Source organism: Vanellus vanellus, assembly GCF_965231255.1.
Source record: "Vanellus vanellus genome assembly, chromosome: 3".
In the NCBI taxonomy this organism is placed as follows: domain Eukaryota; kingdom Metazoa; phylum Chordata; class Aves; order Charadriiformes; family Charadriidae; genus Vanellus; species Vanellus vanellus.
In genome coordinates this window covers 5,862,038-5,934,126 of record NC_138907.1, presented here as the reverse complement: position 1 = coordinate 5,934,126, position 72,089 = coordinate 5,862,038, and the positions used below count along the sequence as shown (strand labels likewise).

The 72,089-nt window shown below is 44.9% G+C and overlaps 1 protein-coding gene across 1 annotated transcript; it reads right to left on the bottom strand.

The window, feature by feature from the left end:
• Window positions 1-30,926: 30,926 nt before the first annotated feature.
• BMP2 (bone morphogenetic protein 2) lies at window positions 30,927-34,888 on the bottom strand (the record flags this gene model as incomplete). The annotated part of the gene is made up of 2 exons (XM_082480654.1): window positions 30,927-32,056; window positions 34,537-34,888. 2 exons carry the CDS (start codon window positions 34,886-34,888, stop codon window positions 31,212-31,214), a joined length of 1,197 nt encoding a protein of 398 aa, XP_082336780.1. The 3' UTR covers window positions 30,927-31,211.
• Window positions 34,889-72,089: the final 37,201 nt, after the last annotated feature.

Genomic DNA, 72,089 nt, shown 5'->3' with positions numbered 1-72,089 from the left:
CCCTGCAGCTCCTTAAGCAGTTCAGACCCAAACTCATGTGGAAATGCCTGAGTAAATGACTTCCCAACCCCGTGGTCATCTTGGTCACTTAATCATTAATTATTAAATTAATCCACTCACTAAAGCCAGTTAACGCCAATGCAACGAGCTGGTCCACTCTGACTGAGTTTGGACTCAGAAGCCTGGCGGTAAATACGTAAAGTTAGGACAATGATCTCATTTCCATCTATACGAAGTTTAATAAAATTATCTATTTTCAGCTGGTTTGGTTTCTTTCTTCGGAAATCCGAAGTACTACGAGTGGCAGCTCCTTATCTCCAAGCAGACTGGGACAGGACCCAGCCTCTGCTCAGGATCTGACAGTCCAGCAGCTGCAATGCATGGGGAGGGCAGATGGGAAATGACGGAGCTGATGAGCAACAAGAGAAATGCAAGACCACAGCAGTCACCCAACACCACCAGCCACTTTAAGGTGGCCTTTTCCAGCCATCCCTGGAGACCCTTTGCTATCGAGTCAGCCACTGATGTCCCCTCCAGTACTTGCAGGAAGGTAGCTGTACCCGCAGCTCTCTTCCCCTGCATCACACAGGGATATGTCCCTGCGCCCGCCTTCACCCATGGAACAGCTCAGTCCTGGAGACAACACTAATCACCAATTAGCCTCTGAAGTGCGGGTGCAGCCCCTGGAGAAAGGCAGATAGGAGGGAAAGACACAAGAGGGATGGGAGGAAACGCTTGGGGTTCACACAGGAATGAAAAATCTCTGCTTCTGCCTTCTCCCACGAAAAGCTTCCACCACCTAGGACCTTATTAGTTCTTAGGAAAATACAGGAGAATCCTTGGTCTGGGCAACAATAACAAAAATCTTTAAAATTAACTGTGAAAAATACAGCTTGACCAAAACTATTTGAATTTGTGCCATATTCTGTGATGAGGTTCTTTTTTTGATTGCCTGTTCAGTGGAGGAGGGAAGAGGAAGAACGGCGAAAACATTTCAAATCAACCTGAAAGGAATTTTTTTTTTCCCCCTCTCCTGAGACTTTTCCACTTCGGTCAGCGCGCCGGAGAAATCGCTCACACTCCCACAGCCCTGCCGCTTTCAGCCCCCTGGCAGCACAGAGGTTTTTCTAATGCCAAACAGCTGGAGCAGATACCAGCCCTGGGGCAGCAGAGCCAGAGTGGCCTTCCACGGGCCACCTGGATGCCGTGTTTGACCCCCAAATTTCTCTGCCAGAGGCCCAGGCTGCTTGGGCAGCGAGCTACGGCCGATGGCTGCTCCGGCGAGGAGACAAGCCTCTGCTGCTAGATGCATAATCTCCAATTTATACAAAGCTTTGAAAGGCATCCAACGGTCTAATTGGGAGGCCCTTAAATTAAAGTGGGGATGGGATTTGGAATCCACTTTAGAGCCTGCGGTTTGGAGGGAAGCATGGGGATCCATTTCATCTCTGTTGATATCAGGGGAGCCCAATATAAATGTTTTCTGGCGCTTTTATTCCTTCAGCCCTGGGGTTTACATGAGGGTTGGCTTTTTTTTTCAGTTTTTTTTTTTCTTTCTCTGTTGTTGTTTTTTTTTCACTCTGAAGCCTCTTCCAAGTGTAATTTTAGAAGCAGCGCGTTATCGCAGTGTCTGGGGCAGCGCTGTTTTGCTCTCAGGTCTGGCTGCTGGACCACGGCGCTGCCCCACGCTTGTCACCTTGCTGGTGACAGCTGCCCTGCCTGAATTCAGATGCTGAGGTGGGACATTGGTGGTACGTATAAGAAGCAAAGTTGTGCTTCTGGCCAGAGCCCGGCCACCAGACTGATGCCACCTGGGGAAGGGGATGTGGTGGCAGGAAGCGGAGGGAGAGGGGAGATGTGCCCATCGCAGCAGCCTTGGGGCTGCTCTCAGTTAAAGCTCTCTCTCCTCAAGCCTCAACACTGCATTTTCACAGCTCTGGTGTTAAAAGCACGCCATGCCCTCTGGCCTCCGGCTTGGGAGACGTAGCTCCGGGATGGCTTTATTGGCCTGCCCGTAGCAGGAAAGCTCTGCTGCCCTTAAGCAACAACTTCACAGCTGAGGCAATTGCTGGGAGCAGGGCAGAGGGGGGGCAATTCTCCTTTGGCCCTGCTTTTAATTAGACCCTGCTGGAATATTGCAGCCATTTTGCATCACTCCTAATTTGTCCCACTGATAAGGAACCCGTGGCTGAGGGCACCTGAATGCTGGTAGCAGACCTTGTGTCCCACACCTTTCACTTCCAGAGCCAACCACGATTCTATAGCCAAAGAAATATATATATATTTCTATGGGAAATATAGAAATGGGAACCAGAAGCCAAAGGGGACACATATTTTCAACTTGTCCCACTATCATGACTGCCATACACCTAAAGGTGAGAGTCTGTGAGAAAAAAACTCACCACTCCAGTATGCTTTTCGCTTGTAGATCTGATAGACGATCTACAATATACCAGGGCAGGAGGGCTCCAAATGGTCTTCTCCACAAGTCGCCTCCTCCGCTGCCATAGCACAGCCAGGCTGCAGCGAAGCCAGGCTGATTTACAGCGCTTAAGAGCTGACCTCTGCATATGGAGAGTGCTGAAACGTGTCAGCAGCTGCTAAATGCGGCCACTTCTCCTTCCAATCTTCTACTAAAATATTCAACAAGCAACCAGAAGTTAAACGATTTGAGGGAGTGGGAGTTTTCCTAACTTTGTATTTTTACTGCCAGAACAGAGTATTATTTCTCATTGCCACTTGAAGTGGCTTATGTTCACAAAAGCCCTGCAACAACAATACCATGCGTGCGCAGGAAATTCCCTTCACATCACTGTGACACAAGGAGGAGGAACGGGGACCATACAATGCACGTAAAAATATAAACACAAGAAATGACCTCATTTGTGCCAACGCTCAGACTGATTATATAGGTTCATGGCCAGAATTTCTCCTGTGGCCTTATTTTTGCTCTCCTCTCCACTCTGCTGTATGCTCTGATCAAAAACAGGATAGCATCATTAAATAAGACTTGGCCTCATGTCATGTGCTTTCCCTCCAACTCCTAAACCTCCTCCCAGGCCAGGCACCACAGTCGCTCCCGTTCCTGGAGCCGGGAGGGCAGGTTAGCTTCGGTCCTGTCCCCACAGGGAGCAACCGTGCAGGTTGAATGCTCTGGCAGAAATTCCCCGGTGGGAAACACACACATATGAAAATGAGGGATAGGCTTGAGGCTAACGTCCTGGCAGAAGATGCAGAAAAACTCGCCCTCACCTCCCAACTCTCCTTCAGTGACATCTGGCTAATCCTAGGAGCACACAGATTACCTTCATCCCCCAGCAGTGCCAGAGCAAAATGTTCCTGCTGGTTCTCACCTCTCCAGAAAAGCAGGCTGGAAGTCTCCATCCCTCTTTCCCATGAGTGACCCCAGGGCGGTGCATCATTTGGGATGACCCACTGGTGAACACAGCTTAGCCCTAGACCAGCTCTTACTAGACAAAGTCAAAAATCCATTGACACGCTAACCAGAGCGGAGGCGGTTGAACTGCCACACTTCTATTTTGCAAGAAGCTGTGACATTTTGAGTGTGTGTGTACGTGGGATCAGCTTCAGAAAGATAAAGAAAATTTTCCACAGGAAGGAAATTACTTAGGAGGGGTTTTTTTCATTTTAAGGGGAAAAAATGTGAAGGATTTGTTTCCTTGTGAAACAAATAAATAGCTGGCTCTGTCGGCACTTGAGTACCTGCTACTTTACCCTGCCCTGGGGCCACCATAAGCATCAGAGACCCTGACAGCAGACTCAGGAAGGCCCAGGACTTCAGGCCCCGGAGCAGGGCGCAGAGCAGGAACGCACAGGGTGCCAACTTGCATGGGTTTTCAGGTTCCTGCCCAGGGGCAGCAAAGGTGGAAGCTGTAAGATCCCCAACTCCCAAAGCTGTACAGATGAGCTGTGTTGAAGCTACACATCCCAGCAATCTTTGTGCCTCAGTACCTGAAAAAAAAATGCCCAAAAGCTTACCCTGAAACCATAGCCTTGAGGGGACCTGGTTCTTCAGCTGAGACACTTGGCTCTGGAGAGCCTCAATTCAATTATTGCATGGTTGGCAGGTCGGCAAACTAACTCCACATTCCCCCAGCTCCTCAGCCCAGGACTGTCCCTGCCTGCTGTGTAGCGCACGGTGCCCGTCTTCCTCCACCATCCAGCAAAGCAGGATGGCACAGCTGCTCTGTCTGCCCAGGAAAAGGTGTCCGTCGTTTGGTTAGTTGCCTCCTGCTCCTCTGCCAGTCCCCTCCTTCATTAAATTAACACCTCCTTATAAAATGCAAGCTGCTTTGTTCCTACAAATGGTGCTGGAGGCTGTTTACTTTTCTAATGAATATCCTGTGTAGAATGGAAATGTGTCCCTGGCAGTCCTTAACAAGTGGTTCATTAAGCTGTTTGAAAAATGTTCCTTTCTGCTCTCCTTTGAACAGGCTACGCTTTGCTCTTTTAAGCTAGTTTTTGGCTGCCTCCCCATACCTGAGAGGATGGGTGGAGAGGTGGCCATCTGCTCCCAAAGCAAGAAGATTTTTTAATCCTCAGCAACAGGAAACATGCAGATAGACAGTGCAGTCTTTCTACCAGGTAAACCAGCATCCCTCTGCTGACAGGGATGGTCTGGCACGGCAGTGCCCAGCACAGTGCAACGGAGAGAGCAGCATTCACCTGCAAGCGGAGCTACGAGGTTCACAATCTTACAGTACCATTAGGAAACTAAGGAGTTCAACAGCAAACCAGAAACATGAAGAGGGGTGTGGTGGATGTAGGGGGCAGATGATCGACGTGATGTAAATTCTACTGAGAATTAGGCATAGACTTCAAAAAAAAGTCTGTCTGTGCCAGCAGGGTAAAACTCTCGACAGCTGACCCTTGGGTTTAAATGTTACTGTGTCTGTATTGGAACGACAACTAAAATTGCTTCTAACTCTGTTGAATAGCTCAGTTCGAAAACTGTTTATTAAAACCTTTGGGATTAAGAGTGTTTGGTGAAGCTTCTTCCCCAATCAGTAAATGGAAGTAGGTACCACACATGTTGCCTTTCACCCAAAACCCAAGGAAAGCTCACAGAAGGACAGAAAACACACAGAGCATCCTTACAGGAGACTCACTCCCGTGCCAATGAAACAGGATTCCACAGCCTCCCTGCAGATAATGGCATGTTCTGAGCTGATATATTGCTGCCTTCTGTCTCCAGTCAGTCCCGCATACAAACCAGGAGCCTTTAAAATCCCCCCAGCCTCAAATGGTATTTTCATGGGCTCCTCCTTCACCAGGCAGGCTGAATGTCGGCTATTGTGGCTGTTTAGATGAACTACCAAAGCGCTGGGTTTGGGATTTCCTTCTGGATTTCTGCTAGTATTAAAACCCTCTGCTAAGTTCAAAAGAGATGAACTATATCACTTTGAGGGTGAGAAAACTGCACTAGTTCAAAGCTAACACAACCTCCATTGCCCTAGAGCTACTTCAGAAGTTTAGTTCATCTGGATAAACAGGTAACATGCTAGAAAAGTGTACGCAGCCATGAAGAAGACAGCTCATCCACCAGCAACCCTCCAACCCCAGGAGTTCTCATTTTGCCCCACTAATCTAACATGTTTCCCCTCAAGGCAAGAAAGTCTGGGGAGGGCAACTGTGTTGGAAAAATAGTCTCACTTCCCTCAGAGTAAATGCAGGTCCCTCTTTTAAGAGGCCTAATCATCTTTCAGTACAAAGTGATGCCAAGACAATGCAGGTATGACAAAAGCAGAGAAAAACCAAGTTTCAGAAAAAGCGTGTGTTGTTGAAGTCACCGGCGCTGCGGCTATTTGTGTATCTTCATCATACAGCTTGGCACCAGCGCACAGCCTGGATCCTGGATGGCAGGGCCCAAACTCTCTGCCCTTCAGATGTTTGCTTTTCCCAGCACGCAGCTTACAGACTTGAAAGGAAGTGTTGGCTCTGTATTGGACCCTCCAATGGCATATAAATCCAATGTTTTAATGGAAGAGCTTTTTTTTTTTTTTTTTTTTTTTTTTTTTGAGAGAGAGGTTTTTTGTGTTTGGGGGGTGTTTTGGTGGGTTATTGTGTTTTTTTACTCCTTTCTTTTCTCAGGCAATACCTATGAGCACATGAGAACTGCAGTAAAGTCAGTGTGGATATACATTAAGCTCGAAATCTGGACCAAAACATGCAATCATCAGCATAAAACCAGCAATAGCATTTGCAGAATGAGGAAACAAGCTAACTTCCTAGCCAGTCATCCCATTAAGACAATTTCCCTTGTTAAAACTACATTGATAGAGGAGTTGATAATTAACCAACCAATGTCTATACTGTACTAGCGCATTGTCCAGTGTTATCTGACAGTGGTTTCAGAGATAACACTGGACAATAGCTTGTTTGGAACAGTGGGTAAACTGGAAAGGAGTACTGGAATGTTTGCGTGAAAAAAAAATAAAAATAATGCCACTATTCAGACGCTGAGCTACTAAATTCAACCACTCCACATAAATACTCATTTGACTTGGATAGCTTTCCTAACAGATGATACATAACTTTGACTGGAAGACTCATAGTCCAGCAGTGGCTTCACTTTCCCTTTGCTCAGTCTATTAGTTAGACAGTTCAAAAGAGAGAAAAAGAAAATCATCTCCCACTGGCCATTGAAAGGAGGAGACATGTAGAAACCACAATGTTGAAAGCAGAAGAAAAATAGCCGAAATACCCCAAAAGACTAGGGACAAAGCAAGCCAGATATTGTCAAGCATTTCACTTAGCAAACGCTGAATCCAAATTCTGGCCACTGATCTGCAAGAGGAATTGCTCCAAACTGAGCAAAAGAGTTCTCACAAACTAGAGAAAATAATTCCTAGAATAAATGCATGAGTCCAGTCTAATAGTCTGCAGGCCTGTCTTAAAACTGAGAATTTCTGCTTTTCTTGTAGCCAGACAATTCCAGCTTGCATGTCAACAGACCACCTCAAGTACTCGGACCAAATTAGCATTGCCATCATCTATTAATACATCTGACCCGGGATTAAATACTTGTAAAACAAGACGGGCTTCATTCCGCCCTAAGCAACCAGTATCCATTAGGAACAGACTTACCAGAACCACTGGAGCCGCATCTTTTGTAACTGAGATTAGAATCTAACTCAGTACCTCTGAATATTTTTTGTTGCTTTCCACTCTATACGAGCTAATGAGCAGCTTTGCCTTTATGATAAATTTAGACAAATGTGTAATCTAAGGAATTATGTTTCCATTTCTACCTATTCTACAACTATTGAGTCAAAACTAGTGAGGAGTTTGACTTTACATCTATACGCAGTTCAGTTTCCTAAAAGAGGCTGGAAGAATTACACCGAGACAGGCTTAAAAGTGCTGTTTCTAGGATTTTTTGCAGTGGCTGTTCATCATACATGCAGTGGGAAAAAGGTAAAAAAATGCCATCTGAATGCAAAAAATTGTATTTTACGTGCACTTTGCTCTTACTCTGTAGCGTAAGGCTACACAGGGAGGAGGACAGGACAGAGGCAGGTCTGTCTTCTTTACCACCAGTCCTGCAAACCCATCCACATCAGAATACGTGGCTGAGCACTATTTAATACACATTAAAAAACTAGCTTCAAAGGCAGGCAGGAAACAGAACTTATCAACCTTGTTCCTAAAGAGAAAGGGAAGGCGTTACATTGTAAAGAACCTTTCGCTCCCTATTCCTGCACGCCTTTCAAAACAAGATCTTGAATAGGTTTTATTGGACCTCTGAACATCTCTTCAAGGCTGGGCTAATGAATCATTGCTAATGCCGGAGGCATTGGCAGAAAACTTGTCGACCTGCTTCACATTTTGTTCTCTTGCCATAAATCTGTATAAAAAAAAAAAAAAAAAAAAATAGCGCATGCAAAGTTCTCTCCAAGGTTTTGGAAATTCATATACACTCCTCACCCAGTCAGGCCTGCAGGAGCTTTGTGAAAATTACATTAAATAAATCCCAAGTGACCCCACCAGCAGTGAAGTTTGCTTAGTCAACTTCACCCTTGGGACCATGATTGAGAGCTGCCCTGGCATCACCGAGAGTGCGCAGAAACCTTCAAGTACAGTGGGATCAGCACTCCCTCAGCCAATGCTGCTCCTCTGGGCAGTGACAAAGGCCATGATCTCTAAGATGTAGGAGTCTGACATCCTTCCGTTTACTCTAGCTGGGCAAATCAAACCACACAGAGAAATCAGAAGAAGGAATGGAGTAGGTCAGGAGAAACATCATCCAGCCTAGGACCGAGGGCAAGAGCTAGGCAAAGCCTCACCTCTTACCTCAGTCCTCACGATAGCTTTTTGTCCCCCGACATCTCCCTAGTTTGCCATCCACATGCTTTTCACTGCAGGTGCTCCCACTGGTCCAGAGCTCTCCGTAGCTCAGCTTGGCCACCCTCCTCATCCAAAAGTGGCATTTGCTTAAACTATGTTTCTCCCTGACTGGAGCAAAGTGATTAAGTCTGGGGACACCAGCTGAATGGAGCTCCTTGGCATGCCTGGGCATGACTTGCCATTCACTCACAGTTTCTATAGCCAAATGTGCCAGTGAGAAAATCCAGTACAAAAATCCAATCAGAACAGTAGTGTTTTACGTCCAACTTGCACTGTTGATGACAAGATGCAGTGCAGGAGCATCAAAAGCTAAGTTGTCCAAATTTTGGAATTCAGCAGAGAAGAAGGTTTAAACACTGCACATTTCAAGAGCACTCACAAGCCAATGCAGCAGTAGAAACGCCCCTGTGTTCGTTTCATTACTTGCAGTCCTGTCCTGACCCACCAAATGCTAGACATTGGCACGGGCAAGCTGGGCAGGAAGAGCACAGGTATATTTGACCCCAGAGCCAAGTTATACCTGATGTTCTCAGAGAAAACCAGGGAGTGCCCTTTACTTCAAGGGAAAATAGCCACCTCTTGTAAATATAATCCTCTTCCTCTCCACAGCAAGCTAATCAGAGAACAGTTAATTAAGATCACGGAGTTTACACCTGGAGCAAAACTAATGTTAAAAGACATGCAAGACCTGATGTACGCAGCTGAGAAAAAAAAAACAAAAACAACCCCCAAGCCAAACAACCCCACCAAGCCAGCCACCCCAAGATCCATAATGGTTTCAAGAGCATTTCAAAAGCCCACGCAGTTACAGAGGACATGAAAATCTGAGGTCAAGACAGCAGAAACCAGAACTGGCTGCCTCTGCATTGACTTTAGGCCTTCCCCTCTATATGACGGCACTGTTGCATGCTAATAGTGCGTTAGGGCCATAAAAAATGTTGCAGCAGCAATAAAGCCTGTTCCTATAAACTTCTGTTTCATCACAGCAATATGCCAGATCATGGGTGTGGTTTGAAATAAGCCCACATTCACGAGGCTATGGATAGAGTCAACGACTACGTTGAGTTTTGTAGCTATATCATATTTGGAAATACTTGGGTGCCACTCTTGGCGGGGGAGAGCGAAGAGGAGTTTGTTTTTAAGCTGAGTGAAAAAACGATAGGAGAAAGGAAAGCAATCAATCAAACAGGCAGGCAAGCAATAAGCTCATCGATAAACAGAATCAATAAAACAAACCCACTAAAGACTGACTGAGAGTTGTCGTCACCAACAGCAGGGGAATCCAAACATCATCTCAGCATGTTTACATCAGCAGAGAAGAAAGACACAGTACTGACACTTTGAGCCACCCAAAGACTGAATTCCTACTGACTTTCTGCACCTGTGTGGAAAAGGCATGTTGAAGAGCACCAGTTTTTCAGACAAGGGAAGTCTCCTACATCTCCTACAAAGAATGATAGCAACTTGAGGTGCTCGGGGAAATGGGAAAAGCAGGATACTGGATGGTGACAGAGTGTAAGCTTAGAGCTATATTATAGCTTTTTGGCCCTTCCTACTCCATCATATCTGGCCAATTCCCCCATTCCCCCAACATATTGTCATCTCACTGTCCCTCTTTCAGCTTCTCAAAAAACATTGATCAGAAATTCCACCTGTTTCAGTCTTCTACATAGTTTTGTACAAAAACAGAAGAACAAAAAATAGCAGGTTTTCCTACACCACTGCAGGACAGCCCCGCTAATGGAAGTCAGCTTTCAAAAGGCTGGTAACAGGAGACGAACTTGCACCTTCATTCACATGACTTCTGAGGCTCATGTCTTGCACCCATCTCCTGCGCAGATCCCCACACCATGACCACCGCACCTTCAAGGCCGTAGCTGCTTCCACCTTTGCCACTCCTCAACTAAACTTCACATCTTGCCCCATACCCTCCCCAGTTGGGACACTGCTACCAGCTTTGAGGGCTGGCCTTCAGGGCCTCCCAGAGGGCCCTGGGTTTCAACTGGGGACAGAAGCAGCCCGGGGACAGGCTGTGTTGCCATCCCCAGAGGGAGAGGGCTGCTGGCACAGCAGGCACACCTGCCCTGGGGGGCAATCAGAACTGCAGTGATCCCAGAAAGTCCCAATCCCTTCTTTCAGCCTCCTCCCCCCATCCCCCCCTTCCCCTCACTGTGGTTCTTTTTTTGGTCAAATTATTCCAGGGAACTCTTATTTTTGTAAGAGCTCTGATATCATTCCTATTAGATGATAAACATTTATACGCCAAAGCATAATTCCAAATACTTAGCCCTTAGGTAAACACTAGAAAGTAAAGGTCAAACTGTAAACATCAGTATTTTTGTAAAGATTGTGCACATTCATGTTTTGAATTCTTGTTTTCCTTAAGTAAACCCCAGGCAAGAGATAGCAGATGCCTAATTTCAAAGATCCTGAAACTTATAATTTGGCACGCAATGGCATGCGTTGTAATGAAGTTTACAGAAGCGCTCTCTGAAGCGTTCACACATGAAAAATTAATGTGGAGATAGTTGTTTTATTTAAATCAAACCTATTTTCAGAAACCTTTTATCCAGCCATAAACTGCTGTGCAGTAAAAGATCAACATTTGTGCCTCCAAGTTTTCTTCCTAATAACAAGCCACTAACACAGCCTGTTCTGCCTTAAAGGGCCATTAGGAAAGCATTTCTTTGCTGGGGGGTGTACAGGGATGTTTGTTACTCACAAAACAGATAAAGACGACTTAATGTTCTTGCAAAGCCAAGCACTCAAAAGTGAGAAAAATCCAGAATTACGGTAAATGGAGCAATTTTACTTCCCCTTATGTCACATCCATGCGCGTAATGACATAGCCTGTCGTGATATGACCACGCTCCTATTTTCACCGCAGGGTGCCTGCCCCGGCCAGGGTGAGGAAGGGGCTGGTCTGACCCTGCAAAGCAGTTCAATAATCGATGTGAGCCTCGGCGCGTTCTGCATGCTCCCAGGCCCGCTGTGCTGCACGTGACTCAAACCCAGCTGCAGCAGCAGAAGTAGCAATGTCCTCAGCTGTTTTGCTATGGCACTCCTGACATTATTACTTAGGCACGTCACAAACTTGACTTTTATCTTCGCAGTTTCCCAACAAAGCGAAGGGATGACCTTTCCTCCATTTCGCGGGCCGGGAAGCAAGGAAGGAAAAGGGGAGCTGAAGGATCCACAGCTACAGGGACAGTGCAACTGGGCATGCCAAAGGTGTTTCATTTTGCAGAGCGCTACGATGATGTTTTCTGTACTGCAGCTCTCCCAAGTTTCTGTTGCAACTGTGACTGCTCAGGATTTCAGGTCAGACCTCCGGGTCTCAAGTCAGACACCCAGAATATGAGGAACACTTAATTAGTGACCACCCATGAAGAGTTTGGTTTAAGTAACTTGCCTGCAATCACTCTGGCAGAAGCACCGAAAGTGCTAATTCTCCAGTGTACATCTGAACAGCCTTTAATATTTTTCCCTCTTTCCACAAACCCCCGCCTCATTCACCATGTGGGTAGAGATCCTTGGACAATGGTGTCTTTTACCACACAACCCTGATTCATTCCCTAAGCAGGTCTGTAATTGTAGTGGTCTAATTAAAGACTGTATCATAACACTGAAGATGGGAGCAGGGCTGGGAAGAGAATTAAAGTTGCAAGATAGTTTTGGTATATCCTAAGCATTTTTAAATACAGTTTGTGCACACACACATACATATGTGATCGCCTTGACTTCAAAAAAAAAAAAAAAAAAAAGCGAGAAAATTCCACTGCATAGCTGGAAGCAAATTCCAGCAGGGCTGGGAGCCTTGGAGTTACTAAGGAGACCCCCAGTAGTTAAAGCTAACAAGGTACCTGTGTGAAGGAGAGCCTTCTGCTGTGCAGACAGAGGGAGCTGAGCACACACTTTGTCCGGTAACTTGGCAGACACTTGCTGAGAAGGGCAAAATGCAGGAATCTCCAGCTCCATTTCAGGTTTCTGGAAGGAAACACGCTGAACCCAAACTTTTCTACTGCCTCCCCAAAATACAGAAGTCTCCTGCTGTCTTTTCTACTCTGTTCTTTATGTATCTATGCATCGAGGGGACTGAGACGCTCTTTGCAAACATCTATGCCCCCCCTGTGAATACAGAGGGAAATACTCAACTAGACATGCCGGCTTTCCTGAGATTACTCCCATCCTGAAAATACAGCTGCAATTACAGAGCAATTCCTCTCTCGCCTGTGCCCCCCTCCATCTCCCTGAGGGACAGACCCGTCACGGGTGGGGGCTGTGGGAGAGCAGCCCCCACGCAGCAGGGAGAAGCCCAAGTCGGCTTTGGAAGGACGGGATTTTTCCCTCAAACATCAGCCGAGCACGTGCAAGCTGAGAGGTTTGAAATGTTCATTAAGTGGCCGAGTTTGGCAGGAAAACGAAGTGAAAGTCACTCTCCTGCCAAATCTCAACAGCACGGTGGTGCTAGAGCTGCTCAAATTGGCAGATATCTTACTGTTTTGAGGCAAGCAAAACTTTTTTCCTTTTTCTAAAAAAACTGGTGGTGCCAGTCCCACACCAACCACATGCCATACGCGCATACGTGCATAAACACACACAAACAGAGCAGCGCTGCCACTGAAATTTCTACACTGTTATGCGAAGAGATGGGTTTGTCCTGATTTACAGCAAACGTCTGGGAAGTTTTATGTTTCAGATCCACCCATCATAATAACAGAAAACCCCACAATGGCTGAAACTCCTTCCTGTAATACTTTAAAAAGTATTTCCACTATATTTGCCCACGTGCCACCAATAAAGACGACTTCAGTACCAGTCTGGCCATGGGTGTCTGTTTGTTTTGGTTTTTTAATATTATTATTACTTTTGATCAGCTGTCAGGCAAGACGTTTTTTCCCCTCACTTGGCTATGGTTGAACAGCTCATCACCTGTCTACCTCAAGCTGAGAACTTTCATTTTAGACTCACAAAGTTGCATACATTTTCTTTGCAGACCTACTATACATAATAGGCAAATAACAAATGTGTTAAAACTGCAGGTGGATTAATTGGGAATAGACACAGTAGACAGGAGTACACACCTTTGCATTTAAAGCTGTTAGGAACAAATATCCATATCGTTACATACGATACACATCCAAAAGCAAATTAACTGCCCATATTTGGTCCTACAAAAGGAAGCCATCTTGGAGACTGGGCCTACCAGCAAAATCTGGTTTTACTGGTCTCATGTTGGACAGTAAAGGTGGCAGCAGCTGCCAAAGCTGGGACTTCAAAGAACAGAGAATTTGCTGGAAAATATTAAATCGAGTCCATCCCAGAAGCTCTTCTCTGACCCAACACAGCACCAGATATGCAAGAGGGGAGGAGGAAAAAAAAAAATTAATCTTCGTGTCTATTATATAGACTTTGGGGGCTTAAGAGACCCACAAAAGTGTAATTGTTTTCCTGAATAATTATAAGAATTATGACTAATATACACACTTCTGTTAATTCAGACTAATCGCTCTTCATAGTTTTGTTTAAACTCAGAGAACACTGTCCACAGGTGTCTATTTTCTCTTTGGGATAGAACTAAAGATCAAAGAAATTGAACAAAATATAACAAAAAAATGGCTAAGGAGTATATTGTTTCACCAGATATAAACATTAATAAGTAATGGTATTTATGTCTCTCTTTTCTACCAAAGGAATTTTTTAGGACTAGACAGAAACCAGCTACTTTTCCCAAAGCTTTAAAAAAAACCTCAGGTCGTTTGCACCTCAATTGCCATTAAGATATTACACACATACTCTAAAAATCATAAAACTCTTAACTTTGGTGACTGGTTAAACAATTCACTACAGAAGCAGAAAAGGGAAATGCTTTCAGCAAACAGACAAGAAACTGACAAACAAAAAAAAAAGGGGGGGGGGGGGTCGTTCTACATAAAATACAGTATCAGTTGAAAAAAAAAAAAAAAAAAAATGCCGGGGGAAGTTTTCATTTAGTTCTGCATTCAGTTCTCCTAGCACCTTCCTCCTTTCTCAAAACAAGTATTTCAACTTTAAGCAAAGATAAAACGGAAAACAAGAGACAACATAAGAGCCAGATTTTCCAGAGGATCCAAATCATGGCAATCCAAAGAAATTACACTTTGAGCCACGTCCATCTAGACGCCCAAACACTGAGACACTCGGTATTGCTATTCACATCTGAAGTGTTGGCGAAGGTTTTCGTTTCACAGGACAACTATTATTCTGAAGCAGCAAAATATGCTTGTACAACCATCTGGAATCCGTGGATCCCTGCTGGCTTGAGAGTCCGGTAGGGAGATAGAAGCAACCAAGCTTTGCGGTAACACATTTTCAAGTTTATGAATCTTCCATCAAAACTCTGAGGGGAAATATTCAGCTGTTTGCTTAAGCATACACTACTTCAAGATGGTTTTGCAATAAAAGTCATCAATGTTGCGCATCTGAGAAGTCTTGCGGGCTGCCATTGAAACCTTCCAAAACTGCCATTGAAACCTTCCAAAACTCTGCCCAGTTACACGTTAACTACATGAACAATGCTGAGTTGGTTTGGATTTCACCATACTTGGTTAGAATGAACCAAAGCAAATAAAAAACTGCCTGGTGTGAGCCAGTACCAGCTAGTTTCTCAGTGCTTCGGCAACTAACGTTTCCCTTCATCGCCACTGAAGTTTTGGGAGGTTCGCTTTGGTGACCTGTGGCCTTTCTTTCTTCCCACCCGCCTCATTCTTTCTTTCTTTGCTATGTATGTTAATTTGGGGAAAATCATAGCCTAGGGCAACACACCTGACTGCTTCCCACCCCAAAATCATTTACCATTTAATGCACGGTTACATTCATTCTTCTGCCTTTATAGTTCCCTAATGAGCTTGAACTGCAATTAACAAAATGATTGTGTTCATTTTAGTACAATGCACCTGCAAATACCAGGATGGGAAGTCGTATTTAAAACACAAAAATACATTCAGTACATATTTCAGCAGAAGCTTGATATTCTAGCATGGGCTCGAATTTTAACAGGTGTCAGTGGCTGCTAACACTTTGCTGCCTTTCTTTAATTTTTATTCTGATTGGTCAAAGATGTCCTTATATTGTCTTCTCATTCACGTTGCAATGATTTTGTGAGTAAACATACAAACCACTTGATTTTTATACTGAAATAATTTACTATCCTGTACTGGATAATCTGGGTTGTAAAAGTTCATATTGAAGCTAGCATTATAGTCTCTCTTGTGTACATGAAAATCTTTTTAAACTCATTGTTAGGATTCATTCAAAACTGATATTGATGAGAAAAAAAATGCCTGCCAGAAAGAAATGATCGGTTGTTCACCTTATTTCATTGATATTGGACACAGTGTTTTCCACAAACGTTACATCCTAATCTGCATACTTCAGCAGACCTCCTGCCTACAAAGTTTTGATAATTTTAGGGAGGGGCAAAAAAAAAAAAAAAAAAGCAGCATGTTTTCTCTTTTTCTCTGTGTGTTAAATGGAGCACAAACTAGAACTAACACGGTATACACAGAAACAAGAACTCGCTACATTCATGTTGCTTCATCGACTGCTCTTGCTCAATGGTTTTTCTCTATGTTACAAAATCAGAAATATTGAGGTTGGAAAGGACTTCTGGAGGTCATCTCATCCAACCTCCTGCTCACATAGAGCAGATCCAGCTTCAGGTTAGATCAGGTTCCTCAGGGCCTTGACTAGTCAAGTTCAGAAAGTTCAGAAAATCTCCAAAAGTGGAAATTTTACAACTTCTCGGGGCTCAAGTGCTAAACCACTGTCGCTGTGAAGAATTTTTTTCTTCATATTCAACCAGATTTCTCCTTGATATAATCTGCGGCAGCTGCTTCCTGTCCTTCCATTGTGCACCTCTGAGAAGAGTCTGGCTTCATCTTCTCTATAACCTCCATTTGGGTCATGAAAGAGTGCAATTATATTCCTCCTAGCTAAATAAGTTAAGGTTCCCCCACCTCTCCTCATGTGTCACGCAGTCCAGCTGCCTAACCACCATGGCTGCTCTCAGCTCTCTCCAGTTTGACAGTATTTCTACCAAAAAATCCCAAACTGGACACAGTACCCCAGTGGCATCCTAACAGGAACAAGCAGAGCAGAATAGTCAGTCCCCTCCAAGCAAGTCAGCATGCAGTTGGCTTTCACTCCTGCAGGAGCCATACGACTGACATGTTGGATGTGGTGTCCATCAGAACCCCCAGCTCTCCAGGTGCCAAAACACTACCCCCATACCTGGTGTTTCTGTCCCAGGCGCAGGACCTTGCATTCACCTCTGTTGAACTTCAGGAGATTCTTGTCAGCTCACTCTTCCAGCTCACTTCTCAGATGGTTCCTCTGGCCAGCAGACTTGCTCTCCAGCATATCAGCCACTTCTCTTGGGTCAGTGTCATCTGTAAACTTGCTAAGGATGCACTCTCTTTGATCAGGTCGCTGATGAAGATGTTAAACATTATCAGCCCCCTCAGCACCCTCTGATGCATCCTGTCCAGCCCTATGGACTTGTATATGCCCCATTTACCTATGAGATCTTTCTTTCATGCGGGTACCACCTTTTCCCTCAAGTTCTGCCACTATGCATAGAGGCCTGAAAGCAGACCTTGCTAATAAAGACCAAGACAAGACATTGAAAACTTCAGCCTCTTCCCACGCCTTTCATCACCTGCCACATTCAGCAGAAGGCCCACATCTTCCTTGGTCTCCCTTGTGTTGCATGTAGAAATGATCTGCTTACACTCAAAATCCTCATCAGTTCCACCTCCAGCTGAGCTTTGAGTTTCCTAACTGTGTTCCTACATGCCCAGGCAACATTTCTGTATTCCTCTTTGGTTGCTTGTCCCCGCTTCCACCTCCATACTCTTCCTTTTTGCATTTGAAATCAGTCAGGAGTTCCCTGTTCAACCAAGCTGGCCTCCTGCTATACCTGCTCAGCATCCTGAACATCAGGATGGACTGTTCTTGTGCTTTGAGGAGGCTGTCCTTGAAGATCAAGCAACTTTCATGGGTCTCTCTGCCCTCCAGGGCAGACTCCCAGGAGATTCTGCCTACCAGTTCCTTGAACAAGCCAAAGTCCACACGCTTGGAAGTTTTGAGTGATTATTATATTACTCGCCTTTCCCACTTCCCTCAGGTTCTTAAACAGCCATCCCGTGATACTGCAGCCAAGTCACCCCAAAACAGTTCTTCCCATTTTGTGAGCAGCAGGTCCAGCACAGTGCTTCCATCAGTCAGCTCATCCAGCATCAGCATCAAAAAGTTGTCCCTCATGCACTCCGTAAGTCTCCTGAACTGCTTATGCCCATCACACTGCCCTTCCAGCAGATGTGGGGAGTGTTACGGTTCTCCTAAAAGGGTTTAGCCTAGCGTCAGAAAAGTCAACCCACTTGATAACCAGACTTTTGCATGTGTTCACAGCAGAATATTCCTATTGTGACTTTGTAAGCCGAGGTACTACCGTCATCAAGGCACTGTAGGATCACTGTTGGAATCCATACCATGTAAATGCAACAATTACAAGCAACTTTAAAAGAGGTCCATTTTGACAAATCCACCCATGGCCTCACTTGTGGAAGATCCCTGGAGTACTTTATACAGTGTAGAAGCAGAGGCAACGCAACACAGAATTAACGCCCAGAGTGTTCACTTACAGCAAATTTGGGCCTGCAGGTGAGCAACGCTGGCTTGTTTCAGGACCTGGTAAGAGGAGGCATAATATGACCTACCTGAATGACGGAAGTTCCAGAGCCAGACAGTCTACCCACTGTCTAGAGGGCAAGGCCAGGAAACGAGTAAAGGAAGAAATATTTCTGTATCTTGTGGGCCCAATCCTCAACATCAATCAATTTCAATGACTACCAGGGACTTCAATTCTTACCAAAAAAGAGAGGATCTGCAGAACTGCAACTGAATAACAGTAGGAACCTGATGTGCTCTTTCTAACGGACTTGGATACCGGCTGCAGGTAGCACCTTTGCCGGTACATAAATCAGGATGCAAGTAGGTTTTTTTTCAGACCTTCGGCCAAATTCTCACTCGTAATCCTTCAACCTCACTGAAAGCAGACTAAGGGAAAGGCAAACCTCTCCTGCAGTATCAACTGGCGCTTGCAGTTTGCACAGGCTCTGAAAAAGCCTAATGATGTAAATAAGTGCCTGATTTGACTGTGACTCATTTACCTTGTCAGACAGCCCTAATGACCGGCCTGCCCTGGCTCTTCAGCAAGTAGGAACTCAGAGGAACTTCCCCTATCCCTAAACACTGACTATTAAGACATTCATATGTCCTGGTCACCAACCTCCTTCCTACATATCAGAAGTCCTTAACTCCCCCTCCCACCCCCCTGCCAACACCACCACTGCCATCATCCTCATTTGAACACCCCATAAAATTTACTGAATTTATCTTCACAACAGCCATACGAGACAGATTTCCCCCCCAAGTTAATGATTAGGCAATGATGGGGCCAGATTTTTTAAAATGGGATTTAGTTCAAGTTCATGCGAGTTTCAATAAACCTTTACTTCGCCTCTGAGCTGGTTAAGTTCATAGGCCCTGATTTTGCTTAGTGCTCCTGGAGTTGTCAGGGTTCAGGCCATGCAAAAGTGCCAAGTTTCACACTGTTTTGCACATGAAACCATAAATCCCTCTCCAGCATCCCAGGGGTACGAGGGGGGCCGCTGTTCAAAAGGTTCATGAACTTGGATAAAGTTGGGCAGATATCAGAGTTTGTAACAATGTACTAAATTAAGTTCTGTCCAAAAGTTTTCCATGGGCCTTGAATACAAATAGCTAATAATAACATTAAGTTTTTGCAGAATCGGGCCATTGGTTAAAAAAAAAAAAAAAAAAAAAAAAAAAATCACAACAAACAAACCAACCAACCCACCCATTACCATATTTTGGTATTTTGTGCTTAGCTTTATCTTTTTCAGTTAATTCAGTGCATTATTTTCTCCTCCTGAAGTCAGTTTTCTTCATCTAAGGTAATTTTAACTTTTGGTAGGTATTTAGATATGATTTTTTCCTGTTTTGTTTGCTTTTATTTTTAAACTATGCATCTACCAAACAGAGACAAATGACCACATTCTACAAGGTGAGACTACCTGAAACCATTTACTTAGCCTAATCATAAAATAGTATATTTGCTTGTACACAATATGAAGTAATAATTTGTCACTATTTCTTACCTGCTCACTTCAGTAAAAAACTAAATCAAAGTAATAGAAAACTCTTGGGTAATAACAGCTGCCACCCCAAATCCATTTTATAACTGTTTTCAGTGAAAACAACCACCAGACTTTTCACTATCTTTTTTCACTGAAGTTTTAGAGGAAAATTTGCCATTCAATAGCCAGGGTGTTTGTAATACAGATTTTAGAATAAAACTGAGAAACGGTTGGTCACCTATCCTGCAAGCATACATGTCAGCACATTAAAGAAGCACTTGGTTCACAGTTGCTTTGAAAAGAAAATTTCAAGAGAAAAGCCTATCTCGACAGCCAGATTTGAGACTTCTTTGTGATAAACAAGTTACTCCATCCTAGTATAATGCTACTAATCATAACAAGAAGTGAGAGAGTCAGATTTTCTTGTCTACAAAGCAGTCTCTATAATAACCCAATGCACAGAACAGTGAAAAAGTCTCTGGTTTGATTCATACTGAAGTCACAGACGCAAGAGATTCACTGGAAGCTGTTCAGAGTAGCAGCTGCCGTCTCTTTCCTTCATATTTAAATAGTGAAACGTCATTTCGACATATATTTGCCACTGATATATCAATAACTATTGTTACAAGCAGGATCAGATGTTCTGACGGTACATAACACTATACAGCATGCAGTTTGCAAAGCACTTTACTCAAAGGTGCTGGGTGACGGTCATCTCAAAGGCCAGTGAGGAACCCAAGTCTTTGAAAGATTTTTCTACCCTGACTGACATGCTTTGGGGAAAAGCAGCCCCCTATGGACAGGCATCTCCTAGACATCCATCGCTCGGCTCTGGGAGTAGCATCACCGGTTACGGAGGCCAGCTTTTCATTTCCTGCCTGAGCAGCGCACAAAACTGACGTGACTAAAGAGAGCAGTGAAAAAATGTAAAGTCTGAGGGAACCTTTAATCTCTTAAGTTAAAAAGAAAAAAAATGCAACCACTTACTAATGGAATGTTAAGATTGTGTATTAAACCCACAAAAGTCAGAAAAGGAAGGAATTAAAGATTCCCTTGGCTCTTTTAACCCTTCCCTCGGCCTGCGTGCATTACAGGCTTTTCATTAAGCAATCGCAGAACAGCAGGCAAAGGGACATTAACTGTAGGTGACGTTAAAGGGGGAGTATGGCTTGTTATGAAGTAGAACTAGAAAAATGGAAATGTTAATAACTAGTCATTTTATCTTGTAAAAGTTTAATATTCGCTATTAAAGAATGGCAAGACACTAAAGAAATGGCAAGATGTTGTTATGGAGCTAAATGAAATATTGAATAAATGAGCTGTTCCTCTCAGTAAATATTTTGGTTGCAGTTTACTTGCCAGTGGTATTTATCTCCCATGAACCAATATGACGGTAATACATCACGGTAAGTAACTATCCCCCAGTTTATGCCCACATTTAAACAAATCTCACTGAAATAGGCTAAGTTTGTCCTGTGCACAGCACCCATATGTGTATGAGCCCCACGCCTGCAAAACTCACCGGGCTCCCCCTTCACGAAACTCCTCCCGAGCTCCCTATCTGCTGCATTTTGAGCAGCTGCACACTTCCCAATCATTAACGCACACATCCTCTTCATGCGCAAGGAAATACTATTATCCTGGTTTTACAAATGAGAATCCTAGGCACAGCGAGATTAAAGCTGAGCATTTCAAAGCATCCCAGTTAATTAAAATGACTGGAAAATGGGTGTCCAAATTGTTTAGATACCTTTGAAGTCTCAGAATAATTATATTGCTCAAGGTCACACAGGGAGTTTATGGCTGACCCACAACTTGAACCCAGATTTCCAGCGTCCCACTCCAGCGCCTTAATCACAAAGCCATCTTTGCTTTCCAATTTAATACTGGCCAGACCTGGTCCGCATGCAAACTGGTTACCAACGGACGAAACCTGTTATTATACCATATAATGTAGCTATCTATCTCTACCCTACAGGATAAACAGCAGTGCATTTGGGCATCTCCAAATTCCTTAACATTCGTATCATTACGAAACACTTATGAGGCAGGGAAGAGCTATTTGAGAATTAGCACACAGGGACAGTGACGGACTTTTCCAATGGTGCGCCCCAGCTCTCCGGCAGAGTAAAGTTTGCTGTCTCTCATGTCCTTAGTCTGGTAGCCCTGCTGCTACACTGCCCCTTCTTTCTGATGCAGTATTTGACCAGCAGCCTTTCCTTTAGCCACCAGAGCCTGTCTTGTTGCTGCTATCTGCTTAGCTGTGAATTCCACTACCTTTCGTGATTAGGCCCACCTGACACCACAGGCACCAGCGATGCTATGTTTCTTGCCGTCAGGCTTGCCAGAATACAGTACAAAATAAACCCTCGAAGTTATTCAGAGTAGCACCAAGACTTCAGCAATAGAGCATGTGGTGGAAGAATCCTATCCCAAAGGAAAAAAAAAAAAAAAAAAAGAAAAAACCCAACAACTCGGAAAGAACCTGTTGGAGAGGCCTCCACACCACAGAAGAGCTTCTGCACATAGCACTGCCAGACATTAGCACTGCACGACACTCATTGGCCTTTCTCATGCCTCTGGGGTCTTGGCATAGAAGGCGGCTGTACCTAAAGCCAGTTTTGACTTCCATTAATAAACTTGATCTTAGCTTAATTCCTCTTGAACGTACACTCCAATTACATGTTTTTTCTCATTTAGAGCCGCAATCAGAAAGCTATGTTTTCCAAATGCTGATTCCTATCATTGGCACAAAGTCTTTGGGCCTTGGTATGAACCAGCGCAGTTCATAAAGTAGAACTTCCCAGATAGGATTCAGTCTTGAGTTCTCTCTAGACACACCAACACCCTCCAGGACATGGAATGCAATGGAAGACAGAGATCAACACACACACAGTTAACATGCTGACTTTTTATCACGGAGGTTGCTGATTTCCCATGCTAAGAACAACCTTTGGAACTAAAAATGAATTATGCGTCTCATTCCAAGTGCATCAAAGAGCAGACAGCCTTTTTAAAGGAGTCAAGATCACCTCAGCTGTGCTTTTGTTATCTAGCCCAAGGTTAAGGATTTGGCCTTGGGCTAACAATTGGCTCAGAAAACCAGGATCATGTAATAAAAGTTCCAGGAAGACAGAAGAAACAAAGCTTGGTAAAGGCACACTCTTCAAAGTGTCCCGGTATTTGACCCTTCCCCCCCCCCCCAGATGAACGAGGTTAAGAAGAGAAGAGAGGAATGGGGCCTGAAACCCAAAGGAAGTACTCTCATACAAGAGCTGGAAAGACCTTCCCAGACACTCAGGCTCACAGAGAAAGGCCTGACAACAAGTTTTCCTCACCAGTTAGATGGAAAAGTTGGCAGTAACCCACTGTGGGGCTCAGGCCTCAAGAGGAGAAAGCTCCTGGAAAGGCCAACACCTGATTTATTTTCTTTGAGATAAAACATAAGATAAGCTGCTTCTATTTGAAAATTAAATCTAACCCTCAAAAAAAGCCTGAGACCCTCCCACAGGCGAGAGCTGCAATAGCTACCTATCAGCAGAATGGCCTGTTGGGTTATAGAGAGTTGTTTGCAAACTACTGCTTTTTTTTTTTTTTGCAAAATGTTTTTTGTTTGGTTTTTTGTCAGTTTTGTTTTTTGGTTTGTTTTTTTTTTTTTTTTGTCTTTTGTCAGAACCTGCACACAGGAGAGTCACAGAGCACTTTCTCAACTTTTGCTGCTGACAAAAACGAGGAGGCTCCACCCACGCTCCCAACACCATTTTCCCAGGGCTTGGTGCTTCTCACTGAGGAACTCGGCAGTGGGCATGAATCAGTAACTCAGCAGGTGTGCAGGATCTCTCTCTAAATGACTCTGCCCTCTAGGGTACATTTGGGTTATATTTTCAAAGATGAAAATCTTTTCATCTGCCAACCTGGGAGACTTCTTTGCCCAATGTGTCTAGAAGTAGTTAATAATTAACTATTCCTTAAAAAAAAAAAAAACAACACCAAAAAAACTTTTAAAAAAATAATCACCAGACCAGGAAATATGAATCAATTAGTCTTTGATCCTCCCCTCAGTAATCTCAGTAATAACTTCATCTAGAACATGAGTTACTGCTAATCCTAAGTAACCAAAAATGTTGATGAACTTTAAAAATACCAGTGGTTAAGAAAAGGAGAACTTCAATTCCATTTCCTTCTGATCTCTGAGTCTCAAGGTGGCATTCTGAGGCTTCTCCCCAGACAGCGTGAGGAAATTTTCTTTTTAAGAACTCAGGCTCCATGGTGTCCTCACGAGATTCCAACAGTGGAAGCTTTAAAGTAATCCTGCAAGATGCCAATAGTCTTGTACACTGAAAGCAGTAAAATGACAACATACCTGTCATTCCAGTAATCTAGGTCTTGAACAATAGGGAGAAGAGTACCAATAATGCCAGAATTTTGAAAAAAAAAAAAAAAAAAGAAAAAAACCTGCTAATTTTTGAGATAAGTTTTTTGAGAAAACAGCTTCCATGTGCATTAGGACTTGGTCCAACAGCAACAGTTTGTGACATCAAAACTGCATTCATGTTAATATTACAATGTCAACTAGAAGATCAGGATTCTTCATGAAAACGGATAAAAAAGCTGGGCTCCTAAATTTCAAGACTGCTTTTAAGGAAAACATTTTTTTCATGCAAAGGAAGAGAGAAAATGCAAGCAGAAAAGAATGTGTTAGAACTGTCCTTAAGATAGAACAATTTAAAACAACAGCCAGAGTGAGTTTTATAAGAAATAATACATACCCTGTCTCTCTTCCTAAGAAGTCAATAACTCCTTTGGTCTACGAAGTCCCGTACAAAGTTATCAATAAGTCATGAGAAAAATGCAAAAGTCAAGATTATAATGAAATGAATCATTGTTTCTGGCCGTAAAGCAGAGGCATTCTGCTCAGCCTGCGTGTTTGGTGCAGCCATAGTCAGATATCCCTTCCCCCTCCCATCACCATTGGCCTTGCAATTAAGCTTCAATATGCCTGTCTGTATATTATTGATGTGGAAACAGCTATTTCCATCATGCCGCAGACATTCTATACTTTTGAAGTCTGTGGTTACAGAGTCATTATTCCACACAACACTTTCCCATCACTAGGGTGTGCAGGATGCCATAAAAAAATGGTTTTGTGCAAGTTCCAAGATACTGGATTTATGTCAATAGTTACCTTAAATACATTATTTTTTTTTATACGTGGTCACCCTGCCTTCTGAGGATTTGCTTTAATAAAAAGGATCGGATTGCCTGAGAACAAAGTCAGTAGAGGTGTGCTGATTTGCAGATCTGCTTGATATTTCCATCTTTAAATCTGCATGTTGTTTCCAGGATGATGATAGTAATAATAGTAGTAGTAATAATAATAATAATACATTTGCTTCTGTTTGTAGTGAAACACTGCTGGAGTTGAATGCTCTGTTTTAATGAGACACACTGAATGAAACAGTACCCTGCAGTGCAAGCAGTACATGTCAGCTCTCCACTGCCTTGGCATTATGACCCAAGCTACAGTACAATATTCATAATTTTCTTGGTGATCTCCCAGAAAAACCTTCTTAATTTAATCTCTAATGGGATTATCAGCCTCATTAAATTGTAAATCTGCCACAGTCCAGCTGTTGTGGGAACGTGAACTTTCAGAATGTTATCAATTTGCTGCTCTGATCCGTCTACCTGAAGTCCTTCTAGAAACTTTTAACACTTTCAGCTTCAAAAGCCTGCAGGGTCCTTCCCCACTTCCCTCACCTACAACTTCTTCCCCCCAAAATCCCTGCCTTTTTTCAAACCAAAAAGGTACAGATCTGCCGCTTTCCTGGAATTAAGCCAACATACCCAACTGCAGACCTAACCCAGTGGCTCCAGACTATTTTCTATACGGGCAGCCAAGCACGTTTTGCAGAAGCCCCTACAAGAACGAACTGCAAAGAGGAAAAATACATCTTGTCACTACCCTGCCTTATGAGCTGAGAACCAAGCTGACCCACTGCAAGTTTCCTACCTCTGGAGAAGGCCAACAGCTCTCAGTCTCTCTTCATCTATCGAGGGCAATACAAGCCCAGGCAGGTATTACAGCTGAGTGCCTTCACAGCGCTATGTAAATACAGATGCAAACGAGCTTTGGCCCTCAGAATTCTGGTAAATTACAAACATGGTCCCTGGCGTTACGAGGTGTCTCCTGCTGCACACAACGTGTGCAAGCCTTCAGACCCTTCCCAAACTAAGATTCTTGCTGAAGGCAGGGACAATTTTGCCCCTGTAAAGGACACAAAACCAGGACAAAACCAGTGTACCTGCTTCTCTAAGTGATCGCTGCACAAGGTTTGTGGACAGAAGGCTGCTAAATCCCAGAGGGCACCGACAGGTGACTAGATTCCAAAAAGAGAGAAAACTCCACCTTTGGAAATCATTACTGCTTGTTGCAGACAAGGCTGTCATGAATACAGGTAATGAAGGATTAGTACTGGAGAGACAGGAAAGAAGTCATCTTAAAATATTTTTGTGATTCTTTTTGTGTCCAAGCAAGACAAATGTCATGGACCCACGCAGTTACTTTCTCACACACCTGCAAAATCTCTTAGGAGAAATATACAAAAAAAAAATTGGAGTACATCAGAGACAGGTTATATTCTGAAAGAGGTGGAATTTTTTTTTCCTTGTACATAGTGGTCTAAGAAAATAAAAGACTATTGCTTTTATCCAACACCGTCCTCACAGCAATAATATGTAAAATCCAAGCACCCTTCTGAACCTACCTTCTTTATTCTTTCCTATGTAACTAAAAACCAAAGTGGTTTGTGCCTGTAACAACCATTTATAACATCTTTAAAAATACATTTTAAGGCCTTTGGCTTTTCATCATTATTTTGAGCAGCTTAAGTCAACTGGGAACAAGATTTGTGGTTCTCATGTTCTTGTGTTGTAAGAACACAACAAATCAAGTTCTCATAGCAGCAGTCTGCCCTACCAAAAGGGGTAGCTTTAACATAAAGAAGAAGAGAAACATTCCATATCCATAATTAGATAAATAATACTTCAGGCAAGATATGGCACCTTTAAAAGTGCCTTTTCAGACTCGGATTTTTCTCTGCTTGTTACTACAGAAACCATCTAGCAACCAGAATCTAAGACAGACTCCACCCAAAACAGAGAAAAACAATATAGACAGAGTAGGCTTTTCCTCCTCTTCCCCCACTCCTCCCCCCCCCCCCCTTTTTTTTTTTTTAAAGGGTGGGTGAGTGCTAAGGAAAAGTATCTTACTGTGCAAAGGACAGGAGCATTTTGCATGCAGTTGAAACAGTAAAGCTCTGATTACAGATGGCAGAAATGAAAGCAGGGAATGAGTAATGAGCAATGAGAAATGCGTAATGTGGGATGAGGATATAATTTCCACACATCGGCTAAAGAAAGGTTTACACTCTTAAGCAATAAAAACAAACCATTAAGCCAGACCTGCACTGTCAGGAAGTATAAAACAGTTCTTGAAACTCTGCAGTTATTATACAAAAGCTTTTCATAAACTTTTGTTTCCTGATCTTCATAAAACATTAACATCAAGCTGCCATATGGCAATTAGCTGCCTCCTGAAATCAATAAAAGAACCCCAAAAATCAACAGTTTAGGAATAGCTGTACAATAAAATAGTTCAATAATTATCCTCTTCTAATAGTGTAGCAAATTGGGTCCAATATAAATGCAGTCCAGATGAGCTCCTTCTTCAAAGCTGAGAGTACAATAAATCATGTTCCTCTCCAAGCCTCATCAGTACTGATTGCACAAGTGAGACCTCTAACTGCCTACCGGGGGGAAATCAGGTGATAGTCTGTGGACACCCAAACCCAATTATTATACGAGCAGGAAAGGTCTCAATGCCTGATTATGATGAGCCCAGGTTAGCCCAGAGGAGCAGATCCTGCTCGGTGAAATGGCCAATGCTCTCGGGAGAGCTTACCTCAACTGAAGATCTTCCCACGTCATTTTTACATGTTGCTGACCACAGAAGTCCAACTGAATTTTGCGCAAAAATTATCAAGCCACTTGACAAAGCTGTTACTGAGTCTCAAAAGGACAAGGAGAGATGCTGATCACATTTGTGTTTAGAGAGATGCTTATCTGAAATGCACAAAGGGTGACATTATCTATCACAATCTCTGCCTATATAGGTTATATTAGTGCCTAGAAGCAATATGTTTAGGGGAAAACAGTCTATAGAGTAACAAAGGCAGCTTTGCCTTCCGGATCTGCTGCTTTTTCTCCTCTTAAGAGGAAAAAAAAAAGCTCATTTATTCTTGTAGAGTACTATAATACTAGTAAGTACTAAAGAACTAAAATAAGTACTGGAGCACTGTGGTAACAGCATACCTTTAGTATTTAGAATTATTTAGCAGTCATTACCAGACTAAGGTGTCAGAAAGCCCAAGCCTTTCTGAAGGACTGTCTGATCGTCAACCCTATTTAGCAGAGTTCAGGAACCCAATGGATCTCTAGGGGAATTTTCTACTACTAATGTATGAAAGTTTGGTTTGTTTCTTTTATTTTAAATCCTAAACAAACGCTTCAGTGCGGCACTCGTCTCCAATCTAGAGAGAGGTTAAGGGTTAAGGTTTTAAAGATACGTTATGAAGCCAATTCTGCAGAAGTTTATTGACGTGCTGAGCTTGACACGTGCATATTTCCTCCTCAAAATCAGTATAGAGCTGATGATTCTGTGACTAACGCTAAGTGGATATAGAAACGCTTACAAGAGTGGGTCCAAATAGGTTTACAATTATACATTGGTCTCACAGTGTATTTTGCTAAGGATGCAATTCTTTGTCAAGCAACAGGAGGTTTGTCTTTACAAGGAATGCGGCATCACGCCATGAGCCAGCTACTGCTCATGCATAGACAAGCACCGTAGCCAATTTTTTTTTTTTTGAAACAAGATTAGCACCAACGTGTTCTCATGCCTTAGAAGTAAAGCAGTCCGTAAAAAGCCTCCCTCAATCTAGTTAGACATGGAGGGCTAGGAGCTGTGAAACTTAAGCCTTGCAACACTGGAGTTTAAGATCTGCTTAGAAGTGCCATGGAGCCTTTCCTGATTTCAGCAGGTTTGGGATCACACCTTTCCTGCTCCCAGAAATGGTGCAATCTTCAACTTTTCAGCACTTTATGTCCAGATTTTGCAAGCTCAGGTTATAGAGTTCACTAGCACTGCTGTGACTTGACTAGCACAACCATGCATCGCAAACAATCAGTGAATTCTTGAAGAACCTTCGCTGTGACATATCCCGTGACTGACTACCTTCCCAAAGCAACAGCCATGAACTCACTCATCACCAGTAAAGCTGGCAACAAGCAAAAGGCAAACAAAACTTCTGCACATATGATGCTCCCCCGTAAAAACATTACCCAACAGAACAGCACCGGTCTTTCAAAAAAGCAAATAGAGGTTGTCCACCCAGCAAACTCACAGGCTGTCGATGCACTATCAACATGATGAATAACATTAGCTACCTCCCAGAAATAAGAAGAGCCAAACTGCAGAGTGGTGGATTGTTCTCTAACAGCTATTAAAAATACTGCCAGTACAAAGAAATATGTTCTTCTCTCACCACAGAAGCTTACAACTAGCCTAAGATATTTTTAGGTTCACAAGAGAAAAACATAAGGAAATAAGTTTTCCTCTCCTATCCTCTGTACCCATTGCTTTTTGTGATGATTGGGATTAGAGAACTAACTGCTCTATAAGACCTGTAAGCCATCATAAAATTCCTCTTTCTGATCAACAGACCTATTTAGTAACTTCACTGTAACTCAGGTAATTCTGGTAAAAAAAAAAAAAAAAAAAAGGAGGAGTTTGGGGAGGGCCAGGAGAAAGAGGAGGTTTCTGTTAATAAAAAGTTAAGCTAGTAGGAGGCCCAAATCAGATTTCTAAAGTTGACTTAGACAGGTCTCTAGTGGGACAACTGTACCCGCGGCTTTAAGGGATGTTGCCTCAGTTCACCAAATCCAGAAGTGGATCCACGACAGAGCGCAAGGGGGTTCTGGTATCTCTGGAGGTATCAGCACAGAGTCATTCTATATCCACTAAATACAGTGGAGAGCTCCTGAAATAGGCAGGAACTTACCACTAGCAGTCCAGCACAACTCCATTCTGTTGCCAGCTTCAGTGCACTTTGCCGTGGATCACCAAGAAGCAAATTTAAGCTACTTTCCCGCTCTACTGTTTCAGCACAGCTTTCACGCAATAACCAACCCAGCCTCTGCATGCTCGCCCCGGGTTCTACAGCTAGTAACCTGGCTGCCATACCAGTCTTTTAAGGTACAACAGGCACAGTAAGTATCAGCTTTAAAGTTGTGTTTGCCAACTGCAAATCATGCCTTTGCCCCTTACATGAAGTATTTAAAAAATAAAATGACGTAAGCCGGAGTTATCCTTGTGATGACTGCACAAGTGAACCATTTTTTTCTTACAGACTGGACTTTTCAGAAAGAAATATCAGAGTTCTATGATTTATTATCTGAAATAGACTTAAACATTTGCAGGGTGGGGGCAACTTTCAATCACAAAACCCTGGAAAGGAAGACCAGCTAATCTGCAAAACAGCAAAACCCATCAGCTGAAGTTAGATAGGAGGCTGCATATGACAACAGCTTTCTGTATGTAGGGCAAAAATTGAGGAATAATTTCACTACAACACTCCACAGAAGTGAGCTCTCATCTGAGGTGAGGAAGTATGCAAAGCTTTTCCAACTGTTTAAGACAAGGGCCGGTAAATATTCCTCTTAGCATACATAATCACAAAAAAAAAAGTGTGACATTTTAGTTTTTATTATTTTATATTTGGCCAGGACTTTTAAAGGAAGGACTTTTAAATGAAACATCAAACATTCACTTTTCTGTAGGTCTAGAAAGGATTCAGTCTTCCCCCACCCCCGCCTCCCGTAGGATTTCTATTGGCCCTTCTTATATTCACACTGCAAATTAGTTGGGAATAGCAGTATTTATACTAGATCAGCAACGTCTGGTTCTTATCCAAATGTTCCACCTAAAGAGGATGCCAGTTCTCATGGATTGGACAGCCCACCCTGCAGCATTCCTGAGAATTGTACAATATAATAATCTTGAAAGTCAGCAGAGTGGATTATCCACTTTTTTCTGGACTTGAACTTGTGACCTTAACAGTAGCACAGCAGAAAGCAAATGTGCTATGCACTTTGCCATAGTAACCTTCCATGTATTCTTTTCAACTTAAATACACACAATTGAAACAGCTACAATTTTGGAAAATTATGTACAAACCCTATATTTTTTTCTTTTTGATTACATATAAATACAAATTAGCTATTCTTCTAAAAAGTGGTTATAATAGTAAATAAATACAAAATAAGAATCTGACCATTATACTTCATGTGCTGGGGTTAAACCCATATAAAATGTACAACTAAAATACATTTAAAATCTTTAAAGGAATATTTCTCTGATTAAAATATTTGTTTTCCCAACTTTTTCGTAGACATAAATATATTTTCAAAATAGTTGTGTTTTTTTTTTCTTTCCATTTCATTACATAAATAAAGTCTTCATTGGGAAATATTAAAGTGTCAGCTTTTTTTTTTTTTTTGTATTTGTCTAATATATTTGCTGTGTTAGCGGCACCCACAACCCTCCACAACCATGTCTTGATAGTTCTTTAATACAACTTTTTCATTCTCATCAAGGTAGAGCATGGAAATAGCACTCAGTTCTGTCGGCACACAGCAAGCCTTGGGGATTTTGGAATTCACTGAATTGACCAAAGTCTGAACAATGGCATGGTTTGTTGAGTTTAGATGATCTGCCAGTGGAAAAGGACATTCCCCATGGCAGTAAAAGGCACTATACCCCGGTGGGGCAACAATCCAGTCATTCCACCCCACATCATTGAAGTCCACATATAACGGATGCCTTTTGCAACTGTATTTGTGGCGTTTACGCTGTTTGTGTTTCGCTTGACGCTTTTCTCTTTTATGAAGCGGGTGTCCCTTGCCATCATGCCCAAACGTTACTAATAATGGCCTGAGCTGAGACCAGCTATCTTCATCCTGATGTAAAGACCTGCTAATCCTAACGTGCCTCTTGGAGGCACTGTTCTCTTTGTCCAAGTGAACCACCTCTACCACAAACCCATGATTGGGTTGTCCATGTGCAATCCACCTCAAAACAGCTGGCGTTACATCAAAACTTTCCCATTTACTTGCATTATGATGCACCAACCTGGTGTCCAAAAGTCTTGTGACAGGGTCCTTAGAGGTGGCTGTGGCTGGCTTTATAATTTCATAAATATTAATACGGTGATGGTAGCTGCTGTTGTTCTCAAAGGCTCCGTGCACCTGTTTCCGAAAAATCTGGAGTTCAGCTGAGGTGATAGACTCCTCATTAGGGATGGAAGTTAAATTAAAGAAGAAACGCCGTGCTGTTTTCCCACTCGTTTCTGGCAGTTCTTCCAAAACTTCTAATTTGATTAAACAGGGAAAATAAAGAAAATAAAAAAAGAGAGAGAAAGAAAAAAAAAATCAGGAACTGAGACAAGCAACCAAACCCCCAAGATAGTCTGCTGTTGGCAACTTTCAAATGACAGCTAATGCATGTGACATACAAGATCTGAAAGACTTTCAGGCAGAAAATACCGTCTCCCTTGCCTCGCTGTTTATTTATGCAAGCATGTATAGCATGAAGTTAAGAATGCTTCATTCATTGTTATGCATTTTGATTGAATACTGGTGCCCTTTGCATTCCAGGTGGTTATAACAAGTGGCAAGAAACACGCAGCAGCATTACTTTGGAATTCAAGGACATCAGTGAGAAAACTCAAGCACTATAGTTAGTGGGGCTCTGATGAGAATCATTAGAACTGATTGAGGATGTAGGGCAACTATTGCATTTCTGCTTTTTTCAAGAACGTGGCTCTAACATCAATCCTTTAAACTCCATTCTGAAAAATATTAGTCTGCAATTTAGGCGACTTACAAATCTTAATGTATGGATTTTTGTATCTTAGAGGTGGTGAACTCAACATCTGTAACAGCACTTTAGGAAGCATGCCCTAGTATTTACCCAAAAGGGCCATGAAGAATGGCAGGAAGGTTCAACTGCTAAAAAGGGGCGGATGGTAAAGGGATAACAAAACAAAGTCGCTTCTGAACAACAGATTTTCAAAACCACAAAAAAAAAAACCTAATTAAAAAGTCACTAAACCCCAGGCCATTCTCACCTTTGAGTCAACAAATAACTGAATGGAGCTTCAGAGGGAGTAAAATATATCTAGGGTTGCTAAGTAGTATGTTGTTGCTACAGACATTGAAGAAATTAAAAGTATTTCCCGAAAGCACTCTGTCCCAAATCATGGCTTTTAATTTTGGTACTAAGCATCCTGGAGAAACATTCACTTTCTAAGGGGAAGCCATAACTGCTGTTACCAGTTCTTAGTCACATAACCATTCCCTGTTGAATCCAGTAGGACTTTTCGCATAAGGTAAGGCTCAGCTTTACATTATTTCAGGACCAAACCAATATTCGTAAATATGTAGATGTTTTGAGTGGTCACCAGGCAAACTTCTGCTTTCAAGAAGCCACTAATACAGAGTGAGAACTCAGTGAAAAAATGGAGTCACACTGATTTTCTTCTAAATTTTGTGAAAATTGTAGAATAGCTTTTGCGTCAAAACCAGTCTTTGCTTTAACAGTATGACTACTTCAAAGTGCAGATTTTTACATTTGCCTAAGAATTATAAACTTTGCCTTGTCTACCACGTTCAGGTTTAATGTGAATGACCCATGCACTAGCTTTTCCCTATTCGCTGCTTACTTTCCACACAGGGAAACACAGACAATGAGAAGTTACTTTTCATCATTGATCTCTTTTCTGACAATACGGCTTTCCACTAAGCAGCACATCCACTTCTGCAAGGCCACCTCCTTTATCCATCAGAAACATTAAGTACTAACGAATATCTTTTCTCAACACAGTTTCACATTAAAAGCGTGGGAAAACTGCATTTTCATCACTTTTACAGTGGGGCCACTGCATACCAGCACCAGGGACTAGCAGCCAGGAATGATTACAACCTGGGGAAACGTTTCCCAAACGGCACGCGAGCGACACGTGCGCCACCAGCTCCACAGGCCTACCCTTGCCACGGCTAACACCGCAGCGACTAAATTGGCTACATAATCCGGGAAACGCACCCGGTCGCAAAGTGAGGGCCTGTCCCAGAGGGTCCACTGCCTCGGTGGGCTGCAAGTGAGGAGAGCTGGAGGTGCTGCTGGACGCCTCGCTCTGCATTTGGCCAGGTTACCTGCAGGTGAGAGCCAAAACCTGGCCACAGGGCTTTTACCAGCCTGGGTGCTGGTGGCTGGGGAGGCATTGCATGGGCCCGGGCTAAATGGCTCCTCGACGGCCGGGTGAGGGAGAGCTTGAGGAGAGGCCACGATTGATTGTTTCATTGATCTCTCACGGGGATTAGATAAGGATTAGAAACCTCCGCAGCCGTCCCGGCTCAGCCGCGCATTAGGGAGACTTTCCTGCTCTTTAGCCTCGCAAAAAGAAAAGCTACCTGTGGGAACGCTTCATGCGGAGCCGCTCTCTTTTACCAGAATAAGTAAACGTAACAGGAGCCTCTCGTCGGACGGAGGAGGAGGAGAGGAGCCGTTGGCAGAGCGAGGCGCCACAGCAGAAACCCCGGAGGCTGCAGCGGGGGCTCTGGCAGCGCAGCCGGCTGGAAGCGCCCCGCTGAACGGAACGAGCCCCGCGCTACCGGCGGCCGAGCTTCGGCGCTCCCGGGGAGGAATCCGCGCCGACGCTCCTCCTCCGGCCCTCCCCTTTCCCCTCCGCCCGTCCCGCCGCCGCCGGCGGCCCCACGCCGCGGGGCGCGCCCGGGAACGGCTCCCCACCACCACCACCACCGCCGCCACCCCGGGCCCCGCCGCCCCTACCTTCGTGGTGGAAGCTGCGGACGGTGTTGGCGCGGCTGGCGGCCCTCTCCAGCGGGTAGCCCAGGGCCGGCGGCTGCCCCAGCTGCTGGCCCGCGTGCAGGCGGTAGAGGTCCAGCATGTAGGGGGGGATGACGACGTCCTTGCCGGGGCTGGGCCGCCGCTTGAGCCCGAACATGTGGAGCAGGCGCAGCTCGAACTCGCTGAGGAGATCCTCGGGGCGCTGCGCGGCCGAGGCGGCGCGGCCCGCCTCGCTGAAGCGCCGCCGGCCCACCTCCGGCATGAGGCCGGCCGCGCCGCCCAGCAGCACCTGGCAGAGCAGCAGCGCCAGGAGGGAGCGGGTGGCGGCGACCATGATCAACCTGCGCGGAGGAGGAGGAGGAGGCGATGGGAGCCAGTCAGCGCGGACACCGCGCCGGGGGAGCGCGCCGCGGGGGACGGGGAGCGGGGGGGGGCGCGGACGGGGACGGCCCGCAGGTGGGTCCCACCCCGGCGCCCGGCCTGGCCCCCGCGGCGGGGCGAGGCGCGGGCCATGGCGAGCGGCCCGGCCGGCAGCCGGCGGGGCGGAGGAGCCCCCCGTCGGGCCGCTTCAGGTGCTCGGCGGCGGCGGAGCGAGGCACGAAAATCCCCGTGGCAGGAGATCAAAGGGAGCCGGGCGGGACGGGACGGGGCGGGGGAGCGGAGCGGGGCGATCCGCAACAAAGGAGCGGCGGAGGTGAAGGGGCGGAGGAGGGGGCGGCCGGGGGCACCGCCGGGGCCGGGCCGCAGGTGTGCGCCCGCTCGGGCCGCAGGTGTGCGCCCGCTCGCCCGGCCGGCCCGGGGCTCCCGCCGCCGGGACCGCTCCGGCAGCGGGAGAGGGAAGGGGCGGCTGCCCGGCGGACGCGCGAAGCGACCTCCCGCCCCACCCCCGCCCGCGTACGCCCCGCTCCGCTCCCGCCCCGTCCGCCCGCTCCCTCCGCGGGGCTCGGGGCCGGCTCCGGTCCCCCGCGGCGGGGCTCGGCGGCGGGGCAGCGGCTCCCCCAACGGAGAGCTACTTTCCCTCGCGGAGTGGAAGCAAGGGGAGGGAGGAAAATACAAATCCGCTACGTCCCAGCCACCCACAGATATTCTTCTCCCCCGCGAAACTCTGCGCGGTGTCCTCGTTAGATTAGCTCCCCCCCCCCTCTCTCTCTCTCTCTTCCAAGAGCGCTAGCACCTCCGCCGTGGCCCACGGAGTCATCCTGCGGAGAAGGCTTTCAGCGGATCAGCGACCGCCGGAGTTATACCTGTGTGCAGCAGCAGGGGTTGTGTCTGCAGGAGGGTTTTCTGCTCTCGGGGTGTTTTTCCCGCATCACTTGGTGTTACTCCAAACTTCGCTGCTGCTCCTCTACAGCTGCCGAGCAGAAAAGAGAAGTTCCCTGAAGTACAGTCCGTCTCAGAAACATACTTTTAGCAGCCGGTTGAGGAGGCAGAAGGCAAGTCCCGGCCAGGGAAAGGCTTCTCCCTTTTAAAAAATGTCCTTTGCATCACCCGCATCAGACAGAGGGACATTTACCGACACTCCCGCAGCGACATGAAGACGAAGCTTGACTTTTCTCCGCTCCCTTTAAAAAAGAAAGAAGGAGGGGGGAGGAGGAAAAAAAAAAAAAAAAAAAGAAAGAAAAAAAAAAAAGGGGGTGGGGAGTAGCCTGACTGCCGTCCCGCGTGGAGCTAGGGGACAGCACCGGCTGTCCCTCCCGTCCCGCACCGCACCATTGCCGGGGGTGGCCGGTGCCGGTGCCGCCGCCGGGGCTTTTTGTTGCCGGGCGATGTCACGACCCCGGAGGCTCGCTGGCCCGCGCCAATCACAGCCGCCCTGTGGGAGCGGGTTGCGGCCCCGCACGGCTTTTAAAGGAGACGCCGCCTCCCTCCCTCAGTTCCTTCCCTCCCTCCTCCCTCGCCCGCCCGCCCCGGGACGAGGGATGGGGCCGGCGGCCCGGCCCCGCCGTCCTGCTCCGGGCGACCGTGCCCCGCCGCCGTAGAGCGGCGGGGCACGGTCGCCCGGAGCAGGACGGCGGGGCCGGGCTGGGCCGAACGATGTGACCCCGTTGCGCGGCTCCGAGCGCTCCGCCGCCGCAAATCGGATTAGCGCCGTCCCCCGGGCCGCTAAAGGTGTGAAGGTCACGTAAGGTATCAGGAGAATCCCGGTGCTTTCGAAGCAGTTTTAAAAAAAAAAAAAAAAATATATATATATATGATATATATGTATATATTTATGTTTCTAGCGCCGCCCGAAGCCGGGGGGGTTTCCTCACTCGCCTCCCCGAAAGACGAGCGCCGAGGCTCGGAGAGGAGTCTCCCCCTCCCGGAGGGCTCAGCCCCGGCCGTTCGGACGGCAGAGGGTTCGGTGTGTTGGTTTTGGGTTTGGTGGTTGGTTTTTCCTTTTTTTTTTTTTTTTTTTTTTGTTAAGATGTGGCTGCCCTCCAGTGGTGGAAATGCGGCGGATCTCCGGCAACCCCGTCGCAAACCACCCTCCCGCCCCGGCACCTGCCCAGACCGGGCGCTGTCCCCCCGGGGTTTGCAGCCTCGACCGCCCATCGCGGTACGGGCACGGAGAGGGACAGCGGTGGCCAGGGGTGGAGGAGGCAGGACCCTGCTCAGTGGCACTGGGCTCCCAAACCGAGCTACCTCCCTTTGCTGTCGTTGGCAAATCTCAATCCCGATACGATTTAGTAACTTGTGGGTAGGGATGATGCGTCCTTCGCCCCGTCTCTCGTCTCTCGTTTGTCTGCTCAGGCTCTGCGGTAGGGCCTGGCCCTCCTTACACAGGTATGTGATACCTGGCAATTTAGGGTCCTCATCAAAGCCGAAGCGCCATCGGCTCACTGTCATTAGCCGGGGTCCCGGTGCTAGCCCAGGCTCCTTCCCAGCAAGGTGAGTGCCCGGTGCTGCGCCTCCTCTTCCCAATACCTCTCAGGGGCTTCATTTGCAAAAGACACAGACAGCCTTTGACACCTTGAATTACTGCGGAGGAGGATTTAAAGCAATAACAACTGAGACAGCTCCATTACCAGCTCCTCCTTTGGGAGCGGCCTTTTCCCTCCATCTCACAACTTTTCAGCATCGGAAAACCACCGATTTGAGGCAGGAATTCAGAGCATTTGGACTGGAATAATTCCTCCGGCGGACCCTCTTCTCTTTATTTTCCTATCGCATTAGAGCGACTTCAGCTATACCGGCCAAACGTCGCTGCAGGAGTGAGGTGCTCACATGGGAAGTTACATACCAGCGCAACAAACCACCTTAGAACTACACCAGCGTAATTAAAGAGCTGGTAAAGCTCCTTCATACCAACAGCTCCCAACACTTGTTAACCTGATTTTCGCTCACTGCCGCACATACAGACGCAGGCGGGAGAGGTGACATGGCGCGAGGTGAAATCCTTCAATAGTTTAGTTACATTCCCGTTGCATTCCAGCGCAGATAATGTTTAATTTTATGACTTCCTGCAAGTCTTTAGCATGAACTGAAAGTGTGTGCAGTGTGACTTCAGGGTATGCCAATTATGTAAATCAGCACTAAAATAACAATGGCAACGTAGTTTACACATCACTGACATTAAATGAGCACTTCAACTTCTAATTGCCATTCCAGTTCAATCTGTAGTGGGTCATGCCAGGAAAAAGTCATTTCTTGCCTCAACACTTACTCCCTGTGCCTGGAGCATAGGCTGTACTGTATGCCCAGCTACGCGTTATCTCCAGGAGCTTTCTATATTAGGATGATGAGCCTTGTAAGGGAGAAATGTGTTTGTGGTTGTTCTGAAGGCCTGCACATACTCTCATCTGATATCAAGAGGGTCTTGTAGGTTTGCCCCTCTCGGATTTTAAATATAAATAGGCTCTCATGGTCTTCTGTTCTCTTGGTCACAAAAGACAACCCCTTCTAGTTTGTCATCTCAGTCTATTTAGATAAGGAGCTGCTGGGGCAGTGACTCTGCCTTCTCATCTGTTTCCATGAGGTCCCAAAAGACAATACCAAAGCATTTATAACACGTTCCCCAAATGCACTGGCACCCACACCAGAACCTCAGCCGTGCCCCAGCACCTTCCCCACGCTGCCTGCTCCACATGGAGGTTTCTCACCAGGGCAGATCTGGCTCCCTTTCAGCCCATGCCCTTGTGAATACGGGGAATAAGGCCCTCAAAATGTTGTCCGTGAAGGTCCAGTTATGATTCATGCCTCATCAGCTCAATCACCAACCAAGTACCCCTCTGCAGAGCCCACTGCCTTTGAATACTGCACCTCTAGCATCAGCGCACCCGAGATCACAAGCTGAGAAGCATCTTTATCGTGATAAACAGCATTAGAGACAGATGTATTTAGGTATAACAAATGCAGCACTTGGTCTGTGGAGTGCAAACATGCCAGGATGAGCCCACCCAGACTTCCAGCTCCCCAGACGAGCCTTTGCAGCAGACAAAAACCCCCTGTCTCCTTCCCACCCCTACAGCTGTGCAGCAGCACACCTGAGATAAAGAAACCGAAGCTCAAACAGTCATATTTCCTGGTGCTGCAATTCCTCATAAACTCTGTGAAACCTGGGAGTTGAGCGGAACATCAGCTAAAGATCCAGCCCCATCACAGTGGGTTCCCACAACGTCATTTCATTTTACAGAGTTACTTTTCAGATCAAGCTTGCCCTTCAGCTAAACTCCTGCCAGAGAGAGAAACCACCATTTATGCTGAAAAGATCTGGTACAGACATGGGTTTTAGGAAACCTGACCGTGCATATTTGTTAATTTCCTTTGTGAAATTTCATTTCCCTGCTCCTAAACTTTGTATAGTTGAGTGGACTGATTAATTTCTTCTTTCCCACATGCACACTCTTTTCTTCTTTTTTTTTTGGTTTAGTGTTTTTTTGGAGAGGTGTTGAGACAGTAAATACTCAACTAGCGGCACCTGCTGCTAAGGTTTCAGATCCAGGTGTTCCTTTTTAGGACCCAAACACAGCTGATAGATCTCAACTTTAGGTATTGCTGGGTTTTCCTGGTAAAATGATAGAAAACTATCCAAATAAGGTTAGGTTTTACAACATGGTGAGAGTCCTTTTTCAAGATTAGAGGAGGGAAAGAAGAACATCTTTTTCCCCCTTAGCATTTTCTTCTTACAAATACTATACCAAATCACACCTATATACTGCTACCATGTAGTGTCTTTTTTTCCAGCCTGCTTAAATTGCAACCAGCGTTGATGGCTACGGGCAGAAGATTTCAGCTGGAAGACCTAGATGAGAAATGCTCACCAGGGTCTCTGACCATGACTTGTAATCCTTAACAAAATACCTAATTTCTGGTCTAGTTAGAGATGCAGATCTGCAGAAACATTTGCATCGCTCTGTGCACATTGATAATCAACAGTTTTACTACCCACTTCCGCAAACCAGTTAGACCAATACTGAGCACTTTTGAAAATTCCCACTTTGGACTGCTGTCCCCCGGATATGATAAGTATGTGAGACATGAAATATTAACAGCAGTGAGCTTTTTTATAGATTTTTCACATTTTAGTGAATAAACCTCTTGATAAAAATCTGTGCTGAAGTATGAAACATATACATGGTACGGCATCAAATGCTAGAGGGGTGACTTCTGAAAATGAGTTAAGATGTGTTAGTGATGTTGAGGTTTTGGCTTCATAACGGGTGGAGATTATCTGAAAGCTTTTCTCTTCCTGAACTGTACTTCCTGTTGGCATCTGTGTGAATATGATGTGTGGCCATTCTTTAAAATATTACTTAATACTGTTTTCTGTAGACATATTTGTCTTTTGGTGGTTTGTCTTTTAACATCCATCAATTGTCTCTGCTGCACAGCCTGCTCCTGTTCCATGAAGGATGGATTCTCACCCCAGAAGATAATTTACAAGATGATGATTTGTTTTTGAAGAGGGGAAAGGCAGTTTATTCAGAAATGTCTATTTTTTTCTTGTTCACCTTTGCTGAAATCTGCTCTCTTTCACAGTGAGTCTCAATTTCATTCATCAAATCTCAGTTATCCTTCCATCATAGTGGCAGGGAAATTGGAATTTATCAGGTAATGCAGTGCAGACCCAGTATTCTCTACATTTCCAGTATGTCTCTGTTGCTACTGAATGATAATAGTTGCTCCTAACAATGTTATATCTGCAAATATAGGCTGCAGTAATCAGTTCACATGGCTGTGCAACTTTTATATTGTAAGACAAATTCCTACAATTTGTAATCCGGTTGCTGGGGAAAGAGGGAAAAGGTAGGCTAACTCGATAACCTTTTTCTTACTGTTTTCCCCTTGATGCTACACACTTCCAGATTTCAAAATCCATTGTTTGACCTGTGGCTTTCATCGTTAAGAGGTGAAAAAACACCGTAATGCCTCTGCACAGCCTGGAGAACAACCAAGCCATCACTGGACAGATTCCTCAGCACCGCCAGCGTTTATGTACATTTAATTACATGCAACATGAATGGTCACAGGCTGTCAGACTAGGGAGAGTAAGTAGACAGCGAACTGGCTGAGATTCAGGAGACGTCAATTCTCTTCCCAGCGCTCGAAGTGTCCATTCTCTTCCCTTTGTGCCTCAGTTTTCTCACCTTGGTTGCAAATGGGGACGATTCTGTCTGACCTCGGCTTGTAAGTCCCTGCAAGACCTTAAAGTAAAAGCACTAAGCGTTGGGCACTGCTATCGTCTGGGGCTAAATACTAGGTTAATGCCAATAGTAATCTCAAATATCTGGAATCCCAGGGCTCAATCTTGCCTTAAAGACAGTGGCAAAATTCCTATTGGTTTTGGTGGTACACGCTCACATGCTTAAGTGATGAAGAGACAGGGATGCCGACTATTCCGGTCAGAAGATTCGGAGCAAAGAGGGATTTTTTAATTATATAAGTCTTGCTAGGAAGACAATGAGGTGAGGGTGTTCCCCCACATAAAAGAGAAACGGCTGCGTCACAGATGGTCCACTTCAGGAGCTTATAATTTCATCACTGCAGAGATATTGACGTCAAGTAAAATGGAGGATAATATAAAGTTACGCATATTGCCTTAAGAAGTGCATATTTTAGCAGTGAAACTGGATAATGTTTTGCAATTAAAATAAAATAAAGGCAAGCGTGACGTTCTGTTTAAGCAGATTGTCTGTGTGAAGGCTTTATTGTAGCTGCAGATTTAGGGCATATGAAAAGGTTTTCTGTGCTCAGTTGCAGGATGAAAAACATTGCATCATCAAGCATTCTTGTTCTCTAACACTTCTTTGCCAGTATGCCTTTGATAATTAATGCTTGCAATTTTATTTTCTGGTGTAAAGTCATGTTTTCTCAGGTCATTATCATTCCAATTTTTAAATATCCTCTTAAAACTAGACAGAACTACGGAAAGTAATAGTAAAGCTTTGTGCCTGCTCTGTGGCATGGGCTGGGCACAAGCGATCAGCTGCTGCACCTGCTTCACACTGGGAGTAAAGCTATTTGCAAGTTGCTTTCAATTACATCCCTTGTTCCCAGCTCTGCCCACTTTCCAGAGAAGCTCTGATGGACACAGGTCTCAGTTCAGCCACTACCCTGTAACTTTTATTTGGTAGCTGGTTTGTTTGTGTGCTGCAAAATTTACTGACTGGGAGGGGGGGATCTTCGGAGAACAATGTCCTTTGACTGTTCCCAGGCTCTTGTCTGCTCCAGCGCTGCAGCGCTCCCTCCACAGCGTTCCAGAAAGAGTGCTCTAAATTGCACAAACTAATTATTAGCGGCACACAGTGAACTGTTTCATGGTATCATTTATCCCTGGAACATCTGTAGCCCCAAAGTCATAGTACTCTTCCTGTACTTGGCCTTCCCATTCCTCTCCAAGAGGAGGAAGAACTGCTACTTCCATTTTACAGAAGGGGAAAAGGGGCAGAAAGCACTGAAAGGCTGTTTTTCTAAGAGGTATACAGGGGCCCAAAGTTCTATATAGGTCACACTGAGATTTTCGACGATGCATAATCAGGTTAGACACAGTTTGGGGGTTGAAATCACAAAACTTCAGTGAGACGCTAAGTACTCAGTTCATGTAGGCACTGTTGAAAATCCCAATACCAAAACTTTTACCCAATAGTTTCCTGACAAATTCCTGCAGTGCCTTGTCCACGGTTCTTACTGCAACCCATAAATCCTAGCAGGAATATAATAATCTCATTCAAATACGGAGAAAAGCTCTGATCTTGTAAGAGTCTATCTGCGCTGGAGAGAGAGGGTTTTTTTACAACCTCAATCTGGACAATAAAGATACTGGTTAGGGTATTGACACACAGATTTGTTCCCAACCTGGATCAGTCACCGTAGCAGAGGTGCACAGTGAATTCCCTCGCCTGCTGTGCCATCACCTCCTCCCTTTGGCTTTTCTTCAGACCCCACTGCAAGATGGGTGTTGTACAGCCAATCTGCTTAACACTTTGGGAAAGCCTGGGCCAACCTTTAAATTCCTTAATACCTTTAACTACCTTCCCTCACCACACCTCGGCTTCCTCCTTTTCCTGAAATTTGCAATGACCTATCTACCCTTAGTTTACGCGCTTGTAAAACTAAGCATGTCCTTCAGCCTGTTCAGGATTAGGCTGAAAAAGCAGTACCATAAAACATTCATGATGTGCAGCATCATCCAATTACTAATTCCATTATTCCCACCAATTCTGCATTCTCTAACTGGATTTATGCAGCCTTGGCATTGTATTACTGTAGGAGATTTGCCCTTTCTTACATTTTCTGTTTTCTGTACAGTATTCATGTGTATAGACTCAGTAAACATTCACATCCACTTTACGTGGGTATACTAAACATTAAATACATTCCTCTAGTAAGCCATGGAATAAACTCCTTTCAAATAAATCAAAATACTAAACAAACAAACAAGCTGGGGAACCATGGAATAAACTCCATTTATTTTGCACCTTTGACCTTCTCACTTGTTCTCCGCTCCCCTGTGTACATCCCAAGCCTCAGTGTACAGCCCTGACAGCCACTGGGTTTTGTAAAAGAAAAAGGAAGTGCCCCAAAATTTCTCCTACTCCTCTTTGTTTGTCAGAAAAGGCAGCCAGCACATGAATCAGGGAAGAAGCAAGATCACCACAAGCCCAGAACTGCTACCTCAAATAATTTGTAACAGAGTGAAGAGATTCCGTAAGTCCTGGTTCAGATGCTCACACTGCCTAGGAAGAGCCCTGAGGACCTAAAAATTAAGTTTATGAATAAATCCTTGAAGAATCGGGACCACTCTCTCCATACCAGTGGAAAACTGAAATTCCTAGTTGCACAATCGAATGTGACACTCATTTCTGCAGCTGGTGGGAAAATAGTTTCCTCACAAAATAAATTTAATAAAAAGTAGACTGTTTTGTATCTATTTTTTTCCCTAAGCAACTTCTAAAATGTCAGACATTAATATTAAGGAACTTTGATAGATTAAAAAAAGATACCACTGTAATAATATGTAAATATTACTTTTTCCTTCCTTCCTTCCTTCCTTCCTTCCTTCCTTCCTTCCTTCCATTCACTTACAGTATTGGACATGTTCTGATAAAACAAGCTGAATTTACCAGGGCCGAAACTGTGAAAAAGCATTTCTACAAACTCTCCAAATGAATATTTACATATATGATAAAATAAAGGTTTATTTCCCTTAAGCCGAAGCGATTTCACAGCTAGCCTGACTGAATGCCATTTGCACCATATTGCCACGTGTGTCCAGGCAGCTGTGCACGTTTTACATGTTTGCTTTCATTAGAAATAGTGAATTCTAATTTCATTAGAAATACAAAATTCCTCTACGGTGGATTATGATGAGAGCTTCTATGTGAAATATTTCTCCTGTATTTAACAAGCCTTGTAGGTTCTCTCACTATATAGAAGAGCTAGGGCTGCTCCCACGCATCATGTAAGTTAGGCCATAACATTTGGGGAAAGTAGCACACGGGCCCTTGTGCTGGTCTGCTGCGCGCATATGAATTTTAACGATTGCAGATCTCAGCCATTTTCCTGCAACGAGCTGTATGTCTGTCTATGTAGACTCACGACAAGAATTGGTTGCTTTTGCTACTAACTCCAAAGCAATAACAAGAGGCAGGAATTTAATGTGTTTGGTCTTAGTGCTCATGGGACGTTGTCCTGGTGCGTTAAGACGGCTGATTTATCCATTCTGCCGGTAAATCATGTGTACAAGCTACCTAAGTAACTCAAACAGCCGCTGCTGATACTATGGTGTGTTGTCAGTCCCAACACGTTGGGTATCAGCTACTGCAGCAGTGAGCTTTAGGGTCTAAAGTCCATCTCGCTGGCTTTTGATCTGCTCTGTGGCTTTCCCAAAACCCCATGTGGAAAGGAGGCTCCTGAGCTGCCACATGGTGATCTTTTAAATTAAGCATTTTTAAGCAGAGCAGATTAACAGAAGGAATATCCCTGTTGTGTTCAGAGAAGTAGTATTTTTGAATGTCCCTCCAGAGGGGTATAACTGCTCCTGGCAATCCCTTCATTAGCCCTGCTACTGACAAAGGGGTTTGTAATACCGCTACTTTGATATAAATGATGTAATAAAACCAGGAAAGGCTGAACAACGCACCCGAATGAGGAAGCTTTAGAGCTTTTCTGCTATGGCAGTATTTCACATCCTAAAAGCAGAAGAAACCTCAGCACGGGATTCCATCTTAAGGGGAAAATGAACGCCCAATTTAACTGTGGGGAAGTGAATATCTCTCTCACCCTTACCAGGCCAGTGGTGTGTGGCATGGGCATTTGGAAGTTGGCACCTGCCGCTTGGAAGGCTTTAGTCACCGTGCTGGGCTTGCAAAGGCAACACAAGGCAAAGCTTCCAGGCCAGAAACTGGGCTTCAGGGGGCAGACTGTCTCTAGTTTCTCCCCAGTTTATCGAAACTGAAACTTTTCCTCCACTTGTGTTGAAGGCACTATTTACACCCACATTAGGGCATTAACTAGAAATCCAGGTCCAGCAATACCAAAGTGACTTCTCATATCACTACCTGCATGACAGCTCAAAGACGTGAAAAAAAAATGGATTGTATTCCTGCTTCTTCCCTTCCCTTCCCTTCCCTTCCCTTCCCTTCCCTTCCCTTCCCTTCCCTTCCCTTCCCTTCCCTTCCCTTCCCTTCCCTTCCCTTCCCTTCCCTTCCCTTCCCTTCCCTTCCCTTCCCTTCCCTTCCCTTCCCTTCCCTTCCCTTCCCTTCCCTTCCCTTCCCTTCCCTTCCCTTCCCTTCCCTTCCCTTCCCTTCCCACAGCACATTGCTCCATGTTCCTCCTGGGCCCACTACATTTCCAGAGAAGCAAAATCCTCTCCTTCCAAAGCCCAGGGCAAAATTCCATGGGAGCAAGCTAGACCCACAGCCCTGCTTGTAGCTCTTCCTCTAAGGCTACATCTCCACTAGTAAATTAAGTGCGCCTGGGAACATTCCTGGGCACGGAGGCCAGCTGGCATGGAAAAGCCTGCTTCGCTGCTAGCTTCCGCACCGGGGTGGCTGCATGCAAACTGCTGCTTGGGGATGGTCCCAGGAATGTTAGAAAAAAACACGGCTAGAAACTGTTTGGGAGAGAGCTGCTCAGCCTGGCCCGAAAGCATACCGCAGGCATCCTGACAGTACAACTAGTCACCGGCTTTTGGCTGGGTCCAAAAGCGTTCCCAGGCCCTGCTTTATTTACCAGCGCAGGTGTAGCCCCAGGCCATGCCTACCTCTGCCTGCCCAGGTACCACCGGGAGGACACAGGACCTAGATTAACACTGTCATCACTTCAGTCAGCTGATTGTGATTTCATACGCTTGTTGAACGCACCTTTTATCTATACAGAAGTTGTTGATAAGAGAGCATTTAAAGCAGCCTAGAGGGGAAACCACTTGAAAGTGGAGTTGCAGCGAACCTGAGAGCAGCTCTGGGGCAGGCCCGGACCGAAACGGGGTGGGATCCTGGGGTGCTGCTGAGCTGTGGTGAGGAGAGAGGACTCCCGCGGGGCCATGGCCCGTGCTTAGATGTTCCCTGAAGGGTATTTGCTGTGAATTGTGCACAGGCTTGCCAAGATCTCTGGAGCTCTGCGTTGGCACGCTAACGGCATGTACCACAAGGTAGTTTTGCATTGCATTTGGTCCACAAGCTGGTCCGAACTGGCACCTGATTTGTGGCTGGCGCCCTCTTTATCAGGGTGTCCCGCCACAGCCATAAACCCTGTTCTGATTGCAGGGAGCAGGAAAAGGGACTGCCTTTTCTACCCACACCCTCACAGAGGGTTTAGTGCCTCCTCCCCTTCACATGCACAACCACTCCCTAACTCCGGTCTCCCCGTGTGCTCCAAGTTAGGATAAAACTTCTCCGCACGTTTAAGCTAACTCCGACTATTTTCTCTGGACCAGGTTAGGGAGCGATTGTACGTGCTGTTCTGCTGGCAGGGGAAAGGGGAGAGGCAGCTCTGGGGAGGGAGAGAGGAGCCGCTAGTTTGGCAGAAAGCGCCGACGCCAGGTGAGGATGTGTGACCATCACCTCTTTGGACAGGTTTTTGTCTCAGTTTTTTTTAAAACAGCTCAGTGATAGGAGTGAATATGTTTTTATGCAGTTCACCAGACAAACGCACAGTCCCAAATCCCCCCCCAAAAGCAATGTGTCTACTAGAGACAATTATTCAGTCAAACCTCATTCAAGTTTTATTCCTTCGCTATCAAGGAAGCTTCGATATCAAGGAAGCTCTGCCATAAGCTGGGCAGAATATAACTGCCATCTCCACTGTGCCCAGGGCTTCTGTGCAACCAAGGCGAAGCCACGTCCCCCATATATGCTGCAGCCTGATAACACCTTGTTTGGGTTCAGTCTTTGCTTTCCAGTGGCCAGTCTACCGCAGAGGTGAAGGACCCTTCCCTCCTCTCTCCATCTGCCCTCTGTTCAGCACAGGAACTTTCTGAAGCAAGCCCAGCTGCCAACAACAGAGTCCCAAACAACTCCGCTGATCAAAGCGCAGGCTGCCACCGTCTCTCCCTTCAGATACCTCCTTCCCAGCCCCGCTCCATCTCTTCTGCAAAAACTAGTGCTCCTGTAGTAAACAGGTTCAAAGAGCTGGTTTGTCTGAAAAGTAATCCCAGCACTTTGCTTAGTGGGGTCCTGATCTCAGTTGGAACTTCTACATTACAAGTACATTCTTTCCCTTTATATTTAAATTAAATGTAAATTCATTTAATAACTAAAGCTCAGTTAAAATCTTTAACTTGTAAACCAGGATTTAAAAATCTGTAGGAGCTACATTCCATTCCCTGCCATAGCTGAAGGTACAGTAGCTAAATTTTCAGCTAATGTTGTTTTGTTCAAAATCAAATGAGGTTCATATTAAGCCTACAAAAGGCAATCATGATTGATGATCTGGCCTGCCCAACTACAATTCCTTTAGTAACAAAAATATTTTGTAAGTTCATTTATTATTGAGATCAAGCGATGAGTCTGGAGCTACGTAAAATGGTTCCAATTAGACTCAAGTAATTGCCATTTTGAGTGAACATAAGCTTTTCTGGATAAAAAAAAAAAAGGGCAATAAAAGCTCAAGTAAGCTCATCTGAGATTTAAGCCTTCAAAGCTTTTTTTTTTTGCCTTCCCCCCCCCCCCCTTTTCTCTTTTTTTTTCAGTGTGAGAGAGCAACACATACACAGGAGGATAGGGCCGGGGGGAGGAACAAGGATGTATGAAAAAAGAGGAGTGATTTTCCCAAGCTGACTTCTCTTCCTGGGTGACCCAGTCTCCCTGGGAATGCTGCCCATGTGATCTGCACCAACTGGATCAGCAACAGCACGAGAATGATGAGCTTCCACAGCATCATTAAAGTAAGTGGCAAAGGGGGGGAAAGCTAGAAAAGCACCAGTTTCATAATCTCACTGAAACCCTCCTGCAGACGAGGGAAAAGTGTCTTCTGCAGCAGCAGCTTTCAGAGCAAACGTTGGAGCATGTAGTAAATTAAAATAATTTCAGTGCAGTGCCAGCTGCATCCCCACGGCAGCTGAATTAGTCAAACCAGAGAGAAAACTGTTTCGTATGCTGATGAAGGCACTTCCTCAGAGCCACCGAGACCCACTCCGGAGCAGAAAGCAGTCAGCTGCCCCTTAATACTGAGATTTAGGATCCCAATTCAGCATTAAATCCCAGGCCTCTGCACACCTTTCATGCTCTGCTGTGTGCTGAAGTGTAGCTTGAAACAATTTTCTAACCACTGATGGGGAGGAGACTGAAGCCACTGCCCAGGTTCCACGCTGTGAGGAACGTCTCCTGTCCATGGATGTATGGATGCAAAAAGAAAAGGATGGGATAAGACAATATTTCCACACTCCATGAGCGTCAGCCACACACACATACCTCATACAGGCGTTTCATAGAGCACAGTGTCATCACCCACTATATTACCTGTCTCTCACTAGAAATGTTTACCTTCATCAAGGTATTTCCCAGGAAGACCATGAGTGATCAGGGAGTGATTAATGAGGGAAAGAAGACGGATTGTTTCTGATTTTAATGTTTGTTTCTTCTTTTTATTGTCCAGATGTCATCATTAGATACTCAATTTCCTGTGCCCACCCAAAGGTCTACAAAAGTTCTCTACTGCCTCTACGAATGGTTTAATCTCTAGCATGCAATTTGCTAATAATTACGATCAGATCGTAAATACAGATTCACATTTTAATATAACTCCATATAGCTTCTTTCAGGTCTGCATATGAATCGATATAACACAGGACACTTTTTGCTTTAGCTCAACTTTGGTTTGCAACTTTTTAGTGTTCCTGTTTTAAGTCTTGGAGAGGAGTATGAAGACTAAGTCCAGTGAACTTGTATAGCTCGGCTGAAATTGTGCTGACTCAAAGCAGCTGGAAGACCTAGCCCATCCTAAAAACAGCTGTCACAATATCTTGGCATTTCTGGGCCTAGTCCCTGATTAAACGTGACAAAAAAGCCCAGTATCTTTTCCTTAAAGACCATCTCCCACAATTCCCACAGACACTCTAGCTTCAGATTTTGTTCTCAGCTTGCAAATATTTTTCTTCAACAATGGTTCAAGAACAAAAGTTTTAACAGGCAGAAAATGTCAATATTTGGTTTTGATGAGAAACAAGCACCTCCTTTCTCTTGCTTTTAAAAGATTTTCATTCCCCCTAAAGCAGTTCTCCCAAGAAAGTAGAGGATCACCTGAGTGCCAAGGCAGGTAAGTACAGCCACTCAAAGCACCGCTCTGGACACTTCCACCCACAGCCCCATCTTCCGCAGACAGTTGCTTCCCAAGGCTGTGGGAATGAACTTGGGTGCGGCGTCACCCAAGTTTCTATCCTCTGCCAGAAACACAGTGCTACACGTCAATCTAGTCTGGGTCATGGCTTGTTCGACAGAGCCTTCTGGTGAACACGCACAGAAGTAGCTGCGAGGCTTAGGCCCCGAATCAGATTAACTCCTGATCTGGCACTGGAAACCAAAACCAACAGTTCACAGCTCCCATTGTTTGATTTCCCTCTGCTGTGGGAGATTTGGGCTCCATTTCCTTGCTGTTCTGCTACTTGAAAACACGAGCTGCAGTTCCACAAGACCAGAGCTGCTAAACCCCCTCCAAATTAAAAATAATTGACTTCTTCCCACCTCCTAAGGACTGAGCTAGTGCCCTCCAGGCATTGTAAACCTTTTAATGCTAAGCCTAGAGGCAGCACCACGGGTCTGGTGCACTGGACCACTCTATAAATACCACCTTTCACTACAGAAACTCATAACCACATTCAGTGAATCTTTCGCAAAACTTGAGAGTGCCAAATTCACACTGGTCTGCAGTAAACTCTGGATTACCTACAATAACGTAGTGACTTCTCTGAGATGGGTGGAACAGGACCAATCCACAAATTTCAAACAGGTCTGATGACCCCCCCCCCCTTTTTTTTTGAGATTAAAAAAAAATAAAAATAAAACTACACGTTTTCTGCTCAAAAGGAGTCAGTACCCTAAATAGAGAGTGTGCAGGGAATGGAAAGCTCATTACCCCTCGTTAGCAGGAACTGTGGCACAGGGAGGTTTAAGTCATACTCCCCAGTCGTGGTCCAGGAAGGCCGTTTTCTGCTTGTGGCTTAATGTCCTTTTGTTCTCCCTTTTATCCAGGTAAAAAAGGAAGCTCTAAATGCAGTTGGCTGTCTGCTTCACCAAAGTTAAAGTCAGTTGACTGTGCTGGGGAGTCTCAAATGTTTTCTTTCCTCATAAATTATCTTAATTAGCTATGTAAATAGAACCCTAATGAGATACGAATTGGTTGTTAAGATTTCAATCTCAAATAAAAGAACAGTTTTGCAGTAATGCATGTATTTGTTTTTTGCCAACGTGAAAGCACCGTGCCATCAATCTGCAATTAACACGCCACTCCTGCACTTGCTTATGTTGCTGCTGTGTACTGTACACACACTTCTCGGGCATCTTAGATGTGTAGTGGAGGTGATCAGGCTTTGATCAATACCTCCAGCCTTATTCTCAAGGTGAGGCGGCTGCTTCTAAAGTATATGTGGGGCTACATCCTCAGATGAGGTCATTTGCCCTTGCTTCTCAGGCTTCGGGAAGCCTTCCTTACCGTCATTTTATTAGGAGAACTGAATGAGTAGTAAGCACAAGGAGTTTGTGGACTGCCTAAAGGAGGATTTCACCGGTACCAACACAAGCGAAATTAGTCAACTGAGAGATCCCCTGCAGGAGCTGACATTGATGTCTATCTAGCTAAAATGAAGTATCAATAACCCAGCTCACACTTGATGAAAGAGCCATTCTGAATTATTTACTGTATGTCATACTTCAGGTTTTAATTTCAATATATTGTGAGATGTACTATAAATTATTTAGAAGCATGACAAATTAAAAAGCAGTTTCAAATCCCCTTGCATTTTCTACTCTTATGTTAACAGTCCAGTTTGCAACAATGATTTGCTAATCTATTTTTGCAAATGGTTTTCCAACTACAGAGACACAGAGGCATACAAGTTTTCCATTGCAGCAAATCTTATCCAGCTTGAATCATTTAACAGCCCATCCTCCTTGAGATATACTAATGAGATACAGCTTGGGCAAAAGGGTCAAATGTACCTGCAGCAGGTGAGCCCGGGAGCCTGCGCTTTGTTTTTTCCAGCTTTACCCTGGGGGCGTGCAATGCTGCGAGGGCTCTTTTCCTCTCACTTAAATTATTTTTTTGTGTGTCGAACAGCCTCTTAGGAACAGGTGTTTTATTTTAATTTCTAACTTTTTCTGCTCCCTTTTTCATGATCAGTTTTCTAGGAAGACCTGGGAAATACAGCTGGTGTTTTAACACGTTCAGGCACACGTTTCTTTGCATTGGGACGGCGGGGAAGAATGTTGTGGTCTTCTACTCTGAGCAGTCATGGGTTCAATAAAGGAGTTGTTGTTTCGTCTTGTGACTCATTTTTAGACCACTCTTGCAAAGTTCTTCATGTCCACTTGTTAAGCTATTTTTCATCCTCTTTATGGCAAGGAGAGTAAGGAACCAGATGTCAATATTCCTCCTTGGAGACCTAGCTTTAGACACGAGCCCAGATGACAATGATTCGAGCTTTGTTCCTCAATGGGTAACACCTCTGCAAAATTGCGATCTTTTGAGCTACAGAATACACAATATTCAGTCTTGCAAGAGTGATATATTTAAGATCCAATATTTCCTGACTCATCAGAGCTCACAATGGAAAGCTTTGTACTGTCTGAGGGTAGAAATTCCAAGTTTCTGTCCATGAAAGAGCCTAAGTTCCTTAAAAATCATGACATGTTTATGCAGAGTAAAACAATTTTAGGTCAATTTAGGACATTCCGTTCGTCTAAAATTTGTACTGCCGAATTTGTGTCTAGATGATAGGAAATCTATATATTGTAACAAGAACGTTTTACAGTACCCAATATTTAAAACAAAGTCTTCAAAGCCTTTTACACATACCCAATGCTTTATAGGATGGTCTGCAAACAAAACCTTCTTTGCAGTTTTGTTTGTAACTGACTCATGGCTTATCTATTCTGAAATCATGGGACTACCCCAGAGGTATGATGATGAAAACTTCTCCCAGTTGAAAGGCTCTCTATGGAAACAAAGTTCCATCAAACATGACGGTTCATGGAGCCTCAAAAAGTTTCATTTGAAACATCCTGCATTCGATTCACTTTTGCCCTATCAAATCCTTGCGAAGCAAGGATTTAGAAAGAGCCCTGCCTGTATTGCTACCATACCTGGAAGCAGCAGATGATGTGACCCTGAAGTGGGCATCCTCTGCCTTGTGCCCCGGTAGGGAAATAGTGGAAGGTCCCTGTAGCTCCACGGTGCGCTGGCATGAGCAGCAAGTTCCCATCACCCAGCCCACACCAGAAGCAACACTGGCAAAAGACTATGAAATTGCTGCGAAGGGATGGAGCAAGAAGCCAAAGGGCAGTCAGGGGACCAGGAGTACATTAACTTTTCCCTCAGGGGCAGACAGGCACTGAAGTACGGCCTCAGCAGAATTGCTACAGAAGGGAAACCGAGCAGCTGCCAGATCCAAGAGCTGCTGCTTTACCTGAAGCTAAAAAAGGAAAGAAAAAAACATAGTTTCTTTTGGTTTCTTGAGAATCAGAAACTCTGGATTTCTGCCAGCCTTAAGAGAACCCTCTACGTATACCGTTATATATAGATAATGTATCTCTATGGACACCTTATCTCTGAGAACTGTCCAGCTGAAAAAGCTTGGCTGAAACGTGCTGTATCCATTTTCATATTGGTCCCCACGGTGAGACAAACAGAGATCGGTTTGTTTCTTCCTTAAGAGAAGTAAGGCTGCAGCAAAAGGGAGTATGAGATGACTGGACGTTTTCTAGTTCAGGGAAACATCCCATCAGACTGGGATCCAGTTACGTACTGAGTCTACAACAGGTTGCATTTAGGACCATGGGCAAATCATTCCTCGCAATGTGCCTCAGTTTCTACACCTGAAATACTAAGTTAAATAGCTACCAGGCATTGCATAAGCCAATGTATATATTTTAGGATGTGCTGACATGCCATATTGCCTGAGCACTTGGTCAGAAAAAATAACAAACACTATTGATATTACAATAATGCTAGCAAATTATAGACATCTGCAATTACATTAAATTAAAAGCTGGTGCAGTACACAATAGTCAGTCAGATGGGGTAGCATGAACCAGGAACCGTATTACAATCAAACTGTTCCAGCTTAAATATTTGAGATTTGGGGCATTTGGATTTTTAAATAAAAAGCTCAAATTTATATGGAGAAGTGAGAAGGTTTAGTTGAAACAAACCTTACTTTTCACAAAAAAAACCCGTTTCAATAACAGGTTTTCCCAGTCAACCGTGCTGTACTGCAACACAGTTTGTCAGACTTATCTCCCTTCTACTTCTGGTGTTACTTTTGAGCACAGTTCAGACTTTGAATCTGATTCCTTCCTGTCCAGCAGTCATTCATTACAGTATAGGCATTTTTTTTAATCAAAGCTGGCATTGCACCATAAACCAATTGTGTTGGCTGAAGCTCTTTACATGCAAGAAATAAAGACAGCAGCATATATCTGAAGTTACTGCTCAGAGCTTAATTAATACCAGGGGTTTTCACCCTGGTATTAATACTTTCCTCTTGAATTGAATGGGACTTGACCTTGTCACAACAAGATCATGGCAAGTCGGTGAAAACAATGTTATGACATCAGAGCGAAAACAAAGGAATGTCATCGCGTGTGTCACAGGAGGATATGACGGGGTCCTCTTACAGTAGCAAAATAATGTCAGTGTGACTCCTGAGAAACCTTCTTAGCTACCAAGTCTCTCTATGGAAAGGGAGTGCAATGGGAGAACCTGGCAGACAGCAATTTCTTTAAATACCAGAAGATGTGGACACGGTCCCTAGCTGGAGTCAGGAGGCTCCACTGACTTTAATGGAGCTGGACAGATTCACATCTGCTGGAGAACTGGTCCACTGCAACCAAACTGAGAAAAGGATGTATAAATTAAAATACCGCCTCACTGAAGGGCATATAAATTCATCATCAGCGTGCTCGGGCATTGCTCCCCATCCCTCATTGTGTAAATAAGGCCACATCATTTTCATTTGTGGGTAAGAGCTCTCAGTTCCTTGTGCCCCTCTCCAGTACGAAAACCCCCACTTACGGCTGGTTACTTTTCCGCCTGACGCTTAGCTGGAAGAGCCGCACTGTGAAACCCCTGTTCCCAGCAGCTACCGCCTCCTACGGGGGGAGTTCCCCTGTGCCCCCTCCCCTCCAAGACTTAACAGTACAGCCTTAGAAAGGGGATTTTCCAGTATAAACAGAGCTAAGCCAAACTCTTCTCCTGGCCTCTCCGTGCCCCAGCCCATATTTGCCCCACGTATAATTACCTGTGGATTTCACCTAGAAGACAGAGGATTTCACTTATAACCCCAAATAGGCAGGCTCTGACGTAATGGCAGTCTGAGGAATATAGGTCAGGGAGGTGGCCTGGCCACTGGAAATGAATTTCTGAAGCAGAATGAGCAACCTTGTTAGAGGGGAAGATAGTAATCAGCAGTGGTCCTTGGATCTAAACATTTCACCTCCAGCACTCTCGCAGCTACAGCCCTCATCTGTTTCACTTTCCTATTTTAAGTTCCTGACTCACATCCTAAATATTGACTTCTATTTTTCTATTAGCACTGGATTTTCAGCCTCCATATTGACTTTGACTGTACCTATGGTTGATACTAAACCTCTCCGGTCAACAAACTTTTATAGCTGTTAGCTGCTTAAACCACATTGGGCAGGAACTGGCACTATAGAGCAGTAGCTAGAAGCAATATTATTGGGAATTATAAATTATTCCTCTGCCTGAACTTTTCCTCTTATTCACATAGCTACATTCATTTTTAAACATGTGGCAAATGAATCGCACAGGGAGGACAATTGGGACTCTGTGATTTTGGGAGCACTCGCCACCACTAGCAGAGACGGATTCTCCTCTGGGAACAGTGCACTAATGCAGAAGAAGTTGTAGCAGGGGTACAATGGCATAATCTGGGCTGGTAATACCTGTGAGGACAGACAACACCCAGCCAGAGGATCAGAAGCCCCAAATCCATCTTAGTTGTACACACAGTCTCTTAATCATCTCCTTTGGCTAACATTTTAGCAGTACACATAACTGAGCTGTTGCAACCAAACATCAGAGAGACCTGGCCATCCATCGTTTGTAAAACACTTAATGTACGTAAGAAACAATAACAACATTAAAAGAACATTACGGCAGTGACAAAGCCAAGCCTAAAAAGTGAGGAAACACAGCAATTAAGATTAACTTATGCCTCACGGTATAATATTTTTCTGCAGACGACATACTATTTTTTGGAATGGGACCCATGCTCGGGAGCGGAGACTTGGAAGGTCCAGCTTGCCACAAGCTATGTCAAGTATTTTACAGTCATAGGATGACTGCAGCATTTGGATGTGAGAGGAACTGTATATAGCTGCATCCCTTAAAAGATGCCCCTTTGGGCGCTGCTGACCCTGGGGACTTGCTCAGCGCACGTCCCTGCACAAAGAGCTCACAGAAACGGCTCGTTTCCTGCCATGACCCCTCTGCCACTCAACCTTGTGGACAGCCAAAATGTGATTCGGATTTATCTTAAATTTTAAGTCCATGCCATGTTCAGTTTAATGCTTTCTAAAAAGTGGTTATCGCTGAGGAAATGATTACTGGGATGATAAGCTATGAATGACTTATTCATGCAGTATTTTCAGTCCTTCATCAGTCTACTAGATCTTGCACTAATGTTCCAGTCCTTCACATACTGATTAATTTTTCATGTGCTACCAGGCCTTTTTCAAGGAAAGACTGCCAAACTAATGCAATCTGCCCATTTAGTAAGCTGTTTCTTTCCTTTTTTGTTTTTCTTACCCCATACCTTGAGTACAAGCCTGTGGAAGGAAGGAAGGGTCTGTCAGAGAACTTGTATGATATTTGTGATTCATTATTAATTGCTGGCACAGAAGTCCCTGCAGATCACAGGACCCTCCCCGTGCTAGGCAACGTATTGATGCTGTGCTAGGCAATGTACTGACTAGGAAGAGGGCGTCCTTTTCCCAGACCTTTTAACTAGGCAGAGGTAGTTTTCCCCTCCTATGTAATGGGAAGGGCAATAAAGGCTGATGAAATGCACAGGGGGATCAAGCTGCAACAGAAACCATGCGAGCGTCTGGTGCTGAACCTAGATCTACACAGCACCGCAATGCCTCTCCCCCCCACCGCGGCAACATCTTCCCATTCCTCCCAGCTCTCAGTGCAAACTTGAGAAACACGCTTTTCCCTTGTCTAAAGTCTGCAGAATTATGGTTTTCAAGGATTTACCACTTAATGGCAAAATTCTGGCCCACAATTATGCTGCGTTCTCTCTGCCAAAGCACATACACGAGTTGTAATCAGAGAGCGTTTTTTTCCCATCCTCCCTCCAACTTTGCCATGAGGTGGAAGAAACCGTGATGGGTTGCACTCACTTTGCCCTGCCGTGCCAGGAATGACGCGTGCCTCGTCCCAGAAAGCTGTAGCTCAAATTCTCTTGCAGAGAAAGCACCAGGCTTGCAGCACACAACCCACGGCCTCGCCAAAACCAACGAGCATTCTTCCACTCGCACCTTGTGGCAGGATCAGGGCCACGACGTACAGGCCAACAAGTAAGCAACACATTTAACAAGTTTGTGTTTTTCAGACAAAGGCTATTCTTCTCTATCTCCGTGATACAGAGGTGGTTCGGGCTTCTTAGACTGATGACAACTAGATGTAATGAGAAAGTAACATTTATTCTACTCTTAGCAGTTCAGTTTCATTTGTAACCCAAAACCGGTACGTTGAACATCACATATTTTTTGTCTCTTGTGGTAGGTATGAACTCTTGTCCCAAAATTTTTGTGAGAATACACTGCTGTCAATGGCAACACAGACCATGTCAGCACAAACACCGTACAGGAATTGGCCAGCGCCAGTGCTTAGAGTAAAAACCTTACTCTATTTTGACAGAGATTCCCTGTACAAATTTAGCCAAGTCTCTCGGGTATCTGATAGTTCGATTTCTCATCTGTACAACAAGGAAAAGTTAATCCTGCCTTCAGCAGAGCACTCTGAGGATGACTACACTGGTTTTTGGGAAGGAGTCTGATGTACAGCCTGCATAATGAGCCTCAGGTACCGAAAAGCAATCCTTCTGATGGAAACATTTATATCTCTTTTGTTCCTAATTCCAGCTATACATTACCACATCAACAAGATGGAGCAAGATAAGCACGATGTCTTAACCAGATCTCTACTAGTTGATCAGTTAGCGTTTTGACTGTGCTAAGCCAGCACGCTTGCTTCTGTGCTGCCCCCTATTCTGCAAGCGATGCAATTATCAGGCTTTTTAAAAGAAAATACACAAAAAGCAGTGCTTTGTGAACTACCTGCTGCGATCATGGTCCCAAGTGACCCAGCCCAGCTCTGCTGTGTGCCTGCTATCAGCATCACTTGTGTGCTCTGAACAGCTTGTCCTTACCCCATCACTCCACACATGGGAGACTATCCCCTTATTACCCTCACCCAGGGCCCTGACCTCAATTATTAACTGCGTTTAGCAAGGATATTATTAAACCTGACTCTCTGCTCCCGGATGAGCTATCATGTGTCTCTCTTTAACCCAGCAGGAACCTTTTTCTCACCCCATGCCCTTCTTATTACCCTTTAATGTGCCCTGAAGCCTCTGGGGCAACCCCATCCATCCCAGATAATATAATTTCTAGAAAGAGAGTAAAAAAAGCAGAAGAGCCCATTCCTGAAGATTTTTCCCTAACTGGCTCCAAAACATCTTTCCATTTCCTTTCTATTTTAATCATCCACCTCTAAAAAAAAAATCTGAAAACCAACAGGTCTCTCCTGTCACAGAAAACTGCTCAGCTGCGGATTAAAGCATGTTACAGTTTTTAACAGGACATTAGTTCGTTATACCTGTGAAAACTGATCACAACTGTCTTTTATGATTAAGAAGCAACTAGATATTAATAACTAACTACTAATTAGCTTACATGTTAATCACAGCTTTTATGCCAAACAAAACCAGGAGTGCCACTGAAACATAATATAAAATGTCAGCAAATGTCTCCACTTCTGTGCTTGGCAAACGCAGCTTGCAATGTGCTGATGACATCAGGGCACTGAAGGGCGTTGGGCAATGCTCCGTGCTCCTCTCGGGCTTTGGCACAGGAACAACTCTGCGCCGGGCTGCGGTTGGGGCATAACGCTGGGTGTAAGTTAGAGCAGTCTTAAGGCAGCTTTACTTCATAAGCAGCAGCAAAAGCCCAGCGGAGGCTGTTCCAGCGGCTGAACCAAGGAGACCTCAGCAGCCTCTAATCCTGTTTTCTCCTTCCTTGCTCGTTTTCTGGAGGCTTTACAGTGGGATCTGTCAGGGCTGATACCATGTTGGCAGGGGAATGCCTCTGTGTCACCCTCAAACCCACAAGCGTGTGGGAGACCCTGGGTTAACTGGTAACCTTAGTTGGTTAGAGATACCTGCAGTGTATCTGCATCTCACAGCAAGGCTGTAGCCTTTGCATAACCCATTCAGCAGCAGCGGTGGCTGCCCAGCCAGCCATCTCTCCCATCTCCTTCATTTCCAGTACCAGACACTATACCAGTAGTCCTCGTTGCAGGGCCCCGTGGCTTCAACCGACCATACCTCACGCCAGCGCGGTCTACTGTGCTCCATCTGCCCAGACGGGCAATCTCACATCCCTGCCAACTCCGCCTTGTGTGAGAAAAACTACTCTGGCGCTGCACTCCTGAAGATAATCACCATATTTTTCAATTTCCACGACTGTCCTCTACCACGTGTTCATACGATGCCCAGCATCCCAAGGCCCTCATCTCCTTCAGAGCCCCTAGGGGCTGCTATATTGCAAAAAATACGTACCAATGAACAGTTGGAGAGCACGCAAACATTCATCAAACCTATCCTTTGACTTACAGTAAGCAGCTGAAAAACGCAGCAGCCTTCAAATAAAATGCTATGACTGAATATTGCAAGCACGACGAACGTTTTGTGGATGAGAATGCTCCCTCCCCTCAAAATATTTGTTTTCGATACCCACAAAGTAGTATAATGTCATTTAGCAAGGAAAATTCTGGCAGTCGATGCACACTCTGGCAGAGCTACAAGTACTGTAGGTGTTATGATACACACACAACATGTTTTACAAATAGAAAGTGGTTTCCAGAGTTCTTTAATATATTCTAATTTCCCCCACCTCTGCCCAAAAAAGCTGCAGTTATGAAAATACTGTTGCATACTGAAATATAAAACTAGAAATCTGAAGAGAGTTGTTTTTTTAAAAAGCTCTCTTTTCAGCTATTCCTTCTTCTCTTTTTTTTTAAGTCAGGTATGTTTTTAGCAACTTAAACAGGTTGGGTCACCCACAAGAAGTAGTAATTTTTCCACCTAGCAGATTGAGGTATTCATACCCTCTTTAAACTTTTCTAAATTTATTCTCCAGTATTATTCAAATAGAAATATTTGCATGTACACCCTGAATCGGATAAAACCCTTTCAGTACTAAGCCATGGGTAGAAACCACACAAATGAAGAAGATTAACAAAATGCACCTTCTTCGAATCCAAAGAGCCCTTGGAAGAAATTCTTCCAAAAATCCATCCTGTCTCAATTGGTTAGTAATATTATGTATTTTTTTTTACAGGAGAATCCTGCTCAAGAGCAAACCTAGTACCTATACAACACGCAACGACATATTCCCCTTACCCGAAGAACTTGCTGGCTAATAGCCAGATGGGGAAGGAGTTATTAGCCTAATTTACAGGTGGAAGACCAAAGAAAAAAAGAGACCGAATGAACTGCTCAAGGCCACCCAAGACACCTGTGTCGGCACCAAGAACTGAACAGTTTTCTTGCACGCTAGGCCCATGCCTCAGTCACAATGCAAGGCTTCCTTCCCAAGAAATCGCATCAGCTGCTTCTTGTGAATTTTCAAGGTGCAGAAAAGCTGAGTTTAAACTTTTTCAAGTCTCTGAGGTCACCAGCTTCACTCTCAGGTGAAGTGACCACACTCACTTTCAGGAACAAAACCCCCTTGCAGAGCATTCAGGCGTGAGCAATGAGTCACACTGCTGTTTGTCAACGACTGCCCCATCCAACCTACCCATCCAAAGAAAAGCATGTCTGCTCTTTGCGGGGGGGTACTTCCAAACCAGACCTTCACACAAAATCACAGAGTGAAGACACCAACCTGAGCCCACAAGGAGGATGCCAAAGACATATCATGCAGCGTTAGAAGTAACATTAGCACTGTATTAGCATCCTACACCTGAGATAAGAACCGGAGGTATGGGGGCCTCACTTTCTCTGGGCATTGCCACAGGACGGTGGGCACATAACAGGGCAGGTCAGCACAGAATTAAGTCTTGCTGCTTTGGTCAGCACTAACTATGGAGTGCTCATCTGCACAGTGAAGATATGTCAGAAGGTTCTGCTAGAAACCTGAATGACTGGACAGATGTCTGCTGGTGACTATCCAAATCCAAACCCAGTGTCCTAACAGTTTCATAGGTATTTTCATAATCCAAATGAAGATGTTTCCAGTTTGTCTCAGATGATAATCTCCAGGAAATACACTGTTCTCAGTTCTCTTTCTTGGGACGGGGGATTAGCAATGAGGCAACGGGTTCCCTACATGGAGAACAGCAAGGTGGAGTAAAACTGCAGTCTACTATGGGGTATGGCAGGCTGTGCTACCCCAAGAACAGGAGGGCCTCAGGGAGCACTATCTGGAAACTATCTCAGGCTCCGTGACCTGTTTATTCCCACAGTCTACAAAAGTACCGTATTCAATCTGATAACGTCTGTTCCACAAAGAAGAGCAGCCTTTCCAATTGCAAACACCCATGCTGCCAGCATGGAACATCTCCCAGACATCTTTTAATTGCTACACATGAGGCTACCATGGGCCTTCGTGTAGGTTGTGATGAGGGAGAAGCTCTCATGCTGCACTGCTACTGAAGAGGGGATGATGTGATGCTGCGAAGAGGGCTAGCAGTGTGGTACCTGTGCATCAGCTGCAGATCAGGACCACAAGCCTGGCTGTAGCCCGAGAACAAAAACTGAGAGAATAAGTCGATGCAAATTACACACATTAACTAAATAATGCTTGCTAGAAAATCAGATGCCAATTCTGCCATCCGTTAGTCTGCAAGTAGCTCCACAGACAGCAGAGGAACTAACACGAAAATAAAATATTATTCAGCAAAAGGTGGGGCTGAGTGATTGTGCCTTTAGCATTTCTTACCTGTTTGCAAATAGACTCCCATCTTTACAACTCTATTTATTGGGCCAGATCCTCATCTGGCCAGCTCCTCTGAGGTGAACTCAAGGATGCTGATTTAGGCTAGCTCTGAATTCATGATTTACAAGCATTTGCTGATAGTTACTGCAGCCTGATGTCTGTCTCCAGGTTGTTTGCTAAATTCAGTAGTATTGCTTATGGTATTTCTGCCTCCTGCTGCTGCGCAGGTGCCCCAAGTCATAGGGTTATGAATGCTGAGCCCAGCTTTGCAGCACCCATCAAGCCGTTTGTGAAAGGCTTTTGAACCTGGCTCTTCCTCTTGAAAATTTGACCTGGGAGAGGTAACCCCGACCGCAAGTCCAGTCTCCAAACCAGCTGAGTCCCAACCCAGCAGACCATGCGGTTAAGTCCTGAGGGACTTAAGCATGTGCTTAAGTTCTCTGCTGGATCAGTGCCTTTACAACCAGTCCGACTGCTTTGTTAGCAGTGCTGAGCACCAAGGCTGAGCTCCAACAGGAAATAGCAGCTTCCCTTTGAAGTCCTGCCACTGATGTTCACGTAGGTGGGACTTCAAAGAAGAGCCACCGCTTCCCCTCCCAGTATCTGAGGCCCCAGTGTTGGAGAAGCAGTACTGCTGGTTTTAATTGCATTAAGGGATGCTTTAGGGCGGACGATTCAGCCCTTCTCAGAAAAAGGACAACTTAAAAAGGTTCCCACCTGCTGGCAAGAGACCCAAGGAAAGGTTAACTCGTACCCCAAAATACCCTTTAAAACAAAGGTCTGTGGAAAGAAAACTTTTCCCCTTCTCTTAACTGTTTTCCCTAGTGTGACTGGAAACTACCTTGTGTACCTTGTGAGCATCTTGTTTACTCTGGAGCTGTACTCTTGGCCATCGTAAGGGCCCCTCGCCAACTGGGATGTGGATGAGGAATGGCCAACCTCAGCTCCCATAATAGACATCACTGGAAAAACTGACCTCAGCAACAGCTAAACTAAGCCAACGTGAGGAAATACCCCCATAGGCAACCTACATGGCTGATTCTACTGCTGACAGACTGTGCAATCATTCATAGGAGCTCCTTTAACTTCTCTGTATCTCTTTTCCTTGAGGGAAAACAAAGCAGAGAAGTCCACATCCTAAACAGTGTAAATAAACTCAACAGATATCAAAATGTGGCTCTACCTTTTCTCTTTCCAGTCTTGCAGATTGCCAATATCCAGCTCTTCTCTAAATCTTCAACCGGAAGCAAGACCTAGACAGATGGGAGAGAGATCAGACCCTTAACACAGAAAACCCTGAGAAGCACTGAGTACGGAATGCACTAGAGAAGCAGCCAACACGCCCAGAGAATAAGAGAAACAGTGCAGGGTTTACATGGGTTTGCAAAGCTCTTCCATTTTCATATTGCTTGTTTTTATCTTCCTTGGAATTCACTTCGTATACACAGATTCCATTTATTTCTACATTCAAAAGCTAGCTACATAAGTAGGCATGGATTTTGAAGGAAGATGAGTAATTTCATATTATTGGAGGACTGAGTACTTTGTGACCTCATTACACAGAGTTCAGCTAAGCTTTGCTGTTCGGGTCACTGACTTGCCACAACCTGGTCATCTCACCTGGTCATTTCGTATTTTGTACCTTCACACACAACACTTGCACATTGTTTGTAGAACAAACCCAAGTCAGCAGTAAAGCAGTGAATGCCAGTGGGGAGTAATAAGAGGAGGAATTTTACCCCAGTAAAACCAGCTAAGCAAATATGTGCCCCAAAAGTGCAGAGAGAGCTTGATGCCAGACCCTGAGGGGCTGACAGCAGCAGCAGCATCAGTACAGTGTGACAAGACTGGACTTGACCACTCAAATGATCCCAGCCCAAACCCTGAGGTCTGTCCTGGTGTGAAGAATGACCAAAAAGCTGAACTGAAACAACTTCTGGCTCAGGAATTAAAAAATAGTATGGATAGTCACTCATGTGCCTTTCAGCAGCACAGCCATATGGCCATGGTTTTGCTCAGCCAACTCAACTGCAGAACATCTTGCATAGAAATGCTTGAAAGAATACCTCTTTTATCAATAGAAAATTGATTTTTTTCAGGACATTTCTCTTAAAGTTTCTAGCTTCTATGAAAAAAAAATGCCAATGTGCATATTCAGCAGTTTCCTGTTAAAGATTCTTGGGATTTAGGAGTCTGGGGGGTTTAATTGCTACCTTTTCTGAATATTTAATCAACATTTTCCACTGAGGGAGAAAAAATATTCTGGCCAAGTGTAGGTTTTCTTGCAAGGTTGAGAAGGGCAAGAAGGAGGAGGGGTCACTGTATTTTTCCTTAAAGACACAAATATTCTCTTATAACTTAAGTCACCGCTGCACTTGTGAGCCTGACAAATTTAGAGGACTTAAAATCAATCAATAAAAAAAGAGTGTGACCACAAAGGAAGTTCTGGTCAACCCTTCAGCTTTACATCATAGACAACATTTATTTTATCACAGCCTTAAAAAATTAAAATAGCAAAATGCATCTTCTTGGAAAACAGCAGTTATTTTCTTCCACTGCTCAGATATTTTTATAAGGCCAGTTCCACCAGCCTCACTCATGTCGAGAATCACCTTACCCTGAAGGGCAGACCATTTATTTAGAGGCAAGATATTATGTCCCAAGCAGGACACTAAGATGCCTCCACCCAACAAAAACTCTACTGTGCAGCTGAGCTGGACCAGCCTACATCCCAGGTCCAAGTCTGGTTTGAAGCATTACCCATGCTGTCTGGACACTGGCCTCTATAAATAAACAGGCAAGAAGGTTTGGAGAAGAGGTGAAGCCTTTCTCATTAGTCGTGAGCAAGGAAGGAAGTTGCACCTTACCAAAGACTGTGGGAATTCACAACTCCTTCCTTCCCTTAATAGCACTGCTGGAGGCAGAGAGGAGCAGGGCAGAGCAACCTTACAGGGACGGTCCAGCAAAATAGCCGAGACAACCTGTGAAATGAAATACTGCACATAAGTAAGGGTGGCAGAACTTGCCTGACAGATACCTTTCTTGCTGGCTAATCATAACCACAATTTATAGCTCTTTCCATTAAATCTTAGCAGGAGGAAACAATGGCACAGAGACTGATTTGAATCGCTGGCAAACATATGTCTTAACCCGTATTTGTGCAGAGAATTGGTTCTGCCAGTTTGTCATCCCTCCCAACATGTTTTTTCAGTTGTTTACACATATCAGCTTCAGCAAAACTTCCACTGGGAAAAGGTTTCTCTGGTCCAGGAGGAAACTTCTGGTCAAAACACACATAAACAAACCTGCCCAGAGCAGCCAATGGTTTCAGCATTCAGCTGGAGCACAGAAGACGTACATTTGAAGGCCTGATACAGATCAGGGAGTTGAACTTGGATCTCCTAAATCCAAGAGGGATATCTTAACCCCCAGGCAAGAGGCCATTCTTGGATGTTGCTTTCCTGTAGGAGTCATTTCATATTGGATGTAAGTCATAAAATATTTCCCGGTAACAGCGAGACCAGTTCTGCAGCCCAGAGGCCAGAACACTGAAGCAGAAAGAGCAGGAACATGACGCAGGGTCTCCCATACGCCAAGCGAGTGACTTGGCTATCTGCTGGTTTGTTGCAGTAATAAGAAAAAAACAACCCTTTTCCCTTTTCGGATCCTGCGTCTTTCAAGAGGAATGGAAAAAACTTGAAATCTCACAACATCTTGTGCAACAGGAGAACCATTTCCTACCCGCTGTTACAGGGGGGTAGATCTGCAACGTTTATCACCTCTTGTCGCCAAAGTCAGAATCTGGCCCGCTGCCTTCCACCCTAATTCAGAATGCACTTTCATCTCTAGTATAAACACCGAGAAATATCAAAAGCCCTGTTGACAGTACTGCTCTCATTTTCTGCTTTAAGAAGTTGCCAAAATGTACAAAATTAAGCTCTCCGAGTCACAGTAGGCTGTTTTGTCAGTTTATCCAATCGGTAACGTAATACTATCGTAACCTCTATCATTCTCGCTCTTTTCTTTTTTTCTCCCCTCCCTCCCCCCCTTCCTTTCTTTCTTTCTTAAACAAGAATTTCCCCTGGAAGGGAACACAGTTCCTCCAAAAATTAAATCACAGCATCAAATTTCAAACCCGCAAATATAAATCAAATCTCGTTCTGTTGACACTGAGGGATATCACTGCGTGCGATGCACGCTGCTGCTGAAGCACTGTCCAGGCCACAGTAGGTAGACTAGGGATATTACCCTGCTATAGGAGTTTCTTTGGGAATTTTCTCTGAAATCGCAGGAGTCGGAAAGAGGCACGCTTCACTGTCTCTCACCTACTACCTAAAGAGCACATTTGAGGACTGGCCCCGTATTTTTTCTTTTCTTCCTTGTTCCTTCCAAAACTAATGGGAAATTTGGGGCCTCAAAAATATAGCATGAGGTCCTTTCTTATTTCTTTAACGAAAACAAGAGCAAAATAAGTAGCGCCATTTAACAAACAGCAATTCTGTGGAAAATTTCTAGGAAAACAGGAGCAATGCCAAATGTTTCTCTAGCACCGGTGTTCCTAAGCAGGGAAATACATCCCCACAGTAAGGCATGCCTGACATTTGCAAATGACCTTCACTTGAAATCAAAGTGTTATGTACATTACCTCAGTACATAATTCATTCTTAATCTATTAATGATATGACTCATTAACATATTAGTAGCGGTAGCAGCGTTAATAGAGTAATACTACTAATAATGTCATTGTAGCGCTAACACGTTTCAACATGCTAGTTCTTCTACGTGCATATAACGAAAGCATTTGTGACCCAGCATCCCAGAGGTGGTGAGACGAGAAGTTTGACAGCCCCACCAGTAACTTCAAGGGATTTCTGCTATTATCTCTTGTTATCTCCCTGAGGAATTACAAAAGATCCAAATGTGCAATCATAAGGATTGTTCAGGTGTAAGATCCCTGATGGTATCTTTGCTGGACATGGGATGAAACCCTAAAGAATGTTTTTGGTTTTTTTCATATTCCTTAAATGTTTCCGTTAGTACTCAATCAGGCATGAAATGCCTTGTAGGACCTCCTCAGCTCTTGTAGAGATTTCTGCTTCTCCAGGTTGCAAGAATTCTCTCACCTCAGGGAAAGGTTTTATGAAGTCATTTTGCAGAACTTGTCAAGAACTACTGGGGAGGAATAACACACAGCCTAAGAAAAGATGTTGTAGGTCTCATTTGCTACCCTTGATTTCCTTGCTTGGAAATTTCACCTGAAAGAACTCGAGGAATCAATCTTTGGGATTTCCAGAAGCACAGTTCCCCTGATGTTGAGGGAAGGTCCTCACAGAGCTGAGGCCACCCGCAAGGCTCAGCCAGCACTGCCACACAGCCAGCAAACTCACAGAGCCCAACAAAAGCTCACTGACCTCCAGCCCAACTCTTCCAGAGAAGTGTTGGAGTCATGGTGATTGTATTCTGCAAAGAGAAGACGCTTGTACAGGACAGTTGAAAGTTATTGCACGATTTCTGATTGCATAGTGCAGATCTGCTTTACTGTGAGTGCAAACACTGCTCACAAGATCTGGGGTGAAATCCAGGTTCAAGTTTCAAGTATACTTAAAAACCTGGTGCTTTAAGAATCCAGCTTTGAAGTCAGGCCCTTCCTTGGTTCTAGAAAACTGACTATGAAAACTGGGCAGTATCCCTGGCTTCACGCACAGATAAAATCTGCAAGCACAGGTCTGCCTCTGCACCTCCGTGGTCATGGCACAGGAGAAAATGAGCCGTTCTGTGATATCTTGCCATGTATCCCTGAGTCTGTGGGATCCAAAATCCACACCACAATGGAAAGTAATACTGGGCAGGCTGGGAGCCACAGCTGGGGTGGGAAACATCCACGGTAGCATTATATAAGAACAATAAAAAGCAAGACTATAATTACCTTCCTGCTCACCCTCACCAAGCTGCAATGAAGTCTCTGCCATTAACATCTCATCTACATACCAACATAGTGCATCTCTGAGTACATTAGAATAGTGAAAGCATTACAGCTCTCACCGGAAAGAAATGTTGTATAGTATAAGTCACTTTGACACCAAAATAACTGCATTCACATGAGGGTCTTGTCCCACTATAACCAGTGGTAAAAAAAAAAAATACAGAATTATTTCCTAACAAAAAAAAACTGTATCGAGGCAATTTTTCATGTAAGCCAGGCCTAAAAATGGTTTTTAGAGTAGCTGCCAGGAAAATTGCCTAATAATCCAACTCTTCCCCCAGTCTCATGGTACCCAATACGGCTTTTACAAGCTCTGTCCTTGCTAGTCTTGGGGTCTGTCCAGAGACACACGAAAACAGCCATGCTGAACCAGGGGACAGATGCAGGCTCCAAATCCAGAATTTCAAAAGAAGGAAAACACCGTAATCATAGCCTATTCACCACTCAGGTGGGCACCTAAAGGACTCCCATTGAGGCTGACAAATATGATGCTGACAAATATGATGCTGCTCTGGTGCTGCCTCAAGGGAGCTCTCTGGCCCAGAGAGCAGCTGGAGACGTGTCTCCAGCCCCACAGCTGAGGCTGCTGCAGCCTTGCTGGAGATTGCTGGGGCTATCTGAGGAGCTGTCAATGTTTACCTTCACAACTGGTTTATCTGGCTCCCACCTGCTGGCTTTTCAGAGCCCCGAAACTATTATTATCAAGAAAATTGTATTAACTACTACGTGCCCAAGTGAGTGAGTAGACAGGCTTACCCACTGGGAATGGGAAAACAAATTCTCAAACGCAGATCTCTCCTCCTCCCTTTCCTCGGGCTTACCTTTTTTTTTTTAAAGACAGAATGCAAACCAGCCCAGGTCACCCCATGCCAGGCAGGAGGGACAAGGCACCATGATCCTCCTTGCCTGTTTTTAGCCACTTCCATAGCTTCCTCCAGATTACCCAAATAACGGGCAGAAGCCTGCTAACTGTGCGCTTGCTGGAGTAACCTTGCAACCTTGCCATAGTTGTCTGCCTTCCTCCTCCAAGTTCAACAACCCCCTGCAATCTCCACTGGGGTGAAAGACAGCAAGTGGGTTCCCCCTTCCTCACCATCCCAAAAAGAGGAAAAGGTCCCTGATGCCTCTCTCCCACTGTACTGCTGACTCTTGATAATCTGTCCTGTGCAAAAAATATATGAAAGGCCCATGTCTCAGCAGGGGAAATATACTACTTGGATCACACAGTGACTCCAACAATTTTTCTGTGAGATCTGCAGAGGTGTGAACTTTATCTTTGCTGCCCTGTTGTGAAGCCTCTGCTGCTGAATCTTACTCTTCTCTAGAGATGGGGGCAGTCTTCCCAACTCTTCTGCACTGTAAGAACATGGGCTTTTATATCCCGGCTGTTTTTATGGAGGTTTTTGAGAGGAGAGCTCCTAAATTGAAACCACATTGCCCAGTCTGAGCCAGAGCCAGAGCCTGCTGCATGAGCCCTGTCTACTCCCTGAGTTTTTCCAGTGCTGATCGCTTCCCAGCGAGAGCACGAAACAGTGGGGCTTACAGCTCCCGGGAATCTGCCAGCATGGAAACAGTACTTGACTAACAGCTTACAAACCTCCACCAGAGCTCTGGGACGCTCTTCCGCCTTTCCAGGGTCTTGGTGGGTGCAAAGTGGTCTGAACAGCTCTTTGTGTCTGTAGCTGCTACAAGAGAAACACCTTTCCTCTTTTTTTTTTCAAAAGAGAAGCTGTTGGGACGTGCTCACCATCTTGCTCTCTTCTGATAAACCCTTTCGGCATCCTTCCGTTTTCTGGTTATTCATTTGTTACCCCTGAAACCTGATTCCCGATCTCAGCCCTCTCTTATCAGCCCCTTTCGCTGAGGAGTTCCAAAGCAACAGGTTAGTTTTAATCTTTGTGTTCTTTCTCTGTCCCCGAGGCCTCGTTTTGCTGGGGGAGGAGGTGAGTGATAGGACTGACGTTTGTGGGGGGAAGGAGCTGCCATCCATTAACTTGCTGTTATCTATCTATTCATCTGCCTGGCAAAACAAAGGTATGATTGTTGCTCCAGCTCACAGACCTGCACTGGCTTCACTCCAGCTACCGTGGGTCATAGGAGCAGAGGAGATATGGAGGCTTGGCCCAAGCACAGCGCAGCGACCAGAATGTAAGGCCTCCTATAGGGGCTCTGTGCTGAGGTCTATACAACCACATCCTTCCCGACAGCTGGTACCCAAGCTGGGTGAGTCCATCCCTGGCCATAAGCTTCCTCCATTTGGGTGTATAAACATGCCCATAAAACATGGGATTGATTCTGCACCACCCCGGCATCTGGCAAACCCGTTTTGGGCTGTGCTCTTATTTAAGCAATTATATAGGATATAGGGTGCTAGAACATGAGTTCCCTTATCTCTGTTTCCCACATTACACCCTTTCCTAAGGCAAATTGATGCAGCCCCATTGAAGCCGAGGCACTGATTGACACTAGCTGAAGATCTGGCCCCGATTCTGCCGTGCTTTGCCTCTGGGTAGTCATTTACACCTGTTCAGAGTGCAAAAGGCAACCGGCAGCAACCGCTGGAGCTGCAAAGCAGTGAAGTCCCATCCCATCACCTTCAGAGCCCGACATGCCATGCACTGATCGGTGGCACAGGGCCCAGTTCCCCTTGCATCTAAGTTGGTTTTGGCGTTGCGCATAGGCATCCTCTCTTCTGCTTCTAGTAAACCTTGAGATTGCTGCCAAGTCTCATGAAAGAAAAAGTTGTGACCCAGTTCCTGGAGGGTGACTTAGTGTAAATAACTTTCAGTGGCATGATGACACCCTCATGAAATCTAGCAGCGCACTTGTCAGTCCATGAAATACAAAGCCAAGAATCAGTCCTGATCCAATGTTACATGGTGAATCTTTTCCTTTCCTTGCCCACTCGATACCCCTGGCAATTTCTGGAAGAACTGTGGTTGTGCAAGCCAAACAGGGCTTGGCTTATTTTCTGAATCATCAAAATAGTGCCAGTCTTCATGGACAACATCAACTTTTGAGCAAAGCTTGCCAATACCGAAAAAAGCCCCTTTATGTCTGAATTAGACCCCAGTTCACTGCAGTTAGCTGGCTTTCCTGGGTCGTCTCTTCAGCTAGCTTTAACCTGGTGGCCAAAGAGTCTTCCAGGGACGAGGCAGACCGATCTCCATCCACTCCTTGCAATACACCTGCAGGAATAGAGGCTGAACTTTTCTTTGTCATTTTACTGATTTCGGTAACACCCTGTCTTTGCTGGCCTCTGAAGAGCATATGCAAACAATGCACAGCTGGACAGCCACCAACACACATCTTCACAACCTTCCTTTTTCTTGGAGATTTCCAGGCATGACAGTCACTCTGTTTTTTTCCATTTCCATCCAAAATCCAGTGAAATTTCTGTAAGGCCTCCAGAACCAATTTCAAACAAAATGGATCCAGCATTTAGATCCAAGGCACCACTTTTATATCTGTGGGTTGCTTTGGGCTTCTAATTTCCATGGGGATTTGCATAATAAAATACAGTAATAGGCTGGGCAAGTACACTGAGCAGTGGCTGTGAGCCAGGAACTAATGAGCTCCACTGCAGACTGTTTAGCTCTGGACAAGTCACTTGACCTTCCAAAGTCACATCATCCCCATGTGTGAAATGGGGAGAGTAATACTTGCCTCACAGGGGTGTTGTGAGGATTAATTAGTTGCTGCTTGTACGCTGCTTTGATGATGTTAAGAACTACATGCCTGCTAAGTATTGTTATTGTATCATGGCTGGGAAGATATTGCAGTTAGGGCTAAATCCTGCCCTTGGAAAAAGATGCGTCTTTCCCCACGTCTTGTAAAATCAGCTGCTAGGCTTGCGCAAGTAGCGTTTATATAACGTTGGTACCAAACATCAATATGCACCTTGTACCTTTGACATTGCCAAATCCCCAGAACAATAGTCTGCCGGGAGTCATGTGATGCACCATCCCGGTGCAAACAGCTTTGGGCAGGAGCCCAACTGCAAACTCTTTCCCTCTCTTCCCCCACGAACTGAAATTAGTAAATGTTTCCATCAGGCATTTCAGCAGTGACCTCAGGTCTAGAGCTCGGTGTGCCATACAAAGCCCACGGGCACACCAGCCCAGACAACACATGCTACACGCTGCCGAGAGGACAGCCCGCGTGGGACGGGGTGCCTGGGATGGCTCAGCACACTCCTGCACACGGCAAAGCCACAAAAGCTGCAGGAA